The following is a 72,089-nucleotide window of genomic DNA, read 5'->3' as shown; positions in this document are numbered from 1 at the left end:
CCTGTGGACTTCTCTAGATCGAGAGCTAGACCCTCGTCCCCTTTAAAGCGATCCCCGAGTGTCAAAGATCCTCAAGATGCTCCTCGTCTTACTCGGAGTTCTTCTGGGAAGGCCTTTAGTCCCTCCCGAGGCCTCAATGCCTCCGTCAAAGCACAGGCTGACAGAAGGGATGTTGCAGATGAGTGCATGAAAGCTCGACCATTACACAAGCAGTCTTTGAGCAAGGACTCCCTTGCTGATCCTTCTGCTCACAAGCGATCCGCTAGCAGGGAATCTACTAGTGAGCTTTTTCCCTCGGAAGTCAGGAAGCCATCTCCACCTAAAAAGATGCCCTTCGTTGTATCTTCTTGTGACGTGAACCGGTCAAATAAGCGGCCTGCCAGCAAAGAAGATGCTGTGTGTGAGCCTCGGGTGTATGCCAAGACTTCTGGATCTAGGAAAATAGTCAGTCAGGACTTCTCTTCTATGAACTTGTCATTCCGTGGAAAATCTCCGGTGCAAAGGACTTCTAATGCAATGCCAATTGAGTCTGAAAACCAGCCAGCCAACAATAGAAATGCAAGGAGAAAAGAGAAATCCCCTCTCAGAAGGACTAATAATGTTGTGTATGCTCCCCAAGGCTCTGCAAAGATCAACGATCGTAATGCAGACCTCTCCATCAATTCGGACAATCTGTCTGTTTACCAATTTGACCATGCTCCAACCAAGGTACAGCCCTTTCCTATTTCAGTAGTCTTTTGTTTGGGTATAAAGTTCTCGATAGAGTGCTGTTCCCCGTTTTTCTGCATATCGCTTGTTTTTTAATGTATTGTTCGCTTTCTGGGAGTATTAACGTTGTTGGAAGCTTGAATCTTCTGTTTAAAGCAGGTTAAAGATGGTGCTGCCAGGGCAAGAAAAGCAGGAAACCGATTGCCCTTAAGGGAGTTATCAGACAACTCAAGATTACAGGCCAAGAGTCCTACTGCAAAGGATGGACTCAAAGAAAGGGCAGACATTCAAGCAAAAGCAAATGATGAAGTGGTTTCCCAAAGGGAAACAACAGAGAACTCTCACCTCTTCGGTAAAAAACAACCAAAGGACATGAGAGACATTGGGGACGATTTGGCTAAATTTGAAGAAGATTCTCTTGAGTCCAAGGCAGAGAACTTAGTGTTGGAAGGGAAATCTGTGTTAAGTGCATTCAAAGCTTTGGAACAATATCGACACAAAACAGATAGTATCGATCTCGAATCCAGTAAAGGAACAGACAGGGATGACTGGTATTCATATCAGATTCCTTCACTTGGTAAAGAGAGTCTAAGTCAGCCTCTGGAAGGAGTGGGCATTATGGAAAGGTTATGTGAGAGAGAGAACCCTCAAACTCAGGAAACACAGAGGGGCCGATCTACTAAAAAATCTTGTGAGCCTTTTCTTTTCCCTGATGTACAGTCCCTCCTTATGTCAGAAAGTGAGGGCATGCAACTTGAAGGTGGTCTGACTATGCCAGCTTCCATATCAAAGGCATGTTCCATCCTCAGAGCGGTTGCAGATCTCAACAAGGGAACATCTATTTATTCAAAAAAGAACGAATTTCAAGATGAGATAGAGCGGCCCAACTTGCTCAGTTTTCAGTTTGGGGACGGGGACAGCCACAAGAGTAACTGCATGCTGGGTGATACTGATATATAAGTCTGAAATTCAGTCATATTCCATGTTTTGGTGGACATGCTTTCATACAAAACTTAGGAACATGTTCAGGCTTATGATTGTTGGCTATATAGTTATTGGATACGAGAGGTGGAATCTGAGTTCAGAATTTTCATGTGTCAACTCGATTATATATTGCCCATGTAAGATTTGCATATATTCACCTGGCCTCTGTGTTTTGCGTGGCCTCACAATAAGTCCATGAACTGCAATGGCCTTATGCAGATGCAATGGCCTTATGCAGAAATGGCGGTACACTAACTTTTGCAATGTTGACGTTGATGGGATCTAATTTTGCATAGGGACCAGTTTCAACAGTAAGAAAGATGGAACTGCGGATTATAAGGAGGTATGACACAGGCCAAGACTTGGGTCCATGCTGAGGGTGCGGTTTGTTCGAAGAGAGGTGTCTGTTTCTAAGGTATTTCAAACTTAACTTTTTCTGCACTTTCGTTAGTCTCCAATAACGGATTAAAGATAGAAGCTCCTTTGCAAGCCCAAGAAGACCCTTAAGCATAATGCGCTTGGCCTTGCTTCTGGTCATGTATTTGCCGTATTTCAATCTATTATTGATATTGGATTAACTCCTGCGATAGGATAGACGTACCGGTAAATACAGATTCTATGCAAGACCAAGACCATTATTCTGGAGACTTCTATAAACAAAGAATTAATTCGTTTTTATAACTGTCGGCAGGCCTTGGACAGAATGTGGAATGGAAGCAAGGACTTGCTGTGAAAGCCCCGCCCCGGTTTTCATTGCAAAATGTGACCGTGGAGCAATAAGGCTGACTTACTCGTCACAATACAAATTGCTATCTGCTACCATAACTCTTCTCTTCTGATGTAATCATTTTAAACGGGTCGATTAGACCAGGTTTTTCTTCAACCATGACAAAGTTCGTTGCAATTACAATTGTTTGCATCCGATTAGCCCTTCAACTTCAAGGATTCAATACGGTTCAAACACACAATAATTCCCTTTTACATGTTGCCTTCGATTTTTGCAATCTCAGGCTGCCACAAAAGCAATCATGCTCCCTTTGAAAATGGTTTTCTTGACTATACTTCCAAAAGCTTGTTATCCTCAAACTCGTGACTACTGCCCTACCACTCTATGCCTTGCATGTGGAATGATTTGCATGAATGGGTCCGTCCAAACAATGCATTCATCATTTAAACATGCCATGGATACTGCACCATACATCAAACATTCATTTGAAAAGTAGAGAAGGGCACCCCAAGAAGCTTTGCATCGTGGATGAGGGAAGAATGCTTCATGTGAACTAGTGTAGTGCACAATGGGAATATCAAGACTGATGAAGTAAAGATGTTCTCAATTGTTGAGCTTGATTAAAGGCATATTAGGAGCACTAGTTAAGGGTTAATGGAGTGTTCATATAAGTGTGCATTCCCATCGACATTTGGAGGGTTAAATGTCTTAATAGCTTGTTTAAAATCCTTGTAAATTTAACTCCTCCAAAAGACGTACTTTAAGGACTTTCTAAGTTGAACTTTAATGGTTAAGGGTGAGTAGTGGGAATGCCACTTTAATAGTTAAATGGGAATGCCACTTTAAGCAAGACTGATAAATATTTATGGTCAAGATTAAATATTTTGATAGGATCCATTGTGACCTTAACTTTAATGAACAAACATTGTATTTAGTGGAGAACATATTGGGTATTGATGGAAATGTATTTCCCTTTTGAATATTATCTTTAATGTAATAGGATTGCTTAATAGTTACCTTTTTTGCTTGCAATTAGGTTATACTAGTGAGCTTCATTTACCATATTGCCCCTTGCCACCTTCCCCTTTCTTTTTGTGTGGATTCAGCCTCTTTTAAGGCGACTCTTGGTTAAAGTGAAATGAGTTAGAGATTTAACTCAAGCCTACCAACAACTAACCAGGGGTGAGGTAGTGAGCCAAGACCAGTAGTAGCAACGACATGGGCATGGCAGCTAGAGCGAGAGTCTTGAGCTAGAGCGTAGAGATTCATAGTTGCCTGCCTTCATTGTTGCTTGTATCTTACACTGTTGTGCTAGATGGTGTGTGCACAAATAGCACGTAGCTTAGTTGTTTATAATTGGGCCATGAGCCCTTCTATATTATAAAATTTGCATTCTTACAACCCTTGGTTCTATATCATTGTTCATACGCATGTCTTCATACATTTTTGTCTGCATTAAACAACCATTTAGCTTAGTGACACTTCGCTTCCCTTACAACACAAAATACCAATAATAGCATGACCTTTTGCAATTGTGAGAGAGGCCGTCTTAGCTAGTGTATGAGTAATGAAGTAGCCCAAGAGCAGTTGAAGTACAAGTTTGCTACTTGGGTTACATAGACTTGCAAGTCATGCACATGATCGAGCAATGGAATGAAGAATGGTGGATCTACCTAGAGGAGGTCCTAGTGGGCATTAATGCATTACACTCTTGGTTGCCCAAAGTGACCTCTATGGTTCCAAACCGGATCACCCCCTACATCGTCAAGGATCCTAGCAAAGTCCTCGTGGGATCTGCACCACTGAAGGACATGACATCAAAAGGGGAATTGATTGTGACATTCCACACATTGAAAGATTGAGCAACAACCACATCCATTCTACACAAATCAAGGTGGGATGTGATTTTCCATGTACATGTTAATGCATCAAGATATGCTATAGGTATCATCTTGGCACCATCGGATGGCAGCTATAGTATTGGTCTACTATGCCAGCCGCTTGATGAACGAGAGGCCCTTAGAATGCTCTATAGTGTTCAAAAATTATTTGCTTAGTATCAGTATTGTTAGCATTGCTTTATCTAATCAACTAAATAATCATCCAGGTAAGATTGGTATGTTGAATGCTATTGTTGCAATAAGTCAACTTCAAAATCATCCACAAGCTTGGGAAGATGTTGGAACACAGTGCATCTTGAGGCCATTGACATGAGACAAGGAAAGAGGGGTCAATATCGAGCTACCAAGTGGTCCTCTATTTGTAGTTGGCATTCAAAAAAATGAGTACCAGGACTTGAATGATGCTTCAATACCTATCAAAAACAATATTCCCTAAAGACATGCCTTGAGACAAGCGAAAGCAACTCACACTGAAAGGTTGGAAGTACAATCTAATTGCAGGACAACTCTATCACCAAGGTGCAAACAAGATCTTGTGGTGATGTTTTCTTCCACAAGAACGAGTAATTGTGCTCGAGAAGGTGCACATGGGATTGGTTGATGGAAACTTCAATGGGAAACTTACAAGCAAAGTTTTTCAAGACGATGTGGTTTGGAGCAGGATGCACAGTTTGTGGAATGCGATGTGTGCCAAAGGATGGGGAGACTCTTTTCACAACATCACATGCCACTAAAATTGACCACACCATGGGAAGCATTTGTGGGGGTTAAAGGTCACTGTGCCTTTACCCCGGTTATGTACAATACTCAAACACATATATAAATTAATGAAAAAGAAGATTAGGTGGTTTTGCACTCACCAAAACTTGTGTGGCTCTCTGTCTCTCTCTCTCCTTCTTCCATTCTTGCTTCCGTTGAGAGCACTCTCAACTGGTATCAAAGCCCGGGTGATCTAGCTGAGCGTGCGTGAATGCTTGAAGCTCAACAGCTCTGTGGGAGGAAGGAGAAGCTCTATGGGAAGCTTTGTGGATGACTTTACTTGCATTCAAGTGTGTAGAGACCTTGGAAGAACCTTTGGAAAAGTCACTTTGGTTTTGCAAAGTGGTTTTGAGAGCCTGTTAAGAGTTTTCAAAGAAAAAGTTATTTTTTGAGCTTTTCCCTGTTCCGTTTGATGACAGAGACTCCGTATTGACTTGTAGAGGCAACTATTGCTTGCTTTAGGTATCCACTTCACTTCAGGAGCTTGGAAACACCTTCATTCTTGAATTTGGGATCATTTCATTGGATTTCTGACTCACTATGTCAGTTTCTACGATTTTTGCCCGGGTGTTGGAACTCAAGTTTGAAGCAACCATTTGCAGATCTGTCAGTTCCAGTGGACACAGGAGGTCCTAAAACTTCTATATTGCTCATCATTCGCACTCTGGTGGAGTTTACAAACAGCTCTGTTTCCAAAAACGTTTTTCAGCCCGTGTATTGGACCCTGGTATTTGGTGTGATTCTCTCTTGAGGCACTAGCATTTGGGATTTTGCTTTATTTGCATCATGGCATCCTCTTCCATGTCTGAAAAGGAGTTTTTTAGCATTAAAAAGTTTGATGGGACAAACTTTTCTTTGTGGAAAGAACAAATAAGGGATGTGCTTATTTAAAAGAAGCAGATTAAACCCTTGGCAGGGATTGAAGCTAAGCTTGCAAATATGTCTGAGGATGATTGGAATGAGTTGGATGCATTAGCAAAATCTACTATTAGACTTCATCTTGCAGAGTCAGTTTATTTCACAGTGGTAAATGAGTAGACTACGGAAGATTTGTGGAAGAAACTGTGTGCCACTTATGAAAAGGAAACTGCCTCTAATAAAGTTTACCTCATGAAGAGGTTGTTTGAGATGTAGATGAAGGAAAGGGTCTCCATTGCTTCTCACTTGAATGAATTCAATATTATTTTCAGCCAGCTTCAGGCTCAGAAAATGAATTTTGATGCGGAGACTAAGGCAATATTTCTCTTATGTTCATTGCCATCCTCATGGGATACCTTCCGTACAGCTGTCAGTAACTCTGCACGTGGTGAAGTACTGAAATTTGATGATGTTGTGGGTAGCTTGTTGGCCGAGGAGATTAGACGGAAGTCTATGGATGGTAACAAGTAGGATGCAGCCTTAAATGTGCAAAGGGGCAGATCACAGTTCAGGGGGAAGTCCCAAGAAAGAGGGAAGTCTCGTAGCAAATCCAGGGCACAGAACATTGAGTGTTACCATTGCGGCAAGAAGGGCCATATGAAAAAGGATTGCTACAAGCTGAAAAGAGAGCAAAAGTATAAGAAAAAGAATGCAAATTGGGGTGCAAATCAAAAGGAAGAGAGTCCAAGGGAGGACAAAGGAAAAGTGAAGATCGAGGAGATCAATGCAGTCACACATGATAGTGACAATGATGTTCTCTTCATGTCTAGTTTATCTATAGAGTTGCTTACCACTTCAGATGATGCATATTCCCAGGATTGGATTTTGGATTCTGGTGCTTCATTCCATGTTACTCCCCATAGGGAATGGTTCTCCACTTACGACAGTGGAAAGACAGGTTGTGTGCATCTTGGAAATGACTATGCATGTGACATAGTGGGAGTAGGTGACATAAAGTTTTCTTTTGCAAATGGGTCTGCATTTGTTTTGAAACATGTGAGACATGTGCCTAAGCTGACCAAGAGTCTTATTTCAGTGGGTCAGCTAGATGATGCTGGTTTTCACACCACTTTTGGCTTTTAGAGTTGGAAAATTCAAAAGAGCTCTATGCTTTTGGCCAAGGGTACCAAGTGTGGGACTTTGTATCCCTTACATGTATCAGGGGTATTTGATCATGTTGTTGCAATAACCGAGCAGCCAAGCACTTCTTTGTGGCATTGCAGGTTGGGGCACATGAGCCAGAATGGAATGAAACTCTTATGCCGTTTGGGTTATGTACCGCATTTGAGTTTCTCTGATTTTGAATTTTGTGAGCATTGTCTCTATGGGAAGCAAACTAAATCAGCCCATAAAAGAAGGGGAAAGAAAGAGTTTGAAATGCTTGATTTGGTGCATTCAGACGTATGTGGCCTCATGTCTACACGGTCATTAGGCGGGGCTGAATACTATGTGACATTCATTGATAATGCGACTAGGAAAGTGTGGGCTTATGCTATAGCTCGGAAGAGTGATGTGTTCCAAGTATTTCAGAAATGGCTGGCCTTGGTTGAGAATCAGTCAGGTAGAACGCTTAAATGCCTACAGACTAACAATGGTGGTATCTCTCTCATGACTTTCAGCATTTCTGTGATACACGTGGGATTAAGAGGGAGCTCACATCCCCTTGTACTCCAGAGCAAAATCCAGCTGCAGAAAAGATGAACCGTACCATTCAAGAGAGGTTGCAATGCATGCTTTCCAATGCAAGTCTTTCTGGTGGTTTTTGGGCTGAGGCAATGAAGATTGCAGTGCATGTGATCAATAGATCACCTAGTAAGAGTTTGGATGGTGGTATTCTTGAAGAGGCATGGAGTGGCAAGAAGCCCTCTTACTCTCATTTGCGTATGCACATGTGCCAAAAGAGCTTCGAAAGAAGCTAGATCCTAAGTCTAGGAAATGCATCTTTCTGGGTTATGGTGAAAGTGGAGAGATGGGCTATCGTCTCTAGGATCCAGAAGCAAAGAAGATCATACGCAGCCATGATGTAGTCTTCAATGCAAAGAAGATGCATAAGGCACCCATGAGGGATGTAGAAATGAGGAGAATCACTTTCCAGGATGTGAATCCACCTGCATATGTTGATAGACAGCAAGCTGTCCATGCACCAAATGTGCAAGAAATGGTACCACCAAGTACTCCCACAAGTATACAATCAAGGGTAGATGATGGATCATCTATTGGTGGAAATGATGAGCCAAATGTGGCTGATATGCAGGTGGGACAGCAAGCTGAAATGCCCTTGAGAAGATATTCTAGAGTGTCTAGACCGCCTGATAAGTTTATTCCAGGGGTAGACTATGTGATGCTTACTGATTGCGGGGAGCCTTCTTGCTACAAAGAGGCTATGATGCGCGAGGATCAATGCAAGTGGGAGTATGCTATGCAATCAGAGATGAGTTCACTTATGAAGAATAAGACTTGGGACTTGGTTTCTTTGCCACATGGAAAGAAAGCATTGCTATGTAAATGGGTCTACAAAATGAAGGTCACAGGTGATGATGTGCCTAGGTACAAGGCCCGTTTGGTTGCTAAAGGGTTCAAGCAAGAGAAGGGTGTGGACTTTGATGAGATATTCTCTCCGGTTGTGAGGATGACCACATTTAGATGCATGCTTGGACTAGTGGCAGTGCTTGGACTAGTGGCAGTAGAGGATATGGAGCTTATGCAAATGGATGTCAAGACAGCTTTCTTGCATGGGGATTTGCATGAGGAAATTTACATGGTGCAGCCGGAAGGATTTGAAGAAAAGGGCAAAGAGCATTCAGTTTGCAAGCTGAAAAAGAGTCTCTATGGTCTTAAGCAAGCACCTAGAGAATGGTATCAAAAGTTTGATGCTTTCATTCGGTCCCAGGGTTTTAGAAGGAGTGAAATTGATCACTACCTCTACACTAAAAGGGCTAAGGATAATAGCCTGATAATCTTGGCACTATATGTGGATGATATGATATTGGCTAGCAAGAATACTTATGAGCTAGATGCATTAAAGGCCAAGTTGCATGAGGCCTTTGATATGAAGGATTTGGGATTTGCAGGTCATATTCTTGGTATGCGCATCGCGCATGGTCGGAGTAGGAAACTCCTTTGGCTTTCACAAAAAGAGTATGTTACAAAAGTATTGCAGCGTTTCAATATGGAGGGGGGGAAGGCAGTGAGTACTCCATTGTCTCCATATGTGAAACTGAGTCATACAGATAGTCCCAAATCAGATGAGGAAAGGGACATGATGGCCAAGGTTCCTTATGCATTAGCGGTTGGGAGTCTTATGTATGCTATGATAGCTACTAGACCAGACATTGCATTTGCAGTGGGAGTTGTTAGCCGGTATATGGCTAATCCAGGAAAGAGGCATTGGGAGGCAATTAAGTGCATCATGAGGTACATGAAGGGTACCAAGGAGATGTGCATTTGCTTTGGTAAAGGAGACATGCATGTACTTGGGTACACAGATTCAGACTATGCAGGGCATGTGGATAGTAGGAGATCCACTTCTGGTTATGTGTTCGCCTTTGCAGGTGGTGCAATGTCATGGATGTCTCGCGCACAGAAGTGCGTTGCTTTGTCTACCACAGAGGCTGAGTATGTTGCAACCACAGAGGGTTGCAAGGAGGCTATATGGCTTGATCGGCTAGTGGGAGATTTGGGGATTCATACTGGTGTACCGACATTGCATAGTGATTCCATGAGTGATATTCAGCTAGCACGGAATCCGGTCTTTCATGCAAAGACCAAACACATTGAGGTCAGGTACCATTTCATCAGGGAGGTACTTGAGGACAAGCGCATAGAGCTTGTCAAGGTTTATACAGATGATAACCCTACAGATATGCTGATGAAGAGTCTACCTAGTCAGCGGTTTGAGTATTATCGTGTATTGATGGGCATTGGATAGTATGCTCATTGGTTGTTCTCTCTTAAAGGCACATTGTCCTTTAAGTGGGAGGTTGTGGGGGTTAAAGGTCACTGTGCCTTTACCCCGGTTATGTACAATACTCAAACACATATATAAATGAATAAAAAGAAGATTAGGGTGGTTCTGCACCCACCAAAACTTGTGTGGCTCTTTGTCTCTCTCTCTCTCCTTCTTCCATTCTTGCTTCCGTTGAGAGCACTCTCAGCATTCCAACATTGGGGACTGGACTTCATGGGACTGTTCAAAGAGTCTACCCAATGCACTCAAAGCAAGTTCATTGTTCTCACCGCGTATTGTGCAACCAAGTGGCAAAGCCAACAACAACTTGGCTAGGAGCACAGCCTAGTTCTTCTCTGAAAATATCATCTGCCAATGTGACTGCCCAATTGAGTTTGTTAGTGACCAAGGCATGCACTTCATGAATGAGGTGTTCATCTCACTCACCAAGGAATTCATGATCATACACCAAGTCGACTACCTACTACCTCAGGTGCAATAGCAAAGTAGAATTTGTGTGCCTATATAACGGCCTAAAGGTAACAAAAAATCTAACCTTGCTTTGGAATGGCTTATGGGTTAGAAGCAATAGTGCCTTTGGAATTCTTGGTCACAAGCTTATAAGTAGTAGTCGAGCATCAAATTAGGGAGCAAGAAGCTACAATTGGTGACTCCAATAGCTAGCGGAAATGTGAAGAGCTTCGAGTACGAGCAGTGTGGGCCAAACAAGTGATTCAAATTTGAAGGAAAGTGTGGCACGACATATACATTGTATAGATGAACCTTAAAAAGAACATGCTCGTGCTACTCTACAATGCTAAACTCAACTCACTCAAACCCAACCTCAAGCTTAGGTGGAATGGTTGCTTTTGGTTAGTCGAGGTGTTCAATAACAGCACAATCTAGCTAGCCAACTTGCAAGGGAGGACTTCCCCAAGTTGTTTGCCATCCCTCTATTGTATCATATATACTCGAAATGCATCAACCCAACTATGTGCTACAAATTAGTATCCAAGGCGCTTAAAAGTAGTCATAAGGTACTAGCGCTCAACCAATACATAAGAATGACTCAAGGTGATACCAACAATGCATTACACAAACTTTTTGAAAGCATTTGTGGCTCACTCACACTAAGGCCCTTATGATGTTATGTCTAGTAGCATCCAATGTCATTAGAGTCACCACATAATGAGATTAGCTCCCTTCTATTAAATATCTTCCAAGGCCTTTCAAACTTTTGACATTTTTGCAAAGCAAAAGGAACAAAATACTTGAGACAAAACCGAGGGAAATCAACACCGTTAAATTATCACAAGAAAGCAATGAGGGGACGCAAGCATATGGCTTCATGCGTGCCTAAAGAGAAAATAAGGACAAAATGCAAATTATCACATGAAATAAATGACTTGGCTACAAGCATGTGGTGCCATGAGAGCCCAAAATTTCCACTAGAATGCCTACACAAACATAGTGTTAATAAGAAAACAAAAATGCTATGAGCCATGACCACATAATTCCAAAGTGGCATACTGCAAGACCCACTACGACATGCATTTATGGCCAATAAGCTGCTAACATAGAGGGGAGCCCTTCTGTGTCCTCAAACAACACTGCCTTTCATTTGGACCTGATAGAGAAATATGCCATCAACCTTGACTTTTTGATAGCCCCTTGGACTCTTAACCACACACTCCGAGATATGGATAAGCCCAGAACAAATGCATGATGTCCTCCATAGCTATATTATAGAGAGGACAGACTGGATTAACATTGACCCACCTTGAGATCCTTCCTTTAGTTGACAAACATCCCATAAGCATTTTCCAAAGTAAGAACCCTGCTTTACCAATTCTGCACCCCCACCAGGTATCCTTAATTCTATCAAACCACTGTATATCTCTCCTCCTCAATCCCCATTTACTATTCAACCTGTTGAGATTAGTGCTTCGGGATGATTAGAGGGGTCTAAAATCCACCTTCCCATGATTGGTGGAAGTGGATACTAGATGGGATTTGGATAGGAATGTGGTTCTATTTAGTGGGTGCTATCCCCCCTTGTATTGTGTGGGTCATCTTGGCCTTCCATTTTGGGAAGGTGATAGCTAATACAATCTTGATGTGTTGGCTCCGGTCCTCCATCTTCTTCTCTCTTCTCCCTCTTGTGAGCACTCTCCTCCATTTAAGCATCTCACTCCATGATTCATAACATGGTATCAGAGCACTAGGCTCTTCTCTCATTTCTTTGTCTTTCCTTCCTTGAGCATTTTCGGAGAAATGATGGTCACTCATCGTTGATATTTCTATTATAGCCCTATATTGTCTTCATACTGAGCCACTGGTATTTGCTTGAAGTTTTCCCTTATTGCAAAGAAGGGTTGTAGCCATTAGCACTATTCGTTGAATGGGAGAATGGGTTCCTGCGGTTTGTTTCTTTGCTATTTTTTTAGTGACAAGCGACTATTCTATCACATCTTTGAGGCTATTTTGGCAATTAATCATGGCTCCATTTACCCTCGTAAGATACTCTAATTATTGGGAGCTTCTCTATAGTGGCCATTCATAAAAGGAACCCACTTATTGCTTCTACTATTCCTCCATTTATCATCAATGGTGCTCCTTCCAACAACAGTCACAGGTCTTGTTTTGCCAGGAGACCTTCTGTTTTATCATAGACAGTGTATATCTATTCTCTGTCAAAATCTATTTTGAGGCGACAATATTTTGCACGCTCGCTCTCATAAAAAAATCGGCTGAGTTATGCAGCAGCTCCTTTGACTGAGAATTTCTTTTCTTAAATGTTGTTGTAACTTCTCTCGGCTTGCTGGAGCATTCCTCTTACGGTCATACCGAGCTGCTCTGTCATGGCCAATCACGTAAGGCTGAGTATATTGCGTTACAAGGGCTTCCACTACTGTTGTTAAAATACATAATCAGTGGGGGCATATCTTCTGCATGCATCTACATGCTTCTCTTGCCGATCAAAGTCTCTATTTTATGACCTCTGGTTCTCATACATGTTTTCTGATTAGGCAAACCCAGTGTGGAAAAACCCATGCTGTTTTTTGTGGTGCCATCTAATCTCCTTCGATGTTGCCTAATTTGCAACAAATTGTTCTCCTCTGTGAAGGTGATGATGGCGACATATTTCCTTGTATTTTTTGGCTAAGGTTGTTAAACCTTCTAGCTACTTGACACGTGGAATATCAATTAGCACCCTGTTATACCTTTTATTTATAAGGTTCTTTAAGTAGGTCAACCATTGAGTTGATTGCCCCTTTGTAGTCTTTTATTTTCATTTCAAAGGAGTTATTTGAGAACTTTCTTATATGCCATTTGAGCCTTAATATATATTCTCTTGGCAAGCCTCATTTTTCAAGGGAATTTCCTTTCTCAGCTCAAGGTGAAGTAGTATAAAAAGGGGGAGCTATTCTAATATTTTTGGGTTCTTATGGCTCAAGAATTTTACACGGCAAGCATTTCTATGTTTGACAAGTATTCATGCAACTTATCTTGTTAATCAAGAGTATCTTGCCGTATATTTTTGGGAGAAGTATCAATCCTCTGAGTGCAATTGATTTGGAGGAGCGTTGATAGCAAAATCTTTATCGAATCTATGGAGAAGTCACTTTCATAGTGAAGTGTATTTTTTGACTCAATTTATGCTTGTATTCTCATTTATTTATCATGTGACATGCCTTTTTTTATTTCTCTACACTTTTGTTAAAGGAGTAGACACTGCTCTTGACCTTCGCAAAAGGCAAGTGGTAAGACCCTCCTTTTATAAGTAGAGAAATATCATGCATGTTCATAGTACCTGTTCATATCCATGTGCACATTACGTCAACCAGGGTGAGAGACTCGCGTTGTTCATTTCGTGAGAATGACCAAGGTGCAATGCATACAGATGTTGAGAAGACTAAGCAACTACGGAGTCATATTGTAATCAATACACTACCTGCATTCTGTAGTGTGTTGCCAGTTAACAATGTCTTCTTTAAAATCAAAAACCTTGTAAAAGCATGTTGCTGATAAAGGCTTTCCCATTTTATCATCTAATGTTAGTGCAATACTGTACCCAGCTCGTATTGAGGGGGAGTGTTGAGATTAGTACATCAGGATGATCAGAGGGGTCTAAAATTTTCCTTCCCATGATTGGTGGAATTGGATATTGGATGTGGTTCTATTTAGTGGGTGCTATCCCCCCTTGTATTGTGTGGATCATCCTAGCCTTCCATTTTGTGAAGGTGAAAGCTAATACAATCTTGATCCTCCATCTTCTTCTCTCCTCTCCCTCTTGTAAGCACTTTCCTCCATTTGAGCATCTCACTCCATGATTCGTAACACAACCTAGGTGCTGGTGACATCATCTCACAGCCCTTTGTAAATGCTCATTGAAGAGATCTTCCTTAGGGATGTTTTTTGAAATGACTATTGATTGTCAACTAGTTATCTGAGAAAATTAAGGCCACACCACCTTTCCTTACAAGTTTACCATAGCATTCCTTCCAAGCTGATACTAAGCCCGTAATCAAATCTGACACTTTATAATTTTGATAGGGAACCACCTCGAGAATAGAATCCCATACTAGGAGAGATCATTCCATTTGCCAACTGCTTGGTCTTTGGATTGCTCCACAAACCAATGACTATCTAAACCCATGGAATACTGTACTCGAAAAGCTTGGGCATCCATTTACCAACCAATGAAAGATTCTTCAGACCAGTATCTAGCTTTGCTTTTTAGAAGCTCAACGAGTTTTTTCTCAATATGTAGTGTAGCTTCCTTTAACACTACTCTTTCACCCGTAGGAAAGGCCTAAAAAGTTTTCCTATTTTCGCCTAACGATTTTTTTTGAAACACCAAATGGAAGCCAAGTATGTAGTAGTGGCAGATAACACATGCTTCAGAATTAGAAGTTGTGCATTCCAACCTAGGGGAAGCCCATTCCATGGCATCAGCTTTTGCTTAATCTTGTCTTTGAGCCCTTCAAACCTCTGATGTAGCGTTAGGCCTACACCTAACAGAGCACCTGGATACCTCAAAATTTCACCTCTCTTAACAATGCAAGTCACACTCCTTAACCCATCCCAATAGCTCATCCTGAGCCCTTTCTGAGAGTATAATTTTTTGCCCAACTGCAAACAAATCCTGAGGCAAGACAGAAGGCATTCACTGACTCAAGTAAGTGAGAAACATTTCAAATAGCTCCCGCAAGGCAAAAGGCGTTCACTAACTCAAATAAGTGAGAACACACTGTCTTTATCTTCTAGAGAGATTGCCATCATATCGTCGTCAAATAACTATATGTTAAGTTGATTACCCAATGACAATATTAGCCCTTGAATTCGACCCTGTTGTATCCCTTTTTTTATCACATTTACTAGCAGGACAGTAGCAAAGGCAAGCAATAGCGGGTCCAAGAGGCAACCTTGTCTCACTGAGCTTTTAAGGTCACACATCCCCACAATCCTGCCGTTAAGGCATAGGATTGCTGATGAATTCATAAACAACATAGACACGATATACACAAACTCATCCCTAAAACCAAGGCATTTCAGCATCTTTAGACTATAATCCCAATGAACTCTATCGCAGGATTTATCCAAATGAATACCAAAGAATATGCATCTCTGTCCCTATGAGCAAGCTAGATCCAGTGCAACATAAATGTTTTATATATTCTTGAAGATATCTTGGGAGTTAATGAGCCCTGTCTGCTCTCTGTCCATAAATCCCATGCATATGTGCCTAATTCTCATTGCTAATACTTTTGCAATAATATTATAAGAAGTGTTTAGCATTGAAATCAGATGCCAATCCCCAACTACAAGCCTTGCTTGTTTCTTGGGAAAGAGTTTCACAAGGCCGGCTTTGACATCCTCGGAAAGTGCCCCCCACTTCACTGCAGCATGAGCCATGTCAAACAGATCCCATTTTAGCAAGTCCCAAAAATGCATATAAAACTCAGCTATGAAGCCATCCGGGTCAAGGGATCGTTCCTTATCCATGCAGCATCCCAAAGCTCCTCAATGGAGAAGGATGTGCCAATAGCAAACCTTGACCCTCGAAAACTCTAGGTTCTAAATCTGATGCCATTAATCTTCAGCTATCTCACCAGGCCTCATCCCTGATGCCTTCTTGGCCAACAATGCTACTAAACTGAGTCAGAAAGGCCTCTACAGTATGCCAATATTCGGTGACCAAATTACCGTTACTGTCCTTCACTTTGTTAACAGTTTCTCTCATGTATTTTATTTGAACATCCTGCAATTCAAGTTGCTATATGTCATTCTTTGTCTCTGCCAATAGAGTAGCAACAAATGGATCCTTAGGGTATTCTTCTAATGCAGACCTCAATGATTTGCCAGCGTGTCTTAAATTACCCTCGAGTGATCTATTAGTTACACTCCATGCTCTTGCCTTCAACAGTACTACCTTAATAGCATCATTTTTTGCATGGGTCATCAACTCCCATTGTAGTTTCCCTCCAGGTTTTATGGACCATTTTGTAAAACTCCTTATCCTTCAGGAACTTGTTCTCAAATTTGAATGGGATGTGGTCAAACAAACAAGAAGACAAAACATAAATCGTGAACCTTGATCACGAACAAGACCCTTCAAGCAAAGTTGCCATTCTCTCAACCCATACGAGACATTCCTTGAAAATGAACGTGTCCAGGCTGAAAGAAGATCAAGGTTGATAGCTATGCTTTTTGTTTCTTTAATACGCCTCTGCATAAGACGGTACACTCTTCAGATTTCCCCTCAGAAAGCATGCACACTCACTCTCTCCGAGACAATGGTTCAATGGAGGAAGCTATAACATTGGCTGTTGCAGTCTCTCTAAGAGACATGGGGGTATTAGTGAATAAAAAATATGATATAGTGGGCACCTGCCTCAAGGAGTCGGAGTTTCTACTCCCTCGAAAATAAAATGCATATCTGCCTAGGCTCGGGGCTGTTTGCCCTTTTTGTATGGGCCAATTGTTGTAAGGGTCTTTTTTGCTTGGATCCCTTTTTTAATATAATTGGCTTTGTTTTATTTTATTATTTTAAAGAAGGCAACAACGAGGTTATTATGCATTTTCTTGTGGTGCTTGATATATTGAGAAGTTTACCACCAAAAAGTGATCTGTGCCTACATCAAGGGCAAGAAAAAGTCAACGTAAGTGAAGGTGTAAGGATACATAGTTGCATGGGAAGACCTCCTTGCAAAATGTTCCATTCATCCATGAGCTACTAGGTGTGCAACCCAAACATCCAAAGTTTAGTTGCAAATAAATGCTAGTGTGGGCACTCTTTGGCTAACCATCTAGGCGGTTTTCCACTTCTCATAATCCATCGAGTTTAGAGTAGTCTTTCATAGGGGATGGTTTCTTGTTGATCGTCGGAGAGTCTATATGTAAGACTGGTCTCACCCGTTCTTCTAAAGTGTCATACATCTCTCTCGAATACCTTAATACATCAAGTTAAGACTTTCTTTTGTATATGAGTCGCAATCTATGGAAATCCACCTTTATATAATACTGATTGAAAAGGTAGAATAGAATCGTCTTAACACACCCATGCTCCACAATGAGGTGCCGTGGGACCTAGGCAGAGGCATCCTATAGGTGCTAAAGCGGTTGCTCCGTTGATTGTTTTAACCTTTGTTTTGCCCTGAGCAGGATTTGAAAGAGGGCAGCATTCAAATAGGCACACGCCCTACTATTTGAGCTCACATTTAGGGACCCTTGGAGCGTGTGTTTTATGTTCCGCTAAATCATCTTAATCCCATGTTTATTAGTCCGTGTTTGGACTTAAAGTTGAGCATGAGGTGCTCATTGTTTGAAGTTGTTGGTGAGTGAGTAGTGCCCATGAATCCATTAACGCAGGTGAAGAATACTCAGAAGATCACAGCACGAGAAGCTGCAGCTGGTATTTCGGATGCAGGCTCCTGGCACGCTAAATATAAGGATTCCGCCTACATCTACGTTGGTGGCATCTCTTTTGACCTCACCGAAGGCGATCTCCTCGCTGTCTTTTCACAGTGAGTCTCCCTGGCTGCCATAGCGCCATTTCTATTCTTGTTTCTGCTGATTCTGCACTATTTGTGCCTCTCTTTTTCAACTTGCTGCTCGGTCGTTGCAATTTTTTCAAAGAAACGGTCTAATCGAAGAAGTTACGATTGTCTTGCAAGATATGGAGAAATTGTGGATGTCAACCTCGTTCGCGACAAAGCTACAGGAAAGTCGCGAGGGTTCGCTTTCCTTGCGTACGAAGACCAGCGCAGCACTGTCCTTGCAGTAGGCAAGTATAACAATGTGCTAAAGATGAAAGGAGCCGGTTTATTAGAATGCAGGCAAAATGAACACGGTCTTAGCCAGTTCTAGGGTATCTGCCAATTCTAATGGGGGCTGTCTGCTGCAGATAATTTGAATGGAGCCACTGTTATTGGTCGAATTCTAAAAGTCGATCATGTGGCAAATTACAAGAGGAAACAAGAGGAGGATGAGGAAGAGGAACAGCGGAAAAGAGAAGAGCGAGGTGTTTGCTATGCTTTTCAGCGTGGTGAGTGCAATAGGGGATCGGCTTGCAGGTTTTCTCATGATGAGAAGGTATATTTCCTCCTTTTTTATTGAAACTGAGGAAGCTTAAACAGTTTTCTACTCTATTTTATCCTCAGCACTGTTGACTTTAAGCCTTGTTACTTCGAGTTTCTACTTGGAACGGTAGACGGTGTAGACAAGCGTGTTCTAATTAACATGAGTGCACATACGAAGTTGAATGCTCCCAATTCTTTAAGTAAAGCTGAATTGTTTGGTTAACCCATTACGAAGAAGAGAAGACAAGTATATTAGTTCCAGCAAAATTGCTGATTTCATGGATCATCCTTACTTCTATACTTTCCGATCATTGCCATTATTGGTTACACCCTTTACTTGGCTGCCTCCTGCTTAGGGGTGCGAGTCATCTCCATGTCTCTCATTTAACTGTTGGAATAGGGTTGGTCACCTCCCCATATGTAAGTCTCCGTATGAGGAGAGCACAGGGGGGTGAACCATAGGATGACATGGCTGTCACATGGGCTGGACTTTGGTTGCCATGTGAGCAGCATGTCCACACCAACACAACAAAATCATTGGGATGCTACATGGTCAGCACGACCATGTGGGCAGCAGGTCCAAAGAGTTCCCTAGTAGTTGGGAGCCACCATGGTGGACAGCAGCTGAATGGATGTGCCACGTATCTGTCCTAGGTTGGCTGGAGCATGATTGCATAGGGGAAACAGTAGGGAATAGGTGCAATGCATCAGCAGGTGTTCGGAGGAATCCTGCAGGCTGTATACACTTGAAACACAGGCTGGAAGAAGCCTGACAGGAGGCAGAACAGCAGATCTGAAGATTTGCCTGTTTGGAGATGGCTTTGGGGCAGATCAGGCCTTAGAACAGGTTGGGTTAGGGGCTTCAAGGCCTGGGTGAGTGGCTGCCTGCCACGTGGCAAGATAGGGCCACCCCTACCTCTCAAGAAATGTGCCGCACCAGAGGGGATTTATAGACCTGCAGGTCGGTAGGCAGGAGGCTGTTTGAGTCGGCCCAAATCCCTCTACGAGGTGGGTTGACTTGGGGGCACCCAGCCCCTATAAAAGGAGGCCTTGGGGCCTCATTCATCTTCCACCAGAGCAGCAAGTTCCCCTGCAGATTGGAGCAGCAGATCAGCAAGAGTAGGGTCTACATCTGGAGGTCTACAGGAGGCTGAAGAGTTGTAGACAATTTACAAAGCTAGGAAGGGCTGCACACCTAGGCTGACATTTGGGACAGCAAGGTGTGGAGATAAGGCACACAGTGACTTAAGTCTACAGAAGCTTGGCAGGGAGCACGTGGGCTCAGGGATCTAGAAGTGCCAAGGAGACAGTAGAGTTTGTAGAGTTCTATTTCATCTACCGCATGCTCTATTTGGAGGTTCTTTGTTGTGTGAAATTTGCAGCAGACATGTCGAAGTCAGAAACCTCTTTTGCCATTGCTATTCCTTCCTCTTACTCTAGTCATGTTCACTCTTATACTATCCCCAACTTTGGAGAGTTTGGGAAGCTGGATGGGACTAATTATCCCATTTGGAAGATTAAGATCCGGAGTCAACTTGTGGCTCAGAAGTTATGGAAGCTCACAATAGGAAGGGATGCAAAACTGGAGGATGTTCTATCCAACAAGGGAAGGATTCTTGAGCCGGTGGACAGAGATGAACTCGAAGCATCGGAGGCCAGAGGCCCTGGCTTTAATCATAGGGATGACGGCGGACTTTGTGATCCCTCGTATCCAAATGGCAGAAACGTCAGTGGAAACGTGGGCCACTCTGAAGGGCTTTTATGAGATGAATAACATTGTCGTGTATTGACTCTACAATACCAGCTTTTCAATATGAGCATGGACGAGGGAGAGTCGGTGCATGGCCACTTGACGAAAGTCAAAGTAGTACGTATTGGTTGGTCAGAAGGTGGACTCTAGTCAGCTAGCACTGTTGACTCTTGGGATGCTACCACGTAGCTTCAAGGGATTCGTCACCACTCTGACAGTAGGAGAAGGGACCAAGCCCCTGACATTCGAAGAGCTTGGGCCCTTGGAGGCGGCCCGGGAGAGGTTGTACAACAAGGATGACAATAGAGCACTTCTGGCAAAGGACAAGCTCGGTAAGGGCGAGTCAAAGGACTCCAAAGACAAGGCCAACAGGACCACGGTTTGGTTGGATGCCGAACCTCTCTTTTCTATTGTGTCCTGAGGATGGAAATACCTCTTTTGTGTGTGCTATATCTCTCTTGGGGCGTTGTTATTTAGTAGCTTGCACACACACACATGTTTGTTTCATACAGACAAGTAAAGAAGTTTTGGATTTTGTAGTTAATCACTTCCGCATGAAATTCCTAGGACGCTCTCTTAGTCTTCAGCTGTAGAATACCCTCTTCCATGTAATTCTTGGGATGCTCTCTTAGTCTTCTATTGTAGAATATCCTCGGGCCTCTGTTTGGCTCATTTCTAAAATTAACGGAGTTTGTTGCTTCTCTATAGCTATTGCAAGAGACATGTTGTCTTTGTCTTTGCATTTGGGAAAGTGACACAAATTCTCTCTCTCTCTCTCTCTCTCTCTCTCTACACACACACACACACACACGTACGCATTGGATGTGTTCGTTATGAAGGTACATGTCACACTCTAAAGTGTTTACCTTCGATGTGTTGTGTCTACTCCTAAACTTTTTTGACTGAATAGAAACTATGGGATGGTACAAGTGGACAGTTAACAGTTGGAGGGGGTCAGAAGTCGAGCCCCTAAAACTTACCTCATAACAGAGTAAGCGTTTGTCCATTGAGATTTCATGTAAATTGGTCTTTTTTGATTTGTATGTTTAGTGCTTGCCTTAACAAAATAGCATTGAACACCAAAATTCTGTGCTTGAAAACGTACAATCACTTTTGTATGGAGATTAAACTCACCATCACCATAATTATGGCATGAAATTTACTGTTTTGAGGATTTGGATTGGTAAGAAGAGCTAATGATCGTTAGGGGTGGTGGTGATACAATACCTTCACAAAGATATGGTGGGAAGAGTGAAATTGCAAATACGCTTGTAACGTATGATACTGTGGTTGAATTCTAGAGCTGAGCAATTCCAAATGTTTGAAACACATGACGTTTGAAATTATTCATGCTTGAAAAAATCCTGAAGTCTCAATTTGGGCATTTTATTGATGTTTGTACCCGCATAAGACGGTGATTTAACAGTTAACAGTTGGAGGGGGTCAGAAGTCGAGCCCCTAAAACTTACCTCATAACAGAGTAAGCGTTTGTCCATTGAGATTTCATGTAAATTGGTCTTTTTTGATTTGTATGTTTAGTGCTTGCTTTAACAAAATAGCATTGAACACCAAAATTCTGCGCTTGAAAACGTACAATCACTTTTGTATGGAGATTAAACTCACCATCACCATAATTATGGCATGAAATTTACTGTTTTGAGGATTTGGATTGGTAAGAAGAGCTAATGATCGTTAGGGGTGGTGGTGATACAATAACTTCACAAAGATATGGTGGGAAGAGTGAAATTGCAAATACGCTTGTAACGTATGATACTGTGGTTGAATTCTAGAGCTGAGCAATTCCAAATGTTTGAAACACATGACGTTTGAAATTATTCATGCTTGAAAAAATCCTGAAGTCTCAATTTGGGCATTTTATTGATGTTTGTACCCGCATAAGACGGTGATTTATACCTACTGGTGAATCAGTTACACCCTTTGTTGGGCGTTGATGGTGTCAGTGGGGATATCATAGTAGCTAGTCCCTGCTTTGCATGATGGAGTTTATGGTTTTCAGCCTTATGAGTGACTATCATGAGATTGAAGTCGCACTATGTTGTGTTTTTAGAGGATGAGTTTGGGCATGTTTTTGGATTCATCTAGAGATATAGATATATAGCAATGGCTCTCGACCTGCAGGCTGCTCCATATGCATCCCAATCCCCCTTTTGGCTGTCCTGTGGAGTCCAAGTCGTATGGGCTGCTTGAGTCTCCATTCTCCTACTCCCTCGGCTCATGTAGGGTAGTCCATACGTTGATGCAGGCTGTAGCTTTCCGAGTTCTCTCTGTGGAAAAAATTCATTGCTAGGTAAATTGGAAAGAATTTGCGTTCTAAAACATTTTCACACCTGTCGACCCATCTGCAGGTGGACGAGCGCCTATACAATCAAAAAGGGCGCCTCAATATCAGGGCCTTCACACTCGTCCGCCCAAAATGACTTGGCATGCTCATGGACGGACAGGAGCAAAATTTCAGGCGGCCTCAATGTGCTGCCCATGAAGATGGCCACCAAATTTCACCAATTGTAGGGAGCGAACTTGGGTCCCTCAAGCTGCAAACTGACGGCTTTACCAAATGGCTTTGTGAAAAATCTTCGTCATTTATACAAACATCTTTAACTTGTGCATAGCGGGTGTCCGCTTTGTGTGAAGCCCATGGTGGACCTATGCGAGATAATCCTTCTCTCACAGCCGGATGACTGAATTTTCAGCCATGGGTGTCTGCGGATACATGTGAAACCGCCCTTAGTGTGTCAAAATATGTAGTTGAGCAGATTCTTTAGCAAAATTATGATGTAAAGCTTAGATCATGTTTCGAAACTTGATCTGGTTTTTCAAACTTTTCAAGCGTTTGGAACCTCCAAACATTTGATTGTAGATACTTTTGTAAGCTTCCAAATGAGGAGAGCATGGGGGAGTGACACCTATATAGAAATAGGGGACAAAGGGGACAGGGAAAAGGCTGCCACATGGGCAGCACATAGGCTGCCATGTTGGCAGCATACATACTTCATTCTTAGGTTTATTCAGGACCCACCCTAAGGGAAAACTTGTCACAAGGAGGAAAGCCATGGAGTTAACTATCTTGTAGGCCACAGATGGGCACTGCTATGGTGCATGAATGCATAGGCTTGCAGGAAGGCCCCAAGATGTGCAGAAGGGCTGCACCAAAGCTCAGCCAAAGTAGGCTTGTTAAGGGCCCTTATGTAGGCCAAGGAAGGGACTGGTCTGGTTAGCCACTTCACATTGTGGTCGGTCAGTAGACTGGCCCGTCGGCCAAGTTAAGGTTCAGTCAGCCTGAAAAGAGGGCACTACATTCTTATAAAAGGCCCCCATTTGGGGGAGAGGCACAATGTTATAGTTACCAGGGAACACCGTTGTCCCTTCTTGGAACGAGGGAGTGCCGCTCCAGAGAAGGCACACTCCTAGAACATCCAGAACGTCTGATAAAGGGGAACGTATGATAAAGGCACACTCCGGCCTTTTGGCAACATTTTTAGAACGCAAACCTTGGTCTAGAACGTTTTTTGAAAAAAATGGAAAAAAAGAGTTTTTTTTTTTTGGCTTGCAAATGTCGTCTTCTCATATATTAAGGATGCCATTTGGTTTACTTACTCAAAACATAGCTTATGAAATGTTCCAAAGCTTAGAACTCAAGAGTTCTCTATGAATTTTTGTGTATTTTTCAAAGTTTAAAGCTAAAACGGAAAGTTCAAAGCTGTAGAAAGTTATTGTTTTTCATATTCTAGTAAAATTTATGTCAAATGGTGTGGATTCTAGTATAGTTTTATGTGATAATGATGATGTGTCATATGATAGTGGTGTTCTTGTTCCCGTTCCCACTTTCCCCCTTGCCGAAACATTCCTGTTCCGACATTCGACGTTCCCAAAACGTTCTCTTTCCTTGGTAACTATGGGGCACATATCCATTCAGTCCAGCACTTGCAAGTTGTAGTTAGACACTCAGGAGTGCTCATCAGAGGCACTAGAGCAAGATGATCTAGGCAGTAGCAAGGTGTGGAGAATCCATCCATTGGACCAATTCTCGGATGTGCTTCCAGGTACAAGAGAAGGTGGAGCTAAGCATACTAGCAGGGTGCAAAAGGGCACTGGTAGATCTTCAGCCCTTAGCCATTGTGAAGAGATCAACCAGTGAGCAGATCGCATAGGGAGTGTTGGACTCCTCTTGTAGCCATTGAAGGCCTCATTGAGAGGTGTGGAGTGAGCAACTGAATAGGGCAATAGTTTGTGGCCTCAGTTCGATCATTAGTGGGCAGCACCCCGCTGTCAATGTAGTGTCTGCTGTAAGTGCTCCTTTTGTAATACATGTACGTGGATTGGGATTAAGGGAAGCTGGTTAACATGGGTCTAGAGGAATTGGGTAATAGCAAAGGGAGTTGGCTAATTTAAGTCAAGGACGCTTAATAAAGCAGGATACTCTTATATAAAGAGTGACCAAGTCTATTGTGGATTCATTTAGTGTTTACACACCACTAGATGGTCTAGGTTGGGATTAAGAGCGTGGATTTCTCCTGTCTACGTGGCGGATCACGAGATGCTGGATCCTTGAGAATCAGTTTTAGTGGTATTGGACGGCCTGAGCTATATGCATTGTCTTGTTGGAGTTTGATCTCTAGCCCATGTGCTCAGAGGTGGCTAGGAGATGAGTCGCCTGCTGATTGTCTTGTTGTATTACTGATTGCTGCTTTGAGCTCTGTTTAGGGTTAGATCCTAGAGTTGATTCTACTAGGGTTATGCACGTCATAGACTCAAGCCTTGAGTTCTTCATAGATTCTAGGTGATGTGACTACAAGGTGAATCAAAAAAGCAGAGCAAACCGTTTGCTTATGCAGATGCATTGTTCGAAGTTTAAGCCAAGTCAAAGCGTGCAGTGCAACTTTAGTTGATACGATTTCTTCTGTACATACTATAGTCCTAGGTCAAAGTCTTTGCTGCAAGGTTTGTAACTTTAATATAAAAGTTTTCAAGCCCAATGAACTTGTCCGTATGTGTGGAACGATCTTGCGTAGAACAATTCTTGATTGACTCTGGTAGTACTCACATTTACATGAATGCCAAACATGTGTGGCAAGTGGGAGTACCAATGCAGTCGATTACATGTAGAAGCAAGTTTGGGATCAGCATGCCATGTTGATTCCCTTTACCATACAAGATTACATGAAGAGTCTAGATTTTATGTTGATGAATTTAGATAGACTTGTAATTTGGGTAAAGAATGGTTGCATTACATATTGTTTAATTTGATTGGTAGAGTCATAGATTAACTTTTGTTAAAGGGGTATACCCTACGTATCACAAGGTGATTTTGATGTTCCATTCTGTACCCATGTAGGCTTATTGGAAGTTGTTTGTATGATTGCAAATTTCGAGTATGAAGTGTATTGTGCAATTTTGCAGTTGAAGTGGAGAAACATGTGCGAATCTTCTAAATCAGATGCATGGGAAGCACAAGCGCTTGCAAAGATTTATACAAAAATTGTGAATGTCTTTCAATTTGAGTTACCGCACGGTTTGCCACTAGTTAGGTTGGTGGATCTTCAAGTAGAATTAGTTCCAAGAGCTCAGCTTGTAAGCATAGCGTCGTATACCGTGAGTCACATGGAAAAAGATGAGTATTTGGTTGGTTGTCACAATACCTATGCATGGGATAGAAAAGTATATCCCCCTAGGTGCACCGGTGCAATTCAAGCACACGAAAGATGGAAGTTGGAGGATGTGTGTAACCTATAAAATTTGAATAAGGTTACAATCAAGAACCGATATCCCCTTCTTAGACGATGACTACTTGATTGATAGGTTGTAGGAAGCTGCACATTTTAGGAGATTGACCTTTGTATTGGCATATCACCAGATATGCATAGTTGAGCAAGACGTCTAAAAGACGGGATTCCGAACCAGATATGGCCATTATGAGTTCCTAGTACTTCTTTTGGACTCATGAATGCTCCTTTGACATTTCAACAAATAATGAATGATATCGTTTGAGATAAGCATGGGAAGTTTGTGGTCGTATTCTTAGACGATATTATGGTATATATGGGAAAAAACATATGGGAAAGTTTTTGAAAAATATTATGTCAAAGTTCTTTTCAAACTTCAATACACCTTGAATGATATCGTTTAAGATAAGCAGGGGAAGTTTGTGGTCGTATTCTTAGACGATATTATGGTATATATGGGAAAGTTTTTGAAAAACATTATGTAAAAGTTCTTTTCAAACTTCAATACACCTTGGAAAACTTCTCTTTTTGGGGATTTGAATCCAAATAAGCTCCATTATATACAACTTAGAACTTTGTTGGATCTTTGTTTCAAAGCAAAGAACTCTATCTAAATAAGGAAATCTTGATTTCTATTTTTACTTCTCCTTCTCTTGACAAGGTAGGCTTGAACTCAATTTTGAAGTCTCCTGGAGTAATGGATTCTCTCCCTCATTATGTGAGAAGAATGTGGAAGCATCTGGTAGTAGCTTGGAAGTATGTAGAAATTTTAGGACAAAAGGATTTCAACTATGGAGAGTTAGGTAAAAGGCTTTCAGAGCATTCAAAATCTTCTATCCTTAGAAACCTTGTTGTTGTAAAAGTAGGAGATTCCAAAGCTTTATTTGTGCTGATTTAGGACTTGTAGTTACATCTGATACTTCAATTTTGCTTTCTAGTAACTTAAGAGATCTTTTCATGAATGGCACAAAATTTTGATTGTACTCTTTTAAAGAGTCTTGCCTTTTAAAAGCTGTTGATAAGGGAATCTCAAAGTTTGCTTTGCAAATAGAAGAAAGTTTAGGAGTTCAAAATATGGAAAGGGAAGATTTTGAAGAAAGTTGCTTTGAAACTAGAAGTAGTCCCTTCGGTTCAATCTACCGTAGGATTAGAGGTTTATATATATGATAAACGTGAACAACCTGAATATAGTGGTTTACACATTATAAAAATGCCTTAGATTGACTCAAACATTTCTGATTTGGCAAAATATGGAGTCATTTCTTCCCAATTCCATAGATTTTCTCGCCTTTGTACAACTAAGGAGTCTTTTATCACTCAAAGTAGTAATTTGATCACTTTACTAATACCCAAGAGGTATAATCCAAGAAAATAATGAAAAAAGTATGCAGAATCTTAGATATGAAGTCTTGTATCTATGGTGTATCGGCCTTAGGCATGTTTAGAATGGTTGAACATAAGCTGAAAACAAAGAGTGAAGAGCTGAGAGAGAGAGAGAGCGAGATTTATTCCAGTTTTTTGGTGGGTTTTGTTTCTTGATTTGCTTGTTTATTTTTGCTTAGTCTCCTTCTTCCTTTCTTGTTTTCTCTCTTTTGTTTATTTGACGTATTTTAGTAAACAGCAGGTTTTTGAAGCGATTCTGTAAAAACCCAGTATAGCTGCTTATGCTTGGGCACTGATGATGACATAAGTGTTGCTTTGCTTGCTAAGTATGTCTTCCTTTTGTTTTAAAAAAAAAAATTGTTGCCTCTTTTTTCTTCTCTTTCGTTTTCTCTTTTATTTTCTGTGCAGATTTTTGGACTTTAGAACAACAAAATTCCTAAATTTGTACGATTGGATACATTCTAGTTATACAAAGGTATATATATAGTCGTACTCTTGACAAACATGTCCCCATTGTATTAGACATATTAAGACATGAGAAACTGTATGCGAAGGAGTCTAATTTGAATTCTTTCATAAAGAACTTCTATATCTTGGACACAAGATTTCTAGAGAGGACATGAGCATGGATCATGACATAATTCAGAAGCTTTAGATTGACCTATGTAAGGCAACTTAAAGCATTTCTAGGATGCATTGTCTTTCTTAAGAAGTCAACCGTTCCCTTTTTAAAGAAAAAGAGAACAGAGATTTCTATCAATGCTTGAAAAAAATAAACCATACAAATCAGTCATCCGTGAGGTGCTGATCGTGGAAGAAATGCTAGAAAAAAAGGGTTGTTTGTCAACTATTCTGTTTTCAGGAACCTAGCTTAGTGCCTAGGGAATTTCTGAAACAAGGGCCAACAACCAGGGTGGAGGGCTATACATCTAGCGAGTGCCTTGCTCGGTGAATACATAGAAGATACCTGCAGGCCAAGCCTTGGAGAAACGCGTCGGTCTCTCAGCAGCCATCCGAGTTTCTGATGTCCCATGCTTTTATATGGTGTGCAGGGTGTAGATAATGCCTGTTAGGTGGCAACTAGGGTGGCTGCAAGACCTGTCTCCCATCACAAAACTGCAGCAGTATTGATGTTGGACACCATCTCCCATAAGTTGTCCTTTGGTGATGGCATAGAGAATCGTAAGGAAGGAGGCGTCATGTCCGACCCGCTAACCTTTGATCCTGTAACCTGGAGAGGCCAGGTTGAGGGAGAAGGCTTGAACCCCTTGCATCAGCCACGCACTCATTCCCCAAGTGAAGTCTTGCTGCATCCTCTGTGTCTTGGCTATAATTTCCAGCCAAATCCTAGGTGTTGCAGGGCAGCTCCAAATACAATGCGGGATTCTCTCCATATCTCTATCCATGCATCGGTGGCATCTACTATCAACACGCATGTGCTCCAGCCAAGAACTAATGGGCAATCCTCTGTGTGCCACCATACAGAAGAATACAAAATCTTCTCAGTTCTGTGTCCTACAGCTTGGTCCGTAGGCGTGACCAAAATCTGGAGGTAACCTTCTGAGCTACTCGCTGCTCAACCTGATGCCACTCTCTCGAGAAAGTCCATGTTGCAGCCTCTTGCTGAAGGCGACAACCAATGCATGTTGTGTATGAGGAAGACGTCACCTCTAGAACCCTCTCTGGGTGCCCTACTCGTGAAGGCCAAAACAAATCCCACTGCACCTCACAAAAAGGGTGGCCCTCCCATAGCCAAAGACACCACTGCAATCCCTCCTCCTGTGCAGCGCATCATTGATGCAATGTGCTTTAGTTGGATATAAAAACAGCCTTCGTAAATGGGGATTTGCAGGAAAAAGTTTTTGTAACAGCCTATTGATTTTGTTGTGTAAAGAGTCCTCATTCATGTTGGCCTTGAATATATCAAATTCTATGATTGTACAGACAGAGTAAAATGATGCATAATGAGAATTGAAAGCGAGTGTGATTGCATGCAAACTGATCTTTCTTAAGAATGGTGTAAATTACGAAGATCTAGAGAGGATATGGGGAATTCTTATCCCTAACCCTATACATTGTAGGTTTCTATGGGGTCTGAAGTTGCGTTCGCTAGCTCAGGGGGATGCCTGCGAGGATTTACAGCTCGGTGGTGATGCACTTGCCTATACTGTGGGTGTCCCTATGTTTGTGCTCTAACCGTTGATAGTCTTGCAGGTAGCTTGAGGATAGAGATCAACATTGTACGGCTAAGGCTAACCTTGTAAGGGATGTGTGAGTGGGTCCTACAATGTGCCTCACCATTACATGATCCGCCTGGATAACCTGTTCAAATAGTTGCTTGTTCTTGGGCAAGAGTGAGATTGTAGCAGTGCTGGTAGCTGAAGATGCTGGCCCCCTAGCAAGACCAAAAGCCAAGTACAAAAATATCAGTCTCCCCTAGCAAGACCAAAATCCAAGTACAAAAATACTAGTCTCCTGGAGGCAAAAGATCCCTAGAGCCTTTGAAAAGGGTAAAAATTGCACTTGAGAGGTGGAAAGAGGGAGAAAAGAGAGGAGGAAAGAGGCGCAGAGGCAAGGAGAGGGGGCAGCAGATCGAGCAGCATGCAACATATGGTTTCTCTTTGAAAGCAAGCCCACCAAAGTGCATGAACATGATTGTTTCAAAGTATGAAAGGCTAAGAAGCTTTTGTCATGATGATCTTATTGGCAAGGCTTTGGTATGGGGGAAAATAGATAATCAAACTAAGTAGTGCTTGTATGAGATTGACAAGTGATATCTTTACACACAGTATGCATGCATGCATCTCACGGAGCACAATAATGAGCACAAGCAACATACAGAAAATGAAAGGACAAGAAAACTTGTTTATGTTTTTGAGGACCAAAATGTTCTATGAGACTAAATGACTTATGTGTGTGTGTGAGAGAGAGAGAGAGAGGGAGAGAGAGAGAAGCACGGGGGGTGGGATGTTCTGCTTTGTCTCTGCGGGAAGTTTTCTGTTTAGACAGATTAAATTGGTAGAAAATATATTCCTCTGTTTTAGTCGTTCTACATCTATCTTCTGCAGAGACATGCAAATACGGGCTGGGGAGCAAAAGACAATGAACCAAGGTGGGGTCATGATAAATACGAGGGCACTAATCTCCAACAGTCTAGAAAAAAAGATGACGATGGTAGCAAAAGAGATGCTGGGAGCAGGTTGAATGAGAGAGAAAGAAGGGAAATGAATGACAAGTCCAGGAATATCAGAACGGCAGACTTACACAATGGCGATGCCAGGAATGCCCATGAAAAACATCACAGTGGAATGCTGGATGAGGAAAAATGTTCTTATGCTAGAGAAAGAGATGATGATGAGAAGCCCTGGAAGCTGAAGTCAAGCCATGATAGATGGCATGCGGATAGAAGAAGTGACAATGTTGAGGATGTTCAAAAAAGTGATAAGATGAGGAAAAGATCCATCAGAACACACGACATTGATGATGAAGATCACAGAGGGTATGAAGGCCATCATAGGAGTAGTGGCGAGAAAAAAAGAGCCCGGGATGTGACAGATAGAAGAGATGACAAAAGGGAGCGACATGCTGAGAAAGAATCCAAGCCATCAAGAAGATGAATCTGCCGCTTGCAATCTGTTCAATGTTTAAGGTATATCGAGTGTGAGAGCTAGAACAATCTTTTAATTCAATTGCATGTTTATGAGCCAGAACAGTCTTGTAAGTGAACGTGATAGAAGAGAGCTTTGACGTGTAATGTAGAATCTTTTCATTGATTGGCTGCTAGGATGCACTTTGAACCTCTGGCTGATCTTACATGTATGTCTAAGAAAGCTGCCATCCTTGAAAATGTACGTGTTGCTTTGTTTGCTCTGTGGCTGCCTTGGAAATAGGTGCCCAAAGGTGTTGGGAAAGGGAAATTCAATCATGCAGTCACTGTTCCATGTGGAAGGGAAGAGGAGAGGGTATTAATCCTATGTTAACCAACTGGTTGCTTATTGCAGTCCACTTTTTAAAGAGGGGATCTTTTAAAATTAGAGGATCTTGGTTCCTGTGTTCCTGAATGTGAAAGAGTCTTTGAAGATTCTATCTAATGCAACACAGATTTCTGAACATTCCAGGATGATTTATCATAACATTAACGAGTGTTGTAATCAATTCCTGCATAGTGTTTGTCCTCTATTTACAAGAATCAGGGCTCCAAAGGGTGAGCTTCTAGATAGATGTAGTCCCTTTTGTTTTTTTTGGAAGGAGTAGATTCTATTAATGCTTGAAAAGACCATACAACCAGCTTCCAATAGGAGCTGTCCATGAAAACAAAGAAAAGAACTGGTTGCCAGCTACAAGAACAACCATCTGTTTCTGGATCTCATGGCTCATCGCCTATAGAGAGTCAGAAACAGGAGCTAGCAACCATGTTGGTGGTCTTTATGCCCAACGAATACCCTTCGTGAAAAGGGTGTAGAAAACTCTTGCTGGCCATGTCTGGCAGAAGCGCTCTCGCCTCTCGACAATCTCTCTTGAGCCTAGAGTACCGCGCTCCCAAATGGCACGCAATGTGAAGATAATATAATGCAAGATGGCTACTAGAGTAGCGGTTGGAGGGATTGACTGGCCCCCAGCACCTTGCTGCATTTGGCCACCCACATGTTCCAGGTAGTGATGCTAGAGACGGTCTCCCAAACACCATCCTCCGGGAGAGCTGGTGGGCGTGAACGGGTGGGCTGAACCGCGTCATGGATCTCAATTTGGGAAACTTGTCTGTGTATCTTGTAAGCCGGCGTGACAAGGTCGAACACAAAGGCGTGGCCTCCCTTTGTGAGCCAAGCCACCATCCCCCACGTGAAATCCCTGCTCATCCTCTACATGCTAGCAACAATCTTGAGGGCCGCCAACTAGATCCGTTGTGTAGTGAGGCAGCCCCAAAGATAGTGTGGGATGGTCTTCAAAACTCCATTCCCAGAACTAGTGCATTTGCCATCAATCCACATCTGCACTAGCCAGGGGTTGATGGGTAGACCTCCATGTGCTAACAGCCAAAAGCAAGAGATCTTCCGTGGGCGCAAACTCGTCCAGAGGCGATGACCTCTCTCGGGACATCTTGCTCTAGCCAGTGGTGCTCCCTCAAAGCGGACCATGTTGTTGCCTCCAGTTGTAGACGATGCTCGATGCGAGTGGTATATGAGGAGACCTCTATCCGGTCTGAGTGTCCTATGCGGGCGGGCCAAAATCACTCCCCTGGGTCCCATTGAATGTCACGTAAGGGTCTACCCTCCCAAATCCAAAGGTGCCACATTGCTGCCTCTAGGGTCGATAAGATGGAGGGATCGATGTACCAAGTCTTGCCCAAGCGACCCATAATCCCGACCCTTTGCCATTCCAGATCATCTAGGTCCACCTTTGTCTCCTCCTCCACCCGATAGAAACGAGACTGGGGGGGACCAAGAGACTCCTAGAAAAAGAGTATCCGCAACGGTACCTTTGTTCGCAAGAACTGGTACTTGATCCCTTGCATCCTAATACCTGCTTCTCGGAGGTAGGAGAGGGCTTGTTTGCGGGCTCTTATCTTTCTAGGAAGTTGTCTCCAGGTCCCCTATCCTACTGTGCCCATCCGATATGAGGTCGCTGCCCCAGCATGCGTCCCTCCAAGTCTCTAACATCTGGGTGCCTGGATGAGAGGTTGCCTCTCAAACTCCTCTCTGCAAGACGGCCTAGCCCGTATGAGTCCTCCAGCCAATCCCTGTCACACTTTGTAGAGACTCTGCATCAACGGAGAGCCCTTCCCTGTGAACGGAGCCTCGAAGAAGATCCACTTGTAGGACTGCTGCCACTGCCCCCAGTGCAAGGTGTGTTCCCAAGAAGCCTTTGCTGGAGTAGGAGCTTTAAGGGTTCCGCACTTGGAGTAAGGCATCTCACAACCAGCTTGCCCAAGAGGGCTTTGCTCTGCATATCTGGGTCAATAATGCTAAGTCCCCCCGTGTCTGTGGCAAGATCACTGTCTGCCAAGCCACCTTGGCTCTAGTGTTGCATGTGCCATCCGATCCCAACCAGAGGAAGTTTTGTACTACACATCGTAGCTGCCCCATGCAACCTTGATGAAAACACCAACACGAGGTGGTGTGTGGCTAGGAGTACCTGATTCACCACTAGTGCACGACCTACAAGCGAAAGTTTGGCAGAGCTCCAGTATAAGAGCTTTCGCTTGAGACACTCTAGGACCGGGTTGAATTGTTGTTGCCGAAATGTCCGCCTACTTGACAGCCCAGGTAATGCGTCGTCACTCTCGGCATCCAACGAAAGCCAAAATTAGCGGAAACATGCATATCTAGCCTCTGCTCAAGGAGTATGGGAGTGATCCTGAGTCAAAGATCTCCTGGCTGGCTAGTTTGAAAGGGGTGGAAATATGCTTCCAGAAGCCTTGAAAAAAGATTGGGGTTAGGCCATCCTCGCCACGGCATTTGTAGGCCTCCCACAACTCCTCACCTGTGAAAGGAGCCTCTAATTGTCTGTTAAGGCCATGCAAAACTACTAAGGGGACCTGCTCCATATCGCTTCTCTAGCCAGAATGGTGGTAGGCGATACCTCCTCTGATTGAAAAAGCTGACATAGAAGGCCGTAGTCAACTCAAGGATCTCTTGTGGGTCTGTGTGCATGTCCCTGTGGGTCTTGAAGCCGTTGAAGCTGTGGACCGTGGTTTGGTGGCTTGGAAGAACTGTTGGGTCATCCTATCTCCCTGCTTGACCCACCTGGCCCCAGAAGAATGGTATGAGAATCCCACAACTCCTCATCTGTGAAAGGAGCCTCTAACTGTCTGTTAAGGCCGTGCGAAACTACTAAGGGGACCTGCTCCATATCGCTTCTCTAGCCAGAATGGTGGTAGGCGATACCTCCTCTGATTGAAAAAGCTGACTATAGAAGGCCGTAGTCAACTCAAGGATCTCCTGTGGGTCTGTGTGCATGTTTCTGTGGGTCTTGAAGCCGTTGAAGCTGCGGACCGTGGTCTGGTGGCTTGGAAGAACTGTTGGGTCATCCTATCTCCCTGCTTGACCCATCTGGCCCCAGAAGAATGGTATGAGAACTCTGCTTTGCGAACCTCCAAATCGTATAGCTCTAAGCGTGCACACTCCAGGATCCCTGAGTCTCTCGATAGATGCAAGGTCTCTGCGAAGGGCTCTCTCGCTCCTAAAGAGCTGCTCTGTGTCTCTGAGGGCCTGACTCTAGAGCTCTCGATTGCTACGTTGAATCCTCTTAGCCACCCAAGTCGCCCATCCCTCCTCGGGTGTGCACTCGGGCTGTCTCCATTATTAAAGTCCCCTCCAACAATCCATGAGTCCACCTCTAGGAGGCAATCCGTGAGTTGTCACTAGAAAGTCTAGCATTGCTGTTTGCAAGCGGGTGCGTACATGCTGAAGACACCTATCTGAGCCTCTCCCACCTGAAGGCCCATCCACACTGCGAGGCGTGGAATGAGCTCGTGCTACACAAAAATGTCTGGGGCTACTGCCAGGGATGTTGAGTTGCAGGCCCCTTCGCTTCTGTCGACTGTTGGGAAACAAACCTCTGGGCCCCTCCTAGGGAGAAGACAGTGATGGCGTGTGATGTCTGTTGTGGAAAACATGTGCTCTTGAATCAAGAGAGTCAATTGGTCCACCTACTAGAGCTCGCTGCAGTTCTTATGGAGAATCAGATACTGCGGTTGACTGCGCGCATGGTCATGAAGGCCATGCACATTGCAGCTCACCATGGTCAAACTCATGGGGAGGGGCAGCAGTGAACAAGGCTTGCTTGTACGTGGGAGCCTGGTCTAAGAAACCTGACTTCAGTGACTTCGTCGGAGGTTTGGGGGGAGAGTAATTTGTGTCCGTGCGTCGATAGACCAGAGTTGCCACTGGCTCGATCCCTACCTTGCGTGCCCGGTACTACATGAAGGAGACATCTACGCCAAACAGGTCAGCGCACTGCTGAAGGGTCCAATAGTGAGGCTGTGAAAGTAACATCTCCGTTGGCATGCGGATCACTGCTATAGCCATACCTGACCTTGGCTTTGCTAGAGAGAAGCCAAGCTGGAAGTACGCAGAACCTCTATGAGCAAGCCAGAGGTCCATGCCTTGAGGGCCCATCCACTCATCCATCATTTGGTATATATGATGCTCCATTGAAGAGCTCTAGTGTCCACTTCTCCACCCTTGTGGAGGCAAAATGGAGGATCCGAACTGGGTGGGTGCACGATCTTACCGCACTGATGCCCCCTTTATGGGGCTGTAGGACCATAATGGTCAACTCTAAGGGCATGGGGTAAGAATCCGGAATCTCCAAATAGTTCCAAGGTCCCAACTGCTAGAACTCACGCGGCAACAACCTCCCAGCACGTATGCGAAGGCCCACGAACTCATAAACATGACCTCGCTCTCTGGAACTGTGGGAAGAGGAAGTTTAGTCTTGGCTACCTAGAGCATTGACCTACTGTTGACGAGAGGTCAATAGGGGAGCATTTGCCTTGCCCGTGATTGCGAAAGTAGGGTCAAGACGTTGCGCCTCATGAGGTGCTCGAGGAGGAAGAGGTTGTGGGATGGAGGAAAAGGGCGAGTAGTGAGGGTAATCACCGGGGATGGAGTAGGCCGAGGAAGCACGGGAGGGAAGGCACGGGAGGGGGAGAAGAAGGTTGTGTGGAGTCTACTAGTGTCCCCTAGGAAGGGTGTTGTCGTGGAGGCACCTGCGTCCTCTGAGGCTCCCTCTCAAAGCTCGGAGGGGGGTGGGCCCTTGAGGCTGTGGGCATTGGTGCTCTTGGAGTCTCTGGCACTGGCTTTGGCTACGGTGGGGGGTTCTACGGTGGACGATAAGTCTCTCCTCCAGAGGGGCCTGAGGGAAGTCCTGAGGTCAATGTCTCCCTCTTCGGATCACGTGATACCTGTGGGCCTCCAATTGATGATTGCCTAGCTGTCTGTGCTCGCCTCTTACGGTTGGCATGGTGTCATTGATTCTTTTCGGCCCACTTGCTCTTTTTCTTTTTCCCCACCTTAGTCCATCTACCCTCCGAATGTTCTACACAAGGGGTTTGCGGCTCTGGCTGCTGTCTCTGAGACTCGTGCTGCGTCTACCTAGGTGGCCTCCGAGTCCCCTCCCCTCTCATGTCGGTATGCTGTACCTGTGTCTCCTAGGGAGAGGGATGATTCTGATGCTGGCCTCGTGTGCAATCTTGAGCTAAGTGCATCATCTGTCTACATCTCAAACGTTGGCGTGGTAAGCCTGAAACCTCCAGTCACCGGTGATGAAGAGTACCCCCCTCCAAAGTCACCAGGAGAATCACATTTGGAAGGGTATCCGGGCTCTCTATCACAAGTTTGAGTTGAGGAACCGCATCATTTGTCACCACTGCCGCCTCCTTCTCTACTGGGTACTCGAAAACTATGCCAAACGCTCGTCCAATGGAAGAAAGGATGGACTTGTATTCCCTCGGAAGTCCGGAGAAGCGAAGCGTCACTGGGAAGCGAAGAACATGGTGAGTTCGAGTCCATGTCCATCGTGAAGCCATGATACCAAGGGATGAGGTAAACCAAATGGGGTCTCTCCTCCTGGGACCCCATTTGGTTTACCTCATCCCTTGGTATCATGACTTCACTGACAGGGTGGAATAGGTAGGAGCCTGTGAGGGCACCAAATGGGGTCTCTCCTCTTGGATTCCGTTCATGCACTGCCAGGGCTTGGACGGAGAGGCTAGAATAGGGGGGAGGTGGAAAAAACACCTTTATTCTTGAAGATTGCACGATGGAGAAGCAGTTCGCAGGTACGACTCTCAGGATGACGTAGTCCCTTTTGTAATAACAAGCCGTCTCAATGAGAGACTTTTGTACATTTTCAAGCTGAATCCTCTTGATCCTACGAGGTAATGCCACTTTGGACTCTATGGTGCGTGTCTCCGAAATCTGCATGTGAGACACACTTAATTGTTTTTTATTTGTGAGATCTATAGCAAGAAGCAGTGCCGAGATACGAAACATGCAATTACGACATCAAAAAATCTCATTGTTGGACAAGTGGGTAGGATAATCTATCTAAATAGCATGTAGACAATAAAAAAAGTGATGGAGAAGGTGGGATTGCAAAGACTCTATTATTACGATCTTTACATAAGAGTCCAGAGCCCCCAATAATGAACTCCTGTGAAAAAAAGCTCAAATCCCTTGCCTTTGTGGATGGATTCCAAATAAACAAAAATGCTTTCCATGAGAGACACACACACACATGCACGTGCATGTGCGCTCAGGAAGTATGAAAGTCATAATCGCATCAAAAGAAAGCTTGATCAATGTCACTAATTGCAAGCAATCATGTACAGATTGCTCTTGTGAATGCCTAAAGAATGTAGATTTTCATCCCCAAAATGAGCATGACTCAGATGTAGTCAAAAGGTGTTTGCTTGCAGACATCTTATTGAAGTAGACGGCCTCCATGGAAGCTCTTTTGTCAGACCATGTCATTATGTCATCATGCCAAGATGATTGCTTCTCTTGCTAGTCAAAGTGAGGCAATTTTTGGTCTCTTTTCACAATCAAAGAGAGGATCACTCTTGTTGGATATAGATTTTTAATCGTATGCACACACTCATGTAATAATTTGAGCAATTTTATTCATGTACTTGTGAAATAACAACGATGATCAAAGGCAAAGAAACCTGGACTGTTAGAGGAACCAAAAAGATTTTATATTGATGGAAAGAGTCTAACCTAATATGTCGTACCTCGTAGGCAATACATCAAAATGCTAGATGAACATTAAAGACCCTACGTGACAAACTTGGCAGTGGAGCAGCTGCTCAGATTTACATCATGACCAAAAGTGGTAGCAACTTTACATAACTCTCATGAAAATGAATATTAGGATCATCTAGACCTCTCGGTCCTAAAAAGGAGGTGCAACATGTCGCCTTTTCAGTGTATAGGAGTTGTGCTTGTAACTGCCACCACCAAGCTGTGAACCAGGCTGCCACATGCAGTCCATGCAAAAGCTCCCACCTCCAAAATGTCCATGAAGCCAATAAGATTGAGCTCATGCACTCCACATGGAGTCCATGCAAAAGCTCCCACCTCCAAAATGTCCATGAAGCCAATAAGATTGATCTCATGCACTCCACAAGCCAAAGCCATGTTGATGAGCCAAAGGAGCTTCTCCAAAGTGCATGGTGCAATCAAAGTGCAAGGGTCTTTGACCCCTTACAACGAAAGTCTTTACCACACGTAATGTCAAAGCATTAAAAGACCTCAACGGGTCACATAGCCAATAATCCCCCCATGAGCTAAGGAGAGAACGCAGTACGATCGTCTATTAGAAGACACCCACACAGAGCTATGCTAAGCTAAAACTCAGTGAAAGAGACCAAAAAAAGGTTACCACCCACACAAGGCACGGTAGCAGGTCACCACCCACATAGGGCATGACAACAAAATCAGATTACCATAATTTGACAAAATAATGTTGATTAGGATGAACTTAAAAACCCTAGTTGTCCTTAATCATCGGATCATCCTTTGCAACAATAAGTCCCTCATCTCTTTGTAGGTGGAGCATCATCAACTTAACATGCCCTCTTTTAATGCTGCATATTGAATGCCTTTTTATAGCAATATTTATCATCATGACCTTCATTACACAATAAGAACATTTTGGAAACTTCCTGTCCTTATCATTGGCTTTCTTTCTAATACCCTTCTTCTCTCTATTGCTGGATGCATAAGCTGGATCTCTAATGTGGAAGCTTATGTATTTCCTCGCTCAATAATAGTGAAACCAGATCAATGAACTTGAGGTCATTAGAACCCACCCGAAGTACTTGTACCAATTTGGGATATTTGTGGAAAATCGCTAAGAGTAGTGCCTTTGTGCCTTCCTTGTTTACTTTAGACCCTAGAGAATTCAATTGTTTTACCACATATTTTTAAGCTCGTACCAAGGGTCTCGGAATCACCCATATTGAAAACTAAAAAGCTCATGTTTTAGAAATGATTTTGAATGCCTCATCTTAGTTCCAAAGAGTGTTTCCAGTTGTTTGCCACATTCTTTGACATCGATATGATGAAAGTAATCTTGGCCCAGAGCTTTACCTAAGATTCCAATAGGTTTTTCATTGCATTACTTCCATAATAATACTCATTCTCCTTTAGCTTCTTTTCTATGCTTGACACAATGCTCCATAGGCCCTTCTGCATGAGATGCAGATGAATCAAGAGCTGCCATGCAATGAAGTTTCTACGATCAAACTTGAATAAAGAACTCTCTGTCTCTTTCCTCCAAGACTACCTCACAGCTTTGCTGTCAATCACCCGGACGCTTCTCAAATGATCCTTACGTAAAAACTTTCAGACAATCCTCACAAACCCTCTTGTCATTGCTCTAATACCAATTGATGGATATAGGGCTTTGATCATATGCACACATTCATGTATTCCATGCAATTTTATTCATGTACACATGAAATAACAACGATGATCAAACAAGGAGAAATCTCAACTTCTAGAGAAACCAAAAAAACGACCAAACATGCCGCAGCTCTGTTGAGTTTGTATGCAATACAACAAAAGATTAGATGAACACTAAGGACCCTATGCCACAAAATCAATATTGGAGCAGCTACTTAAACTTATAGCACGACCAAAAGACGTAGCAACTTTACATGACTCTCATTAGAATGAATACCAGGAGCATCTAGACCTCTTGGTCCTAAAAATGAAGTTGTAACATGTTGCCTTTGCGAGCCTTCGCCAAGTTGTCAATCAGGTCGCCACATGGGTCCATGCAAAATCCCCCATTTCCCAAAACGTCTATGAAGCCAATAAGATTGAGCTCATGCACTCCATGAGCCAAAGCCATGTTGATGAGCCAATGGAACTTCTCTAAAGTGCATAGTCCATCAAAGCACAAGGGTCTTTCACCAATGTCTTTACCACATGTAATGTCAAAGCATAAAAGTCCTCCGAGGGTTAAATAGCCAACGACTCTTGATCCATTGCTTCCTCCTATTACTTCTTGGCTATGGTTTCCTATGTCTTTGTTAATGTCTATCTGAGCGACTGGTTGCACATTGATTCTAGGGGCAGTTAGATATCATGTCGGTGGCATACTCATATGTCTATGTGAGGGTGTTCTCTAAGAAGTATGCGATGTTGAGATATATGATATAAGTTTTGTTTGTGACAACCCCTTTTAAATTCCCTTCAAGTTTGAATTGTGATTGCTGACTTGGGCCCTTGTTGGTCGAAGCTTTTTTAGCATGTTCACCTTTATGTGTTGCAGTGTTTTTGTCAATCTTTAGAGCACCTTTTTGGACCTGATGGTCCATAGTAGCCTTGATAGTGTCTCTGTTAGATGTGTAGTATTGATGCCTACATGATGATTGTCTTCATTACACGGTCTCGCCTATCAGGCCTTGGTGGTGCCTTCACGCATGGGTATGTTGGTATAGGATGTGTTTATTGTAACATGAAAATCTCAATGACATATTTTATACGACTTTGATGCTCAGGTTACTCCCTGGTTTGACAATGTTGTGCGTCGATATGTTGCCTGGTTATATGTGGGCTGAAGGCAACTTAATGGGGATGCTTTTGCATGCTTCAATTGGTTATATGAGTCTATTAAAGGATCACTATTCGAAGCACTTACCTTACATATTTGTCAAAGAAGGGGGGGGGGGACAATGGTGCAGCTAGCCTTGTCTTAGTGCTCGTTGGGTGGATAGGCTGAAAACCTTGTTTTGGCCCAAACTACTTACTTGCATGTTAGAGAATATATGATGATGATGCTCAAGAAACTTAAAGACAACAAGGTTGGTACCTTCCTACCTCCATTTGGTGCTTACGAATGTGTAAAGATTATCTTGGGTCATCTAAACCGATCACTTGTATTTCCCACTAGGCAGAGATTATGATATGGCTACCCCCACACTGGGAAAATCCCTAATGTATGGAAGATGCTCTTTGTACAAAGCTGGGAAGAGAAGAGGTTAGACTCAAAGGATGAGAGGTGCTTGGGCAGATAATATGTGGCAAAGGTCCTTTGGATACTTCTTAAAACTTTGAGTTCTTTATTTTACTGAAGTATACTTTTTTGGACTTGGATTGCATTAATGAAATCATCATGTGTTGTAGGAAGCATGGATTCTCGTTTTACCTAAAGGCAAAAGGTTTTTTTGTAGAAAGATATTGATTGCCCCCAAAGATTTCTCAAATGCTCTAAGATTTTCCTATTTTTCTCAAACCAACCCCCCCGCCTCTTTTCCCCTCTTACCTTTAATTTCCCCCCCTTGTCGCTAAAAATCGTCATATCATTTATGTATCTAAATGCTTCGAAAAATTTGGTGAGAAACCATATAGGGGAGCAAGAGTAACACATGGGTATTCCTTTTTTTTACGAAATGCTAAAGAGCCTATTTAGAACCAAGAGCAGCCCAAGGCCCACTTTGTTAGGGCCAGGATCGCTTTAGGGCCATAGCAGAAGGGAAACCTTTTGGTAGATCTCTTAGTTCATCAAGTTGAGGAGTTATGCTAAACCAACTTTTTGTGCTTTCTTAGAAAAGGCTATTTTAACCATCTCCAAAGATTCGTAAACAGACTATTCTGAGTCTATCCTCACCCGTAAGGCAGATGCTTTTCATAACATAGGGTGATGTCAGCTACAAACATGGCTTACTGTCTTAGTTATGCTAATAATAAGGTCATGTGTGAACTCTAGAGAATCTACCATGTTTTTGTTCTCTTAGCTTTCTTCAAAAGCACTCCAAGAAAAGCTATGATCAAGTTGGTTATATCAGAGAGGATACACTTGCCAATGTTAGTGGTCCATCTAAACTTATCTTTATGATCTTTGTAGAGAGGGAAGAGGAAGGGTCATTCTTCAGAAATGGAGATATGCCTAAACGGGTTAGCTCATGAGATAGGTGGAAACCAAAGTGGTAGGCCAATCATCACATATGCACTATCAAAGGAAAGCTGCAAGGCAACTTTTTTTGTTATATTACAGAAGATGCGGTTGCCAATGTTACTAATCCATCTAAACTTATCTTTATTAGCTTTGTAGAGAGGAAAGAGGAAGGGTAATTCGATAGAAATGGAGCTTAAACGGGTTCGCTCATGGGATAAAATGGAATCCAAAGTGGCAGGCTGATCTAGAACGGAGATGAAATCATCACATATGCACCTATCAAAGGAAAGCTACAAGGCAACTTTTTTATAGAAAAAGAAGGGGGAGTTGCAGATTTTATCTACTCTAGCTATTAAAAAGGAATTGGTAAGGCTATCTATATCGTTTTGAAGAGCTAGGGTGAACCGAGAAGATTCTGACGATAAGTTATGAACATTGTGAACTCTACTACAAAAATTGCTTTTAATAATTTTTGATATCATGAGGGTTCCAGCATCACTGAGAGAGAGGCAACCATAGCAAGCCCTCCAATTAAGCTTTCCGTAAGTGCAGTATCTAAATTTAAGGGGTTAAAGGGAATGTAGTTGAGGCCTTTGTCTTGAATTCAATGATACCAAGATCAAGGGTGGACATATGAGAACCAAGGTTCTCAAATGACTTAGTAAATCTAGTTAGCTTAACTAGAGTACATGACCAAGATTCTAGAGGAAATACATTCGTCAATTTACATAAAAATGAATTTATGCTAGGGTAGTATTTTTATCCCAAACCAAAGTAATTAATTCTTTCCCAAAAGCTGTTACCAAGAATTGAAACACTTGCATCCATTATTATATCTTTGGGGGCAATTGAGATGAAAATGTGATTAACATATAAAGATAGAATATCCTTCTACGAAAAACCTTTTGCCATTAGGTAAAGCGAGAATCCATGCTTCGTGCAACACATGATGATTGCATTAATGCAACCCAAGTCCAAAAAAGTATACTTCATTAAAATAAAAAACTCAAAGTTTTAAGAAGAAGTATCCAAAGGACCTTTGGCACATATTATCAGCCCGAGCACCTCTCTTCCTTTGAGTCTGACCTCCTCTCTTCCCAGCTTTTTATGATATCTAAGGCAAATATGTTCTCTCCCCCTTTTTGACAAGTGCTTCGAATCAATTCATAGCGTGATTCTTGTCATACAGTCATCCTCTTCCTTGTTCATAGTAGTGCAAGATATTTTTAAACTCGCTTATTTGTTTTTGGGTAATGAATTTTATAAATCTTTAACCCTTAGGAGAAGTATCCTATTCCTTAGCAAAGTCCCTTCATGGCATTAAGTGGTTAAAGAAGTGGCTTCTAGCATTTCATACTAAATCTCCTTATGGTAGTTGGCCCCACACCTAAAAGATAAGGACCACAGCGCTACTTTTCTTGTGTGGCACCAAGTCAAGGAAGCTACACACACACTTCCTATCCTTCCCCCCCTTTTTCATCCTTGTGTCCCCTCCCCATCCTTCCCCTATTTCCCCCTATTTTTCTTCTTTTTTATCTCCATTTTTCTTCATTTTTCCATACTCTTCCCCTACTTTTCTTCAATTTCTCCCTTCTGCAACCCCATATTTTTCTCATAATTCCCCTTAATTTCCTCCCAAATTTTTCTTAAGTTCCCAAAATTTCCCAAATGTTCTAAGATTTTCCTATTTTTCTCTACCCCCCTCTTTTCCCTTATAAAATGAAGTCCTTTATAACCCACCCTCCTCCTTTCTTCTCATTCCTTTAATATTTCCCTTCCCTTGAAAAATCCTTCCCTCTTCTGTATACATCATTTCTCTCTAAACTACCTATATTTAATTAATTTCCTCCTTTAGTACTTCTTTTTTTCACGTTCTCTCTCGTCACCCTTGCACTCACACTCTTTCTTTTTTATTTTTTCCTCTTATGCAAACTCCCATTTTATTTCTCTACCTCCTTTCTTAACTTATAAACTATATGCACTCACCCCAATTGTTAATTACCCTTTCTTTCTTTGTTCTTAAAACTTTTCTTTGTTTCTCCCTCCATTTATTTTACTCTCCTTTTTCTTACAGTATGCCTATGTTTAAGGTCCACTTCAAAACCATCTTCTTGCTCTTTACCAAAACTCACACATCTAACTCACAAATCTCCCCATTTTTCCTCACCTATCCTTTAAAATCCCATCACACTAATTTCACATTAAACTCAATTACTAAAAGTGTTTCTTTTTTTTGTACTTATAAGTATACACTGAGCTGGATAATTTTGTGGTTAAGCCTTTATTTTCTTAGCCAAGTTAGCACACACGATCAATTATGGAAACAAGTTTTTGATGCCTATTTCTATGGGAGGCTCTCATTATGAACCTCTGTTGTGATCCTAACCCACCATGGACTATATCCAATACCTCTTGTTGGCACGCTTTCCTATCAACTGACCTTTGGCATTAATAGACTATCTAGCTCACTCGTATCATCCTTGGTACCACCAATAATTCATTTCAACTAAGAAAGCTAAAGCAAGGTAATTAGATTAGGATAATTACCCTTGGCATAGTTTTTCTGTGACTTGCATATTTTTTGCTTGGTTTGCCAAAATTCAATGCCCAAATGATATTGCAATAAGTCCAAATCTGTCATATGAGAAGTGTGGGAAATTGTAGTGTAACAATTTTCTCATCACTATTACCAATGAGTATGATATCCTTGACACAAAATAAGGACGATTAAACCTGACTTTTCTTGCAAAACATAACAATTTGGCTCTATGTGACTATTGACAAAGCCCTTGGATAACCATAACTAGTGTATCTTGTGATATCATGCACATGATGCTTGCTTGCATGAATACTTGTGCTCTTGTTCATTGACCAATCGTTGGGGTTTATGCACATAGATCTCCTCCTTAAGATCCCCATTCAAAAAGGTAGTGTTAACATCCATTTGATACTCTAACCACCAATCATATAGCTAAGGAAAATTCTCAAAGAATGTTAGTCATTTTGGCAATCACAACAAAAGTTTGATCGTTGTCAATCCCTCTTTCTATGCATACCCCTTGGCAATGAGATGAGATGAGATTTGCATTTCTCTACTGAGCGATGTGAATGGTGCTTGGTCTTTTAGATATTTGACGCCAACAATGTTCTTTTCATGGCATCCATTTCAATGGACTGATTGCAAACTTTGCTGCCTTTTTTTCATAAGGGATGACCCTGTGCATCTTAAAATGTTTGAGGCCCAATTTTAGCATCTATAACAATGCTCATCAAGGAATAATTAGCCTCTTCATTAAGTGCCTTGTAAAGAAGGCTGACCTTGTGCATGACAGTTAGTCAACCTAGCCCACTTGGCAATGAATTACCGACAGTAACACCTACTCATCATATCACACCATTGATACACAATGGGCTGTCCGCCCCCAATAGCTAGCAACTTATTACCTTTGCATCTTTTTGAGATTTTGCATCACTTTTGTTTCCCTTGGCATTGATGTTTCTTTGAAAGTTTCCCTTGCCATAAGTACAAGTTCTTGCTCATTGTGCCTGGAGGCATCATAAAAGCCAGCTAAAAGACTTAAAAAACCAGCTAGTTACAGTTGCTGATTTAGGCTTCCAAGGAACCACTACAATTTTTCCTGTTGTTCAAGGGCTGACCATACAAAATCCTAAGCAATCACACGTTTTGGACTTTCCCATGCCAACATTTCAATTTGTACACAAGCGCCAAAAAAATCTGTCTTTCAACGAGCTTCAACACCCATAGGATATCCAAGGTATCTAAACATGGGGTACATCCATCTCACTTCCATGCTTTTTGGTCCATTAGCCCCCCAACATTAGACTTTCTCCTGGCGACTGAACTTCTGATGGCATTACAAGATGCTGCTTCAACTCAGGACATGAAGAGCTTATATTAACTTCTAAAAGGCAGCTTAAATAGCTCAATTCTCCACAAACGATTTGCCATTTTTCGGCCTTTCAATTTCAATTGTTCGAACACTCACTCGTGAACTCGCATTCGCAATGTTGTTCTTAATACTTCAAGTAACGATTCAACTAGATTTCACGCATGATTTGATGGTTTCAATTATTTTGAAGGCTCTATTTTTGCTCACACTTCGTACTAGATGAGAACTGAAAGAATACGAAGGGCTCACGACAGGTAGTCTATCACAAAATATGTAATAAATGCTTCATCCAGCTAATTAGTCATTTTGGCTGTTGCAGCCTTAGCCTCCTCGTAAACCCCCAAAGTAAATGGATACATTGCGCATCCAATGATTCTTGATAGCACATGGAATCCCCACGTGCAAAGAAAAATAGATTTTCCTTTTTTCTTTTTTTTCTCTTTTGAAAATAAACAGATTTTCTTTTAAGCATCATGCTCATACTAAACGTTTGTTAACTGCATTCTAAACTGATGAGTGCCTACGGAAAAAATGTCATGCACGTTGCATCATAAAATGGCATCCATCCTCAGGACCAGGCGTTAGCCTTGCTGATAGAACCGGAAGGTAGCTTGAAATTCTACCTCACCAGTTTCCAGATAAAGGCTTTGTTGAACCCGTTGCAAGTCACCATTAACATTGATGAGGTTGTAGCTTCAACCTTACCCACTTAAGGTCTCACCCATTTCAGGTTGAACCTACAACCTCTCTCATCTCTCCCTTATGTGGGACATTGAATGAAGACTGGGAATTTTGAAAGATGACAACCAATTATTACACAAGATAAAGAATATAGCTTCTCCAGGAGACCTTTCCGCTAAGAGATGCTACAAATCGGCATCTCCTTGTGGTGGAAAATTCGAGCCAATGAAACATTTATTTAAATGTCCCTATGATCCACCCTGCAGGAGGCGCTCCAGAGACTGTGTAACTTCTGACATGGGAGGTCGGAACTCTGGTTCAGGCTAAACAAAGAAACAGATAGAAAAGTGTGAAGGTATATATTGGATGGCCCAGACTGGTATACAAAGTAATAAATAGGAGAACAGAATAAAGATGACAACAGAATACAGAAATACCTGAACACAAAGAGCAATGATGTCAGCAAACCGTGATATGGATTTCACTGGATAGATCCCTCTGAGGGCAGGGTCCACCATCTTAGCAAGAGCATCAATGTCGTGCAGCTGTGGGACTGCCCACCTTACCAGATATTGTTCTGACCTAGGCCTTGAACTGGGAATATTCCAAATCATAGAGATGTTAAAATCAACATATAAAATCCTCTTGTTGATCGGATACAAATGGAAGAGTGCACACAGTACCTATCCAGAGGTTTGCGGCCAGTCAACAGCTCTAACATAACTACCCCAAAGCTGTAAACATCGCTCTTGATTGTGTAGAGCCCTGACATGGTGTCCTCAGGCGCTCTATACCCAGAGAACTCAAGACGTTCAGTTGAAGCCTGCACACAAGGGCACATTTTCCATACAACCGAGTACCTTTTATTGATTAAAGCCCATACTTTTATTTGACAGTAAATCTTGAATGGTACTGAAGAGACAAATGTAGACAACGATATCGATCACCAGGAATTTACCTGGTTCTGTTCTTCGAGAGAAATGAGAGTCGCAAGGCCACAGTCAGACAAATGGGGATTGAAGGCATCATCAAGAAGGATATTGATAGATGTTAGGTTACGGTGCACAACTGCTGGCACACAGACCTCTTGTAGATACCTGCCCAAATTCCACAAGCTCTAAGTACATTTTGTGCATGCATGTGCGCGCGCGCGTATGTGTGACATGCGTGTTAGGTGTGTGCATGTGAGTGTGTGTGTGCGCACATGCGCATGCGCACGACCGAGAGAGAGAGAGAGGGAGAGAGAGAGAGAGATTTTCACGTCCTTAGGTTATCACTTACTCAAGTGCCCTGGCAACACCCAATGCAATCTTCACCCGAGGCGTCCATGACAAACTTCGACATCCTTCCACCTCAAAATGCAGAGTCTCGTGAAGGGTGCCATTTCCTATGTATTCATAAACAAGAAGATGCTCTCCATGCTCCACACAATAGCCCACAAGCTCCGTTATGTTTGGATGGCATAAACGTGCTATTCTAGCGAGAAACTTAACAAAGTCTTCATGTACCATTCTTGTTATTGAATAGTCCAGCTTTTTCACGGCCAAAATCTGTGCATGACAACCGTCACCAGATTTTAGAGATTTATATTGACATTTTGAATGCAAGAATATGTCTTTCTAAAACAATAATGAAACTCTTTGTATCCTGATTCTGGAATTGATAAAGGTCTTCAAATAAAGGTCCAAAATGCACTACAGGACATTTATTTGAAAACAGTCTCATCAGAAGAAAGCTAGCAATAACATCCAGGCAGTCTGAGAGCTCTACCGTTCCACTTGATAGTTCAGCTTTATAGACTTTACCAAGGGTCCCATCACCAAGGAGGTTTTCACGACTAAAGCTTTGGGTGGCAATCTGCAGGTCAGAAATTGTATACTCCCTGGCTGCTACTGGACCTTTGACACCTTTGGTCACAGTTGAACCACTATTCTTTCCCAGTCTGTAATTTACTACAGGGGGAGGTTTTAGCACAGTCGCCTCCACTGAATTCTTAGCCTTTGGCGACTCTGTTTCTTTCTTCTGCTCTGCTGCGATACAGATGAGAGCAACGTTAGTAGCTATTGAGCATAAACAACTGAGATTAAAGTTTGCAAAGGCATACCTTTTTGAGAGGGAATCAGGGGACCCTGCCAAGAATTTTCTGGATCATGTCGCTCCGCTTCACTACCATGGGTTTTCCACATGAAGAACAGCACCACAAGCACTGCCACAGCAACTGTCAAGAGAGCTGCCACCGTAATTCCTGCGAGTCTACCCACAGTCAAATACCTTCCAAGTCTATTTGTTTTCTTGCTGGGTGGAGGCTTTTCCATGGCATTTTGTAAAGTTGATCCATGAGATGGCGGCGGAGGATAAAAAGGAGGCGGAGGAGGTGCAGGAAACGTGTTGAATGTATTTTTTGTAAAGCTGCACATGAACAGACAAAGAAAGGCAGGCGCTCACCTATTACATGTGTTTTACACTCAAAATCCTAAAAACAAAGCACTTGTTTCTTTTTTTTATTTTTTTAAAAACTACATTTGTGTTTTTTCTAAAGCAGGAAATGCAATAAATTAATAAAAAATATTCCCCTCCAGGTGGTCTTAGAGCTGCTGCTCAATCCATTAGTATTTGGGTGGGTAGGTGGGTTTGGGGGGGGAATGTGAAAAGAGATGCATAAAAATCTGTCTAGACCATCATACCACAGCTCAATGGAGTAGGGCTCATACTCACAACATGCAGTTACATGCGTCTTCCCCCTGCACCACAAATTATAGAACAAGAAAGCTAGCTAACTTGGTGGCTGGTGGAGGGTTCGAGTATCCTGTGCACAGAGGGGAGGACATTTGGACCATTGAGAAGCCAATTTTGGATTAACTCTTTTAAACTCCAAGGTAGAATTCCAGGTAGTCCCTGGAGTTTCAAGCGAGCCAGTATGGTATTCAAGCGTCAACCAACAATAAAACTTCTTACACGGATACATATATTACAATGAGCGGTGATACAGAATCGAAAAGAGCTAGTATATTTAGCAAAATCTCTCCGGTACGTTTTCAACACACTAACCAATCCATCTTGCTTAATGTGATCTACTGAAGAATCCTCCCAAAAATTTACACTCATGCCCTCGACAACAGCAGACTTAGTCTGTTGAAACAGGTAGTGTTAGGAAATCTTCAAAAGTCCAGACAATGGTCCTGAGGGCGTGGGCGTCCACAGCATGGGCCACATGGACAGAGCCCCACATAGCTACCGAGCATGTTACCTCATCCAAATCCACAAAAAGGATCCAAAGGGATAAGGACTATAACGTTCAGCCCATAAATTCAAGGGTTCACAAGATCACAGTTAGTATGTTGGACTTATATCTATATTGCGTGTAAACCTAGCAGCCACACGCTACTCTAGGACCATAAGATTTTCACAAGGGTTGGGGCCACTAATCCACCCCATGGCCACACCAGGACATTTACGGCATCCACTCCCCTATCCACGATCAATTACACCTGCCCAATAATACAGGGGTGGGTCCATTTTATCCCAGAAGCAGCTGCAAAGACGACATATACCCCAGAACATGGTCAGGCCACAGTACTGTGATAAGCTCTGATACCAATTGCGGGCACCGGAATGCACCACGAGGGGCTACATTAATTCCCCAATGCCTACAAGGGGTTAATGTAAATGTTGGGATAACTATGGTCAAGGGCTTGCTCTATGGTACATGTGTGCATCTGGGGGAGTCACATGTGTGTGTGTGTGTGGACTTTGCCTTTTGAGCAACTTGTCTTTGAATTTTTGTTTATCATCACTTGGTTAAATTTTGAGATTCTCTGCCTAGAGTAGTACTCCAAAAAGAATGTCATATGTTTTGTCTTTTGTAAATCACCTCTGGTCACCATATGATGTAGGCCATGTGATATGAATTTGGTCTATCCCAGTTTTGTAAACCTTGACCCTTGGGCACCTTTGCTAGCATGAGATCCTAGACATAGATTTATCCTTAACCACCATGAGATGGCCATGTGTGACCACCATGAGATGGCATGAGAAACTATGAGAATAGATGTATCCTTGACATTGCAAGAGGCAAACCCTTGAGGGGGGGTATGTTGGGATAACTATGGTCAAGGGCTTGCTCTATGGTGCATGTGTTCATCTAGTGTGTGTGTGTTGTAGAGGCACATCTAGTGCTATGATGTGTCTAGTGTATGACCTAAGTGATGATGTAAGCCAAAGGCCCCCACATGGGAGGTTCCTTTGATTTAGGCCAGTCGCACTGATGTAGGGGCGATTGCCACTGATGTAGGGAAGGTGCCTATGATCTAGGCCACCCTCTTCCCATTTCTATAAGAGAGAGTCACACCTCTCACAATCTATGGAACACTCATTTCTATATCTCATGTGTTCTCACGCCTTGCCATGATGCACCTCTTTTATCCCACTCACCTCTTCAGTAACCCCCTTCTCTCTGGACGCACCCGCGGCCGTGGGTAGGGAGGGGGTTAATGTACCCCCCATCCCATCCTCCTTACTGCGTGTGGCCATGGCCGCGTGCAGAGAGGAGAAGGGGAGGGCTACCAACTATCCTCGAAAGAAAACACACACTTGAGCAGAGCCCCACCTAGCAACCCAGCAGGTCACCTCATCCCAATCCACAAAAGAGCCCAAGGGGATGAGAATGACTAGGGCCTTCAGCCATATATTGGAGTTAACATGACCCCAATTAGTATTGCGTGTACATATGGGAGCCCCACGCTACTCTAAGAGCTTTAGCCCTCTATGAAACATAATTTTACTTTATTTTACGATTTTCATTTGGGGTATGGATCACTAATTCGCCAAGGGTTCCATATTACTCACTTTGACGAAGGAAAGTGTTTCAATTCTGATGGAATCCAGCCTGTAAAACTATTATTTGAGAGATCCCTGAAAGACAACAAAGAACTGAATTTAGCACACGCATTGGATATGAAAAGGCTGTGTAGTGATACTAGTCTAAACGTCTAGCATGGATGCAAATTCATTCCATAATAGAAGCATCAAAAGTTATATTACATTGCAAATGCTGTACACACTAAAACAACAACATATTTTGTGAATCAACAAAGCAGGTCAACTAGCCATCTCTGTCAAGCTTGCAAATACGTTTCAATCTAAGTAAAAGAACGCTCTTTGGGTTGAAAGAGCTTACAACGTTTGTAAAGGTAGTCTAGCCAGTATGTCTATTGTTCCTGAGAGCTGATTGTTTTGTAAATACCTGTAACATCCAGAAACAGGAAAGAATGTCACCTGTCACACAAGGGTACTCAACGCACATGAATACGTACAGCTTTTTAGAACATCAGCTTATTGAATTCAGCAAAAGACTTAAAAAACCCAGACAAATTGCAAAATAGTGAGGAAGATGCATACAAAGTGTTGAGTTCCGTCAAAGCACCAAAAGATGGTGGAAGTGAGCCATCAAAAATGTTGTTTGAGAGATCTCTAGCAAGACAGAAAACCAATTGCAAAGACTAAAAAGCTTGCCCTTCCGTCACATTACTAATAGTACATGGAAATCTGAACTCCAGGAAAAGAGCCTTGAAAATGTAACAAACTGAGCGTTTTAGTTACCTACAGGGTGCTCAAAGCTCCTGACTGATCAAAGACATCAGGAATATTGCCAGATAACGCGTTGCTACTTACATTCCTGCAATGAAGCATTTCAAGCTATATGTTAGCCCTCTAACCGTAACTGTTTTCACATTTGAATTGACAAACATGACAAGAAGACCAACGTACAGGGTAACCAAGTTACTCAAGTCAGCGAGACTGGGTGGCAGGTTTCCATTGAACTGGTTGGCAGATAAAATACTGCAATTCAATACAAAGAATATCTTGTCACAATGATGTAACAGCGATGTGACAACCTCACACTAAGAATCCCAACCCCCTTTCATCTGTGATCAGATACAGCAAGATGCCTTAACAGTTTAACCATATTGCACAAGCAAGAGACCAAGCTTTTACTTGAAAAGACTGTGTTCTTATTTTAAAAAATAGATGTGGAATAGATGTGGAACCATGACGAGCTCAGGTTGGTTGCAAAAGCTCGTATAAAAGAAGAAAGTAAAAATCCCCTAAACAAAGATAACTAAGATTCCACCAGCAGTGTTAAAGGCCAGTCGTACTTACAGTTCCTGAACATGAGGTGGAAGCTGAAGAGGGAGACCACCTGATAAGACGTTGTTACTGAGGTCTCTGTACCATACATCAATTGGGAACACAAAAGCTGACTTGAGTTGGAGAAATGCACCTGTGCAGAACCAGAATCTTCCAATGCGTGACACGCAAAACATGCTTTATTATCACCCTTCTCTTGCCAGGCAATTTGATATTATACTTACAACACTATTAATGCTGTTAAATTCTCCAACGCAGAACCGAGTCCACCCGTCAGACTTAAGCCTGAAAGTGTCCTGAGTAAAAAAGACGGCAACGAGTGTGGGTAAAGATAGAAAGGGCGAATTTTTGCGTTCTACACTTGTCAGCAGAAGTTACTAAAATAGCGAGTAAGAGACGTACAATAGGGTAACATTAGGACCGGCACATGAGACACCTTGCCAATTTTCTAGGCATGGGTCGCCCCCGGTTGCCGTCCAACCCGTCAAAAGGGGTGAATCCAGGGCAATATATAATTCTTGTAAGGCATAAACTGCAAAAACAAGAAAATTAAAGATTTCATTCCTAATCCGATACAAGGATGAAGATCCAATCATTCGCAAAAAATTTAGAACCAACACTACTTAGATGAAGTTACAGTTACTTCCCAACGAGCTCATTCCCTTCACCTACCTCCCTGTCTCATCTCAATCAGTCTCCTTCTATTGCTACATGTTTAATCGAATGCCGCCACTGCTTTAACATTTGAAAGGCATGCGCTCCGGTCACGATAAGCAGGACGCTACACATATCGTTATCATAACGTGGTTGAATCTAAAGGACGCCTTTGGAGGCTCTCGAGCTTCAAGTTCACTTATGTCATTTTTAATCATGTCTTTCCCCGTTCATGTGTTCACTAATTTCAGTAGTGGTAGTATATTCTTGACAGAGGCGAAACAATACACGCTAGCCGTTGCAACTGTGGTTTCATGTGTTTCCATCTTTACGATTTCCAAGCCTGTTCCATGCACTGCTCTTTATTCTGCTAGCTATCGAACATTTTACACGCTACAAAATGCAAGGGCGTATAACGTAACTAAAATAGGTCGTAAGCCCTTCTTGAAATCAAAGTGTCTTTCTGGTAAGATGGGGCAGAGAATCAACGATGTCAAAGAAGGACGATTTACCGTCTTCTTCATTCGTAGTTGCTTGAACGGATGCAAACAGCCAGATCACAAACGTTGCCGCAATTCCCATGGAAACAGTTGAGCTGGCTCTGACGGAAATCCGAGCGTCGCGCTCCATCTCAAACGTGTTAAGCAAGAGGACCTGTTCCGAAACAGTAGTGCACCCGTGAACAGATACAGTCGGACGATGATTCCCCCGAAATGTGGGCTGAGAGGGACACTTCAAAGCAGCGTCGAGAACGACAGAGCCGTACCAAAGAGATCGGGAGATACGAAGAAAACATTCAGTAAGAGACAAAGCGCAAGGGGTGAAGGAGGCGCAGGAATGCAACTGGGCAGCAGCAAATTTTCAAATAGAGGCAAGAAGACGAAGAGGCCCAAATTTCGGAACAAGCCAGGGAGAGAATTGGCAGGGCATGAATGGAAGGGTGAGGCTAAAAGACATAAGACGAAACAGACATGAAGACAGGAAAGAACTGAATCAGAGAGAATGCCGAGCAAACGCAAGGCTGGCCTGGCACACAGAGTCTGAGTGAACGACAGTGGCAGAGAGAGAGAGTGTGACTTTGGTAGTGTTGTAGAGGATCATCTGCTGCTTGCTTTTTCAGCGCAAGTGAGGAAAGCAAGAATGCTCAAGCGACCCTTTGGGCGGCCCTATGTGGATCCTGCGAGCAGCACCTGGGAGAGAGCACGCTTCCACGATGATCTCGAGTTCCAACTCCGTTGCAATCGCCAATTGGGCAATGGCAATTGGGAGAGACAAAAAGAAGGGCTTTAGATCACAGAGGCTAAGATGTGGAGATACAGAGAGAGAGAGAGAGAAAGAGAGTATCAATTAAATTTGGAGGTGCTTGTGAGAGGACAGTGGACGGAAAGAGTTTTAGCAGAGCGAAGGGCGATTGTGTGCAGTGATATGCGGAAATGCATGGAGAAATGAGGTGAGGATATCGAAGGGCGAGAACAACGAGACAGCTATGTAGCATTGAGATGACGATCAAGTTTCTCGCACACCTTATTAATCAGGCCCTCAAAAGCCCACAATGCTGATTTGAAGCATTTAAATGAACACTCAAGAGGATGAGAAAGAGAGAGAGAGAGAGAGAGAGAGACAGAGAGAGTGTGTGTGCGTTGAGTTGCCCAGTAGAAGACTTGTAGACTTATTAATGCCACAGAGAGAGAGAGAGAGAGAGAGAGAGAGAGGAGTGTTGAAGAGAAGGAAGCTTCACGGAAGGAGGCCAGTGATGAGAAAAAGAGAGAGAGAGCAAGCTTAAGGGAATTAGAAAGCAAGCTAAAGAGGCACACCACTATGCGAAGAGAGAGAGACACACAACAGAGAGCTTAAAGTTGAGTGATGACAATATCATTGGCAAGAGGCACGCCAAGCAAAAAAGACACACACACACACTCTCTCTCTCTCTCTCTCTCGAGTCAAGTAACGTTGATGTGGTTGTAGAAGAAAAGATGATGTACAAAAAAAGCACATCACAATAGCAGATGCTGCGTACGTCTAAAGCAGCTGTCTTGTTTTGGATATATAGCTTTTGTTGGTTACGTTCCAAATTTCAAATCCACTAATAAGAGCAATGCTTTGTCTCTCAATCAACTCTGTAAAAACATTCTCTCCAATCTCCTTCCCCACTTCTCCTCCATCTTTGATGATGCTCTACAACTCTCTAATGAAAAGTTCTCTACAATCCATCTTTGATGGTGCTAATAGTATGATCTTGTGTTGGATTATGGATACAACTTTTTGCAACTTTCTGTCCTCTACTTCTCCTCCCCCGAATTTCTCCATATCCACCCATTAATGTCCTTTGTTGCTTTCACCTTTTCCTTTTCCTTTCTCCCTATCTTCTTGCTCCATGCTTCCCTCCATCTTTAGATTTCTGCGAATTTTTTGACCACCATTTCCTTTCAACCATCGATTTCTGTGTCTCTGTGGAAAACCACTCGCCCAAGCTCCCTTCCCTTGCATCCGCATTCAAGCTACGCCTCCTATACCAGCTTTCAAGCTTCAGCCAAGAACATCCATCCATTGCTGTTGCTTTGCCCCCCATCCCCCCTTCTTCTGGGTTCCTCCTCCATCCTACGTCTAACCCACTTGGTTGTCTTCTTCGCAACCTACCCTTCTTGCCAGTCCCCTCCACGCAACACAGCGCCGTGGTCGCTACTCCTTCTCCAGCCATAACATATTCAGCTGTTTCTGCCTTTGCGATTGCGACTGGCGACCGCGATGATGTTGATCATCCGATCACTCTCGAATTTCCTCCACAGTACAAACGCACGACCCCTCCTCTTCCTTCGCACCAATCGCCAACTCGTCCTTGTCTTGCCAAGAAACCGGTGACGGTGCTCAATTCATTCGTGCAGGTCTCCATCTCTCAAATCGATTGTCCTACAAGATCTGTGCAAGAAAGTCCATTGTCTTGGGGCGCACCTAGGCAATTCCGGGACAAAGTGCTCGATGCAACTTCCATAACCGACGATGCTGACATTCATCAATCCATCCAATCACTGGAAAACACTAATGAAAAACCTCCAACATCCTCCAGGGTCCGGGTCCAGAGTTCGAGGTACTCTGTGAAACCAGAGGAGCGAAAGCCGAAACCGTCTTCAGAACATTGATTGTTTGCAAGCAGGGGGTCATCGTCAACAGTTAAAAGCCGAGAGATACTCCACCCGCGATCATCACTTTCAAAGAATCGAAACCCACCAAATCGAAGTCACCATGTGAATAAGGCGCCTGCATTCAACAGCTCCATTTGCTGAAATGGTTTGCCCTCTCCAAGCACATTCCGCCCCCATGTGACCCATCTGGCCCGGCAATCTTGCCCCTCCATCAGCTAGCTAGCTTCCTTGGGCATTTCAACTCCCTATGCCTTTGTGCACCCGAGGCTCGAAATGCGTCTTCGTCGCATCACTAGCTCGTTTTGGAGGCCCCATTGATGCTCGAATTTCTCACGCGTGCAGATTTGAAGGTTGCATGCACACGAGGCTGGGAATGCACCGTTGGTGGCTGGTTTTGGAAGTGCCATTGATTCTCAAAGTGGCACCTCCTTTCTGAAAGGGTGCATATTTGTGCATTTGTGCACCATTTCTTCCCCAACCAAGCTCTCAGCATTGCCTTCAATGCTCCTCCAGGAATTCAAAGCTGTCCAACTAATGAAAAATGGCCACCTGCAAATGAAAAATGGCCACCTACAACTCTGCAGAGCACCTCCTTGCATGGTCAAATAACCTCCATTAAATCCATTAAAGGCATGGTGATTTAGTTCACACAAAATCAAATCATTTGAGGCTTGAGAGTCGCACCAACTACGCAGTCTTGACGTCGTGTGCACTGACTCTAAGTGTGAGTGAGGCACACCTTTGTATTTCTATGGGAGAAACAAGGGTCTCATAGGAGGGCCCCTAATGTCAAATCCCTTTCTGTCCCCTTGTGTCACAACTCACACAAACTAGGGCGTTTCATGGTGCTCCATCATTGTGTGTTCTTCAAGCATATCCACTCCTAAAATGATGAGCTCATGCTACTAAAGAAGAATAAGTGGAACACCACCCTTAAGCATTATGATGCATGAGCACACCACAATAAGGCCATGCATACTTCAAAAAGAGTAAAAGTGCATCCAAATAGAAGCAACCCTTGTAGGCTTTCGAGTTTTTGGTCCGCCCTTAGGGTAGCCTTAGCAACGATGAGATTTTGGCAAAGCAGAAATTAGGCATTTCTTCAATTTTTGGAAGTGCATTTTTCCTATTGGCTCTTCTTCATTGGACTTGAATGCAGACTTTAAAGTGGTTGACTTTCTCTCTCTCTCTCTCTCTCTTTCTCTCTCTCTCTCCCTCTCTCTCTCTCTCTTTCCTTCTTTATCTCCTTAAGTCTTCTTACACACAATCTCCACCTTTTCTCCCACACCCCCCCTTCTCTCTCTCCCCCCTTTATCTCCTCTTCCTTCACACCATTTTCAATGGATTCCTTTTTGTTTACTTTTTTGATCTTGGGCAGGCCTTATGAATGATTGAATATCATTCACCTTGTTTCCATACACATTTGAATGATTTTGACATCTCAAGTTTCCTCCACCTCAAAGTACTTGCAGGTTTTTTAAATATATAGTACACATGATCCACCATTATCTCTCCTTTTCAACCAATACTACCCTAGAATACACCAGCAAGAGATTATGTTTCCTATCTCAAGAATTGACGTTTCCTTGAGTAAGGATAAAACAACATTATTCATTGCATCCCTTGCATCTTACCATTAATAGCTTCAAGTTACTTTCCAATTATTTCGTAAAAATGCTCATCTTTCCTCATGTAAGAATCTCACACTATGCTTTGAGGTTCATTATACCCTTCTCTATCTTCCACTCACTTATCATCCAATTGGTCATTCTTAACCCTATGAAGGTGGTGCTCCTTTCTTTCATTTAAGGGATAACAAACAAATTGTTTTGCACTTCTACATTGATGCATATCGTCATCTTCACCTTTCTCTACCATGCAATTCATATTTTTCTCCTTTTAAACCACTTCCTAGCTTCACCATACATGATACACATGAGTGGTGTAGTCGTTGCATGGGTGCCTACTTTTTCAAATTCTCATGACCTCACTACTTCAGTACATACTTTAATGTTGCACAATGGCACACAATTTGGCAAGGTAACAAAATACAACTCCCTTAAAGTTTATGCATTCACATACATGATTCTATAAGTCTAGAGCTTGTCTCATCGCACAACAATATACAATTAATATATGAATCTTTATTATCATGATAGGTGAAAAAGATGCCTTTCATGGCTCATTACCTTTGAAAATTGAGAAATATCTATCAGAGGGTCTTGAGATTCCACTGAAAGGTAACAAAGTCACCATAGAGATCCCACAATAAAATTCCTTCAAGATCATGAACTTTGTTCCAATCATGTGAGTTGTTGTAAGGATACTATTTAAACCACTTCAAATCAGTCATGAAAAATCTAAAGAAGGGCGTGTAGCCCTCTCACAGAGATTTGAAATCATTAGTAGAAAATGCCTTAGCTATATATTTGAATAACACGAAAGACCCTCTTAGCCTCAAATCCTTTTGTAACAGTATGACTTTTTAGTGTTTGTTGCATAACATACTATCATAAAATGAGAAATTAGTTCTTTTGTTTTCATTCCCAGCAGTTCTTTCCATCAATAAGTGTGTTTTCATTTTGCAGGTGAATCACATAATATTAATCATCTTTTGTTTGATTCATCATTGGAGTGAATCATTATCGAGTGAGATAAACTAGGTTTTCTACATGCATTTCCTATGGAGTGATAGAATGAAATAAATATATACATAACCAAAATATAAGCCATGGGTTCTAGTGTACCCTTGTACACCCCCCTTTTTCAAAATAAGTAATGCTGGCTTGTTTACAATAATTGAATATAAGTTAGTCTTGGCAATTCGACAAGCTTGTAAAAGTGGGTAGTAGACAACAAGCAAGAGATTATATGGGTATTTTGATCATGTAAATCCAATTTTAATATTCTATAATTATGATTAGATGAATTTACATACTACCTTTTTGCAACTCTACCTTTCGTTTTTTGTGTAACAATCTCTCCTCATTGGCTTTCATGAAGATTTTTCATATTGATTTTTGCACAAGCGATGATATCTACGTAGAGTCTTTGGAACCTTACTATTTTCAAGATCTATGTCTTGTGTCTTGAGGTTGTCACCTCAATACTCCTTCAATTGTCTAGGCCACTAATATGTCAACCTATTTTCGAGGTATGCCATGGCCTCATAGCCATCGAGGTTGTCCATCCTATTATTATTTGCAACCAAAGTCTTAGTCCATCACCAGTGCAATAGTTCAAGGGTACTTTTGCCATCTTTGAAGGTATTTAAGGTCGTCCATGCTTTGTTTAATGTCTCTAATTGACCATATATTTAAGGGGTACTTAAAATGTTTAACTCAAAGCCTAGAATATGGATTGTAGAATAGATGAATTTGGAACTTAGGATGGGCGGATGTGAACACCCAAAACAAGCGAGCCCAAAACTTGAAACAATTGAAATCAAAAAGCTACACCATTGAACCTAGAATCTAGAACATCTAGACTTGAAACATCACACATGCACATGCACTTGCATCATTATAATTAGAGACAAAGTATACAAACATGTATACAAATAGTAACTTGTAATCTTTAAAAAGTACATTAAAAAATTTGTGTGTATTTGTATATGCAAGAAATAGCCTCAAATAACAAGGGTTTACAAGTAGCTATTGTTAACCCAGTTAGAGGTTGTGCACACTGGCCTGTTGGAGCAGAGCTGGAGCATGAATCAACGTGCAATTGGTTGTACTATAGTCGGTCCTGCAAGTAGCTCCTCCTTGTTCACGTGAGAAATTGCCACGTTGAAATTAAGTGATTGCAGCATTGAGGGTGAAAGCTTTTTCTGTCACCCTCCTTAGCCTTATCATCGCATTGTATGCTCATTTGCATTGTTGGCATGCTTCTCGTAGAGATTCCATCTCCTTATGTCGTTCGAAGAGCTCATGCCTTGATTGATGTTCATTCTTATCCATGCAAGCGGCTCTTTCTACCTCCAACTTCGACATACCCTTTCTAGTTGCCTTCATCCACACATAGTTAAAGACCACCCTTATGGACCTTGCTACTGAAGTTGGTGCAATTGACACTATCTCTGACTATTATGTCAAATCTCGCTCATTGGATTGGCAGAATCATTACGTCATGGCTACACATGCGAATGATGCTAGGTTCAATGAGGTTTTCCATCTCCATGTTACTCTTTTCTCAAACCTGTGTGCTTTGTTGGGCCCCCAAATCCAACAAGGTCCCATTCCCCCTTCTCTTGCTATCGTTAGTGGATGCCTCCTACCCATCGAGAAGCAAGTTGCCATTGCTGTCTTGCATCTTGCTAGTGGTACTAGGGTCATTGAAATCAGTGAACACTTTGGAGTAGGAAAGTCCACTATTTCAAAGATTGGTCCCCTCTTGACCCATCAAGACCAGTTCTTGCACTGGCCAAGAACTCCACCTGAGCTTGCCAAAGTAAAGCGGGGCTTCTTTCGCTAACGTGGCCTTCCCAACGTATGTGGTGCCATGGATGTTACCCACATTGAGATGGAGGTGCCTACGGATGAGTGTAGTGCCGATTGGTTCAACAAGGATAAGAACATCTCCATGTCCTTGCAAGCAGTTGTTGACTTCGACATGTGATTCCTTGATGTCCTTGTCAGGTGGCCAGGGAGCTCCAATGACAACTGTGTGCTTGGCAATTCTACTCTCTTCCATTGTGTAGAGCGAGGTGCATATCTTGGTGGAGAGCATTTTGTAGATGGCATGTTTCGAATACGTGTGTACATCATTGCTGATGGTGGATATGGCATCAAGCCATGGCTGATGGTACCATTTGAGTTGCCATCCACCTTGAAGCAAGACTATAATTTTTGGCTATCTTCCTCTTGCATTGTGGTTGAACGAGCATTTGAGTGCCTCAAAACGAAGAGGCGGTACCTGTCGAAGAAGATTTCCCGTCCAACGCCAAAGTACATAGCGCGCAATATAGTCGCATGTTGCATCATGAACAACATGACACATGGCGATGGTACATACACTGGCTCTATTGATTTACCTAGTTATGGTGCGAGGCATGGTTGTAGGTGCCAGGTTAAAAATCTCACGTACATTGATAAGGAAGTTTACATGACCTCCTTGCAAATTACTTGATTGGGGACTTGGATGGTAATGAAGGTAGGGAGGGGGGTCTCCCACATGAAGCCACAGAAGCCATGGATGCGGATGGTTTAGGGCATGCTGAGGCAACAAACATGGACTTGTAATTTCTCTTCATTTCTTCAACATGTACTCAATGATGTTTCGGTTTTAGAACATGTATCAAATCTTCATGTATTCGTCGTGTTTTGATTAAGATATGTTGAGTTACATATGTTCCAAATGAGGAAACCCTTGCTGCAGAATCTATTTTAAGGGATTTTAAGTTTTTAATTGAAGTTAAACAGTCATGCAAACATGACCATGACTTAAAAGTATACTTAAATTTCCAATTCCAAAAGATGAGAGAGACGTATACATAGATTTCTACTTCCTAAAATCATACATAAAATTCTATTTCAAAAAGATGAGATACAAGGTTTGGAGTATATGGTTGCTAATCTTTTGTGGTAGCTCTTATGTTAGATTGAATAAGTTCTTCAATGTTCTCTTTGTTATTTCCTTATATGAACAAAAATCTCTAGGGAGGGAGGGAGGGAGGGAGAGAGCAAGAGAGAGACATATGTTCCAAACGAGGCAATCCTTGTTGAAGAATCTATTTTAAGGGTCTATGGGACATCTGGCAAAACGCATTTATATGCTATCAAAGTATTCTTGAAGAAACATACAAGGTCACAAGGGATTTTTTGCACGAAACAAGGATGATAAGCACTTGTACATGTATGGCCAATGGAAGGGACTTGGATGATGAAAAGAGATGGCTTGACCAAATTCGCACATAGCATAACCATAGTTGTATCCTACAATGTCTTCTTTATATAGATTAGTGATAGCTTTAACTTGATGGCTATATATCTATTTGGGGAAGTTGGCTATATATCTAGTCCTTCCATATTCTTGGTGCCTATTTCAATCCATTCAAAAGGATTTTAAAAGTTTATGGACTTCATTACTTAAGCATGTCATCTAAGTCTCTTCATCTAAATAACCACTCAAGAATGATTAACATAAGATGTCTCAACAATAACAACATCTTTCAAAATAATTTACCTTCACATCATAAAGAGGGTATGCCTTGGATAATTCACTTTAGGCCATAAATACACACTTGGAGGACTTTAAATCAAGTTTTGTCTTTATTCATCTAGACTGTGCGCATTAGCAAGATGGCCAATAGTCTCAAATGATTAGCTAAAACTTGACACCTTGAAAATCTTCCTATGGGATAAATATTTTACAATATGGAATTAGGACATTTGTTTAATAACTATACCATTGTTCTACATGATTTACCTCTATAGATGTGGAATTCTAGACATAGAGGTAATTTAGATAGTGTAAATAATCTAAATAATGTTTTAGAAATAACAATGGTCAAACATAAGAATTGTTGCATACCATATCATAGGGAATTCGAATGTAGAAAGCAAAAAGAGATATTTGCAAAATGGAAAATATAACAAGATTGGCATTTTCATGAAAATCAATAGGAACATCATAACCACAATCAAATATGAGAATAGAACATAAGCAATCTATAAATTATGCAAACGAGAAAGACAAATCTCAACAAAGATTATAATATTAAGTACTCATTACACACATGGTTTGATTTATGGGCAAAGTAATCGTATGAATCATCCAAGAGATTGGCTTCTAAAAAAGCCACTTGTTAGAAAGTATATCAACCTATAGTTCTTGTTAGAAAACCACTTGTTCGAAAGTATATCAACCTTTAGTTCTTGCAATGGTATTGAAAACCACTTGTTAGAAAGTATATCAACCTTTAGTTCTCACAATGGTATTCATTTGAAAACAAGCATAAGGGCCATAAATTCAACATGAAGCCATCAAGAAAGCTTATTTAAATTTGTGTGAAGCCATAAATTGTTGTTCATTTTTGGAAACCTTATGAAATTGAAATTTGTGTGATGCCCATAACAAGAACTACAGACAGTGCTCACGAGAGATGTAGAAGTAGATGTAAATTATTCCCATGCAAGGGATTCATATCTGAGACACTTGTAGTTGCAATGCCAAAGGAATCTATTGCAATGAATACTCAAATGAAATAGCAACCCAAGGGATGGAAATGAAGATGGATAGCAAGAGAAAGAGGGATGTTTTGATAGCTTGCAAAAACAAATCATTGCGCCAAATGATGCTTTGAGTTGTGCTGATGCCTTGGCAACTTACATAGTACAAAAAGCAGCAAAGATCTTGCTCAAGAGTTCATGTGGCGATCCTCACGGTAGCATGATTTGATTGATTGTCAATGATCTGGGGTTGTTATATGCGGCCTCAGGGATCTATCTTTGATAGGTATAGTTTGGTCTTCAACCTTCCACAGCACAATTATTCTACGTCGAGACAGGAGATCCATGCAAAATCAATAAATGGCCTCGGCTAAGCCAGAAAATGTGCTTGACAATCAACTTACAGCAACCCAAAATAGGCATTGAAGCCATGAAAATGATGTGGAAAGTTACATGGACAGGTGGCAAAGGCCATTACAAAAACCTGAAACATCTAAGACCTAAAACTCATCTTTCACTTTAATCAAACGCGAGAAATTTTCTATTGCACCGACAATTTGGAAGAGCACTTGATTGCCCTCCCTCTCAGTCTCAAGGCATGCCTGAGCAACTGTACCCCTTCCTCCAACTCTTCTCGTGTTATCTCAATGAGAACTTGCTGAGCTAACAAGGTCTTCTTGCTTAGATCATGTTGCTCCTTTGATCGAGACATCTCTACATCAGAGAAGAAACCTAAGAGTTGCTTCGTTGTATCCTCGAACTCCTTCTTCACAACGGAACCCTGCCTAGGCCGCTTTTGTTTATGTCTGCTCATCGTAAGTGTCTCTTCATCATCCATTTCAGGCTTGGGAGGGGTGAGCGGAGAGCCCCGGCCTCCACTATCAGGTTGCTCACTGTGTGCTGCAAAACATAGTTTTATGAAGAGGGAAGGGAAAAACAAGTAAGGAGAACTCAAGAACAGAAAATTGAACACAAACCCTACCTAGTGTAGGTCTTGAGGAGTCCATGAGGATATCACATGGGTCGATAATCCTCTCACCTCTGAAGGTGGAGACCATCTTCATATATAGCTGCTTGTCCTCGTTGCGAGGAAATCGAGCAACTCTCTACTCGTGTTGCCCCATGCTCCAACAGCTGCTCTTCCCAGATGGAATGCGCATCTCATAATCGTTAATGACCTTAAAGGAGCTCCATATTCTGTTCCAACGGTATAGGCATTGGGGACTAGTCTTAAACACTCCGTCCTTCTCGCAAAGGAACTCCCATTTCTCATCTTTTTTTTTAATGGAAACCATTAAGGTACCCTTGTCCATAAGTTGGTCAAGGGCTTTTTTAGCTTTGAAGAGAATGAAAGTTTCATCCAATTGACATTAGCTAGGCTTGAATCCTCAATGAGGTTGTCAATTGAATCATAAATACCAAGGGTATTTGAATCCTCACCCAACCCTTCTTTCCCTGGAATTTCTACTACTGCTACATCAACAAATGCTGATACAGCAAGCGGGGAGGAGGTGGTAGATGGGGTCACAAGGGGAGCTTTAAGGGCTTGAGTAGCCGCCTGCATTGAGTGCAGGCAATGGATAATATGCCCATGTAGCCCAACACAAATATTACAAAAGTACATAAATATTTGCTATACTATCTAAAATGGCAAAATAATTTCTACAGTGAGCCCAAAATTTCATAGTTGCTATTATGGAATAATATTCCAATTATTAAAGCACAATAGAACATCTTCTCTCTCTCTCTCTCTCTCTCTCTCTCTCTCTCTCTCTCTCTCTCTCTCTCTCTCTCTTTGTGTCTATCTCTATCTCCCTCTAAACTATTGAATTTAAACAACCTCTCTCTCTCTCTCTCCTGCCTACTGACATATTGCAGAAAAATTCCAGAGACATTGCAGAGTCATCACATAAAAATTCCAAAGACTCGATATTGTAGATACATTATAAAAAAATTCCAGAGACTCATTATTGCAAAGACGTATAGTGAAAAGTTAGGAAAAACATTAGACATGCTTTGTAATTAGGCCATGTCTAGTTATATCATCTAGTGGACATAAATGTAGACCTCACAATAAACAAACTGAGGCATCAAACCATTTTTTAGTTATATTATGTAGTAGACATAACATTAGGCCTCCCAAGAATCAAAAAGAGGCCTCAAAACAACTGATATGGTCAAGCATAGCACCCTGAAAACTGATATGGTCAAGCATGGCACCCTGAACCACTACCCAAACATGCTAAAACTAAACAAGTGCCAGAACTCAAAAATACATCAAAAAGCCAGAAAGACCTTCTTCAAAGCTACAACAGAGGGGTTCCTTTTGCATCTGTTGGGGGATTTCTTCACATGAGTAGTCTTCAGAACCATGTTCATAGGGGTCTCCACACGGAGAGACAGACTTGCAGGCAAAGGTTCCACCAGAGTGCCAACCATATCTACAGCTGCAGCATGGCATGGAGCAAACGACCTCGGAGTAGGCATATTCTTCAAATCAGCAAACGGGGGCGAGCAACCAAGTTTGACTATGTGCAAGGGGGGAGGAGAAGCTAAAATGCATTTTCTAGAAGTAGGAGACAGTAACACCTTAGCGTAAGTCTGAGCCTTCGCAAAAAGCTCTTCAAATTGTGATGAAGGCACAAACTCCATGTCGAGGTCAGTATTGTCAGAGACAGAGTTCAGGTAAAAAAACTCAAGGCGGGCCATGGCAGAGATCGAACAATAGGCAGAGGGATGCAAATGGACAGCGACGGAAGCAAGGATGCACAACAAACATGATATGCGGTGCTGGAACTCACCAAGTGGAATGCCAATATATGGAAGCCTATAGCCAGATGATGATGAAGAACTATGTCCAAGCCTTGAATGTCATGGCTAGGTCAGAGCGACGAAGCAACATCCACAAGAGCTGCCTTGCTAGCGACCAGGGACGACGGAGTTGCATGGGAGATGGCGCACACCGAGTCAATCAAGTCGTAGAGGAGGGAATGCAGTTGCAACTGCAAGTGGAGGAGGAGCATAGCCGAGGAGGAGAGATGCAGCATGCAATGGAGGTAGGGAGTCAAGAAAGAGAGCAGGTTGAAGGTGAAGAGGTGAGGAGAGGGGAGGACCAACATGTCGAAGAAGGCAGCATGGTACAGAGAGGGGTCAGAGAAGGCAGCGTGGTGCAGAGAGGGGCGAGAGAGAAGCATGGAGGTGTAAGGAGGAGAGGAGCACCATGGCAAGGTGCAGGGAGGGGAGGAGCAGCATTGGCGAGGTGCAGAGAGGGGAGGAGCAGCATGTCGAGGTGGAGAGGGGGCTCAAAGAATGTAGAGAGGAGAGCCTTGGAGACGATGGCAGGGGTAGGTGGGGAGCACATGGGCTTACACCAACCACCACTCCAAATTTGCCACGTGATGCACCCTGCAGGACCAAAACCGACACGTGGCGATCCATAGCAAGCTGTGGAAGATGACCTGGTGGATGTGCACCGGTGCGATTTTTGGCACCCCAAAAATCCGTGGTGCGGATTTGTGCATTGAGGGCGCTTTGACGCGCCCTCGGTAAATAGGCATGTGCACTCATCCACAATGCCGCTAATGCCACTCCAACAGGTCCGCGTGCACAGGCTCTTAAAGCACCTAGCCTTGTATCATTTTGTGAGGGTCTTATGCCTAGCAAGTCAAGGATCCTTTATAGAGGTTTCAATCTCAATCACATAAGCCAAGTCATGTAGCAAAGCCACATGCTCCTTCTTTGGCAAGGCCCCTTGGTGCTAGCAATACAAAGACACATATGGATTCTAATGCTAATTTTCAAGGCCTTTTTAAACAATTTAAGGGTATAATTTCAACTTTCTAAATTATTAAAACGTATTTAGAATAAAAAATTTGCTTATTTGGAATGTAAACCAATTGATTGGCCATCCACAGTGTAGTATGAAGTAATATCCCATGATAAATAGAAAAAATATCACACGATATTAGCTTATACCATTTGATGTTTAAAAATACCATGAGATGTAAAGAAAATATTGTGTGGTACTTTAGGTCACATGGTGTATGTTGGTTGCCTTGTTTTATTGTGTAGTGTATAGAAATAGCTATAGGTTAAAATACATAAAGACGAGGTGTGACCTCGTTGTATCGCATAGCTTCTTGAGAGACTTTGGTGAGTTTCCAAGTCACTTGACTTTTTCTTAACTTTAAAAAAACATGTGTGCATCAATTGAGGTTAGGTATATGGCTTGCAAGAATCATCCTGATCATCTTGCCCTGATGACAAGTATAGAGATTGTGTATTGATTAAGACTGAGTGCGTGCATTTGTGTGCATGCATGCATGTCTCTCCCTCCTTGTGTGTGTGTGTGCACATAGGCGCGCATGCGAGGTGCATGCATGCATGCATGGATGTACACACATACATACATATATATACACATTATGTATATGCATACATATATTGGTTGTGTGTTTCATTGATTAGACAAGTTCAATTTCTTACACCCTGATTGTTGCATGTTTTAGAAAGCTTTCAATTCTTTCATCATGATCACCTAGCCAACATGGAAGGTTGATCTTTGCATGCTAATTCATAAGCTTAAACCCATAAAATAGTACTAAATTCCATTCAAAACAGTCAAAAGGCTATTGTAGCAAAGGTGGGAGGGTGATCTCCATCCCACAAACTCCGCAAAGAGACAAAAAAACGGGCATAGGCAAGGCGAAACAATTAATTCCCAGTCTATTAAGAACAAAAGAACTGCTAAAACTTATTGTAGAAGAAGCTTGAGCATGTCTCGAACACCTCTAAATAAAGAACCTACCTATCCCTTTCCAATGTGTTGATGGGAGTGGCATACACCCTCCAATGTCACAGCTAGGGCCAATTTTTAAAAAAAGGGGAAAGAAGTCACTTCACACCCTTCCTGAAGAGTGCTGATGGGCAACAGAAGCAAGAGGGAAACAAAGAACAATGCACAAATTAGAGGGATCTGCTCCCCTCAAACTTGAAACAAAACCCCAATAGACCATCTCAACCCCTTCCAAACCTAGAGAGATGCAAATTTGTAAGCTTAGCTTGCAACATGTTGCAAGTCTGAAAAGTGCAAAGGTATGAAGTGCAAGAATCCAACATTGTTGATTGTTACTTCGGACAAATGTCATACTACAATTTTGCAAAATAGTTCAAATTGATAATGAAGCTTCTTCATTGATGCATCTAACCCTAGCACATTGAAATAACTAAGAAAAGAATTCATTTCTTTCTTTTCATCAATGGTTGATGTAGCATACATTAGATTATCGTAGAGGATATTGAAATGCTTAAAGCCAATTGAGCTCTTAAACTCACATGATTAGTTTCTATCAAAGTTAGTCCACTCATCACATAGGGTTTCACATTCATTACGTAGGATAGTAAAAGAGTTCATCGTATTCAGAGATATTGGCATTGTATCGACGGGAAGATTGCATATTGTTCATTTTACATTTCACATGCCTACATTGTAAAAGCCTTATCATCTATTTTTAAACCATTTTTGCACACTTTTTCAACCTTGTTAAGCCTTCTAGGCTATTCCTAGTAGCCATTTCAGTATCAAACCTTGTAATAGATTGGATTACATTGTAATTTCTATCTTCACCAATAAAGAAGCTTGCAATTGGCACATGCATATTTCACACACTATTTTTTGCATCATGTCTACATCGAGCAACCTCAATTTAGAGGCATCTGCTATCGATAACTCCAATTATAGTACTTGGAAGTATCCTCGAAGTATCAAATGGAGACCATACTTGTACTAAAAGGTAAGTGGGAGCATGTCGATACATCTGGCATCAATAATGACCTTGTAGCTATAGGAGAGACTATGAATCCCATAGAGATGGTTTGAGGTCATTCTAAATGGACTGGCTGAAGGATATGATAATCTAGTTCAGAGTATAGCTATACAAAGGCAAGCTCACTCACTTGAAGAAATATAATAGTGTTACTTGCTGATGATGCAAGATTCATGCCATTCAAGAAAGAAAAGACTTATCTAATGAGCAAGTATTTATAGCCTCAAGTAGAGCATCTTGAAAATTGGATATTACCATCAAAATCATAATCAATAGAAGCATCAAAAGTAGCATCATCAATAGTATAATTAGGTAAAACAATAGCATCAACATCCAAGAAGAAATCATTCCAATAGAGGGAAATTTTAAGGAAGAGGAAATACTTCCATCAACATGTCACACATATAGTGAAACTACTATCACAAGCTTGGACATTATGATTTTTGCAAGGAGCAATATGACTAAGGAGGTCCATCTAGCAATAATAGAAGAGAACTTCCATAGAAGAGGAAATTGGTTGAGGTAGACATCAGAGTCACAATCATTATGCAAATGGAGCTAACACAATGTATCTTGTGATTGAAGGTATCTAGAAGAATGACAATCTTTCAAAATAGAATGCAGTTACCATCTTTAACATTTATATTAGGGTCCATCGTACATTGGTAGTGGTGCATCATCTCACATGACAAGACATCAAGAATTGTTTACAAAAATAAAACCATCAGAAGGATCCAAGAATGTTATCCACGTTGCACATAACACACCAAATCCAATCAAGGGAAGGCAAAGTCCCTGTGAATAATTTTACTGGCACAAAAGGATAAGTGAAAGGTGTACTTAATGTTCCTAAACTTAGCAAGAATTTTTGTCATTTGGACACATGATGGGAGATAACTCTAGAGCCATCTTTGATGGATACAAATGTAGCATAAGAGATGAATAAGAGAATTATCTAGATATAAAAGCTCTCAAAGGGAGGATGCTTATTCAGAATGCTATCTTCAATATCAAACTTGGCTACCATGCTAGATCAACGTCAACAATTGATGCAAACTTCTGCAATATTGCATAAGAGATATGGTCATGCCAACTTGGTGCAATTAAGAAATCAAATATGGCAAAATTTTAAAACTCCAATTTCTTGGAAAAATTTGTGAATCATGTTACTTTGGTAAATAATCAAGAGCCAATTTTGGAAGAAGCACTCTTAAGCAAAAGGAATTCTTGATTTGATACATACACATGTTTGGGAGTTATGCATAGACCCACAATATTAATGGTTTAGTTTATTACTTGACTTTCATTGACAACTAAAGCAGATATTGCTGGGTCTCTTTTCTCATATAGAAATCTAAAGTGTTTTCTATATTTCAAATGCATGATAGGAAACCAGACGGACAAAAGATCAAAGTCTTTAGATCAGATGAAGGAAGTTAATACATGTCTTCCACATGCATGAAATTTTGTGAGAGTAATGGTATCCACATGTGCACTCCTCAATAGTGTGCAATAGTTAAAGTTAATAAGACTTAAGCAAACAATGCTAGAGCAATTCTCAGTGAGAAGCATCTTCCAAATCAATATTAGGGAGCAGCAATCCACACTCCAAACTACTTACCAAATTGATTCAAGGTGTGACACCTTATGAGGTATGAGGCATTCATTGGATATAACTCATGCATTGGGATTCTTTGCATATTTGGATGCATAGCATGTGCCCACAAACATTACAATCATCATGGATGTTAAGTTATGCAAATGTGTCATGGTTGGCCATAGTGATGAGAGCAAAGCATACAAGTTTTATGATCCCATCAGCCAAAGACTCATTATATCAAGAGATAGAGTGTTTGAAGAAGAATAAAAATGGAAATCATAAAAAATAAACAAGAGATAGTCACACAAACCACTTTGACACATTTAGAAAAATTTGATGAAGAAGCACAAGGATTGCTATAGACTCCCCAAAAGTGCAACAGCTCAAATAGTCTCCAAGAGAATGGAGATCACCACCAAGATTTACATATGCTTAGAAAGGCAAAACAATCTATTTGAAAGAACTAATTATACTCTTATGACTACCATCATGGCTGTAGAAGAGCTAGTGTACTTTAAGGATGCAATTAAAAAATTATAGAATGCGGTGAGTGACGAACTAATAGAATGTTGTGAATGAATAAATGGATTCTTTGTACCAAAAAAACACTTAGGATTCAAATGTGACTAGCCCATTAACAAAAAAGTCAA

At 42.1% G+C, this 72,089-nt stretch overlaps 3 protein-coding genes across 5 annotated transcripts in view; 2 read left to right on the top strand and 1 right to left on the bottom strand.

Moving 5' to 3' along the window:
• Window positions 1-2,709, top strand: part of LOC147901823 (uncharacterized) — a 4,099-nt gene extending 1,390 nt beyond the window's left edge. The window contains exons 1-4 of one of the 2 annotated variants that reach the window (XM_087374941.1): window positions 1-708; window positions 868-1,829; window positions 1,989-2,107; window positions 2,384-2,709. The exon at window positions 1-708 is cut by the window's left edge and continues 1,390 nt beyond it. In XM_087374941.1, coding sequence (XP_087231067.1) covers window positions 1-708; window positions 868-1,668 — 1,509 coding nt within the window. In that variant the 3' untranslated portion in view covers window positions 1,669-1,829; window positions 1,989-2,107; window positions 2,384-2,709. Of the gene's footprint in view, window positions 709-867; window positions 2,108-2,383 lie in introns of both variants that reach the window. The other variant, XM_087374940.1, reaches the window with a different exon arrangement.
• Window positions 2,710-17,682: 14,973 nt separating this feature from the next.
• On the top strand, window positions 17,683-31,416 carry LOC147901822 (RNA recognition motif (RRM)-containing protein). The gene is made up of 4 exons (XM_087374908.1): window positions 17,683-17,973; window positions 18,124-18,233; window positions 18,354-18,541; window positions 30,471-31,416. Exons 1-4 carry the CDS (start codon window positions 17,801-17,803, stop codon window positions 31,017-31,019), a joined length of 1,020 nt encoding a protein of 339 aa, XP_087231034.1. The 5' UTR covers window positions 17,683-17,800; the 3' UTR covers window positions 31,020-31,416.
• A 15,137-nt stretch (window positions 31,417-46,553) lies between these two features.
• Window positions 46,554-55,274, bottom strand: LOC147901821 (protein STRUBBELIG-RECEPTOR FAMILY 6-like). 2 transcript variants are annotated; one of them, XM_087374521.1, is made up of 16 exons: window positions 54,218-55,274; window positions 53,454-53,583; window positions 53,276-53,347; window positions 53,064-53,129; window positions 52,671-52,742; window positions 52,507-52,578; window positions 52,302-52,373; window positions 52,081-52,146; window positions 51,750-51,815; window positions 49,009-49,313; window positions 48,675-48,934; window positions 48,186-48,454; window positions 47,863-48,001; window positions 47,588-47,727; window positions 47,342-47,498; window positions 46,554-47,227 (listed from the first exon to the last, which is right to left on the bottom strand). In XM_087374521.1, exons 1-16 carry the CDS (start codon window positions 54,333-54,335, stop codon window positions 47,153-47,155), a joined length of 2,079 nt encoding a protein of 692 aa, XP_087230647.1. In that variant the 5' UTR covers window positions 54,336-55,274; the 3' UTR covers window positions 46,554-47,152. The 2 variants fall into 2 exon arrangements, with proteins under 2 accessions (XP_087230647.1, XP_087230648.1); XM_087374522.1 differs by having other exon boundaries at window positions 48,675-48,931.
• Window positions 55,275-72,089: the final 16,815 nt, after the last annotated feature.

This window comes from Dipteris shenzhenensis, chromosome 5, assembly GCF_047967505.1.
Source record: "Dipteris shenzhenensis isolate YYH24624 ecotype China chromosome 5, Dip_SZ_1.0, whole genome shotgun sequence".
Classification (NCBI taxonomy): domain Eukaryota; kingdom Viridiplantae; phylum Streptophyta; class Polypodiopsida; order Gleicheniales; family Dipteridaceae; genus Dipteris; species Dipteris shenzhenensis.
This window is presented reverse-complemented; position numbering and strand designations above follow the sequence as displayed.

Coding starts and splice junctions, on each gene's coding strand:
- LOC147901822 (XM_087374908.1), top strand. CDS start 17,801: ATGAATCCATTAACGCAGGTGAAGAATACTCAGAAGATCACAGCACGA. Junction 17,974..18,123: donor CTCCTCGCTGTCTTTTCACA/GTGAGTCTCCCT, acceptor TTGTCTTGCAAG/ATATGGAGAAATTGTGGATG. Junction 18,234..18,353: donor CAGCACTGTCCTTGCAGTAG/GCAAGTATAACA, acceptor TGTCTGCTGCAG/ATAATTTGAATGGAGCCACT.
- LOC147901821 (XM_087374521.1), bottom strand. CDS start 54,335: ATGGAGCGCGACGCTCGGATTTCCGTCAGAGCCAGCTCAACTGTTTCC. Junction 53,348..53,453: donor GGTCCTAATGTTACCCTATT/GTACGTCTCTTA, acceptor TTTTTTACTCAG/GACACTTTCAGGCTTAAGTC. Junction 52,743..53,063: donor CCACCTCATGTTCAGGAACT/GTAAGTACGACT, acceptor ATTGAATTGCAG/TATTTTATCTGCCAACCAGT.